Source organism: Harpegnathos saltator, unplaced genomic scaffold, assembly GCF_003227715.2.
Source record: "Harpegnathos saltator strain DR-91 unplaced genomic scaffold, Hsal_v8.6 scaffold714, whole genome shotgun sequence".
Lineage (NCBI taxonomy): Eukaryota > Metazoa > Arthropoda > Insecta > Hymenoptera > Formicidae > Harpegnathos > Harpegnathos saltator.
The window spans coordinates 67082-138786 of record NW_020230554.1 but is presented as its reverse complement, the minus strand read 5'-3'; the positions used below and the strand labels follow the sequence as shown (position 1 = coordinate 138786).

The 71705-nt window shown below is 51.6% G+C and overlaps 3 protein-coding genes across 6 annotated transcripts in view; 2 read left to right on the top strand and 1 right to left on the bottom strand.

Annotated features, from left to right (window-relative positions):
- The window catches only part of Zip48C (Zinc/iron regulated transporter-related protein 48C), a 29277-nt gene extending 17093 nt beyond the window's left edge, over window positions 1-12184 (top strand). For all 3 annotated transcript variants that reach the window (XM_011145826.3, XM_011145825.3, XM_025305802.1), the window contains exons 5-6: window positions 4266-4523; window positions 8603-12184. In XM_011145826.3, coding sequence (XP_011144128.1) covers window positions 4266-4523; window positions 8603-8681 — 337 coding nt within the window. In that variant the 3' untranslated portion in view covers window positions 8682-12184. The remainder of the gene's footprint in view (window positions 1-4265; window positions 4524-8602) is intronic.
- Window positions 12185-22948: 10764 nt separating this feature from the next.
- Window positions 22949-60223, top strand: LOC105185946 (uncharacterized). The gene is made up of 3 exons (XM_011145828.3): window positions 22949-23637; window positions 44721-44785; window positions 59520-60223. Exons 1-3 carry the CDS (start codon window positions 23386-23388, stop codon window positions 59617-59619), a joined length of 417 nt encoding a protein of 138 aa, XP_011144130.1. The 5' UTR covers window positions 22949-23385; the 3' UTR covers window positions 59620-60223.
- A 10335-nt stretch (window positions 60224-70558) lies between these two features.
- Window positions 70559-71705, bottom strand: part of LOC105185947 (transcription factor SOX-9) — a 14462-nt gene continuing 13315 nt past the window's right edge. For both annotated transcript variants that reach the window (XM_025305799.1, XM_019842688.2), the window contains exon 5: window positions 70559-71705. This exon is cut by the window's right edge and continues 1010 nt beyond it. The gene's annotated coding sequence lies outside the window, so the exon portion shown is untranslated.

The following is a 71705-nucleotide window of genomic DNA, read 5'->3' as shown; positions in this document are numbered from 1 at the left end:
GCACGCTCGTGCTGTTGAGAGCAGACGTTTTTTAGACGTCGCAAGGTAGCTTGCGAGTAGATCGAGTGTCTCGATCTTTGATGAAGTCGCACGCTCGATTAGGGACAAAAAATATTCCTTTACAGAGACAACTTCGAAATGTTGAAACGTCGCGAAAATTGGATGCACGTTGATTATACTTCACACGAAATATGTCGCGTCTGTCGAAACCGTTTCAGCCTCTGTTTGAGAATTGACATAGGTAGCGTTGGTTGACTTATTTATTTGAGAAATAGATTAATCTGACGACACACACGAAGAAGAGAGAGAAGACGCGTACTTGTAACACGCCATTCGTCGGCCGCCGTGAAGCGTGATTACTAACGGCGACGAGTCTTAAGCACCCGAACGGCTTATTCGCCGCAACGTTCGCCTCGTAAAGCCCGATGTTCATGAATATCGAATTACGGGAGCTAGATCGCGGAAGATCTTCGTTACCGCGTTCCACGTACCAGAACCGAAGGGTTTTTCTACGTTTTAGTTAGTTCGCGCGCGCGCACGGCACGGTCTGATCTGGTCGGAACCATTCATTCGAATAGTTGGTCTCCTCTATGAAACCCGCAGTACCGTTTCCTCGCTTCTTATGAACCTCAGAATTGGATCGTTTCTCTCTCTCTCTCTCTCTCTCTCTTTTCTCTTCCCCCCTCTCCCCTTCTCTGTCTCTCTTGGTAACCGAACGGGTCTTTTTCGACCGTTCCCATCTCCGATAGGGTTCTTACTTAGAGCTCTCCCTCGGTCTTTTATAGGAACACTAGTTTCATAGAAACACACTATCACGCCGATCCTGGGAACCCCATTGAAGCTCCATCGACACGGAGCGCAAGACATCCCGTCACTCGAGAAATGAAATGCGTCGCGGCGCGAAAGTCGTGCGGAATATTTCAATTAATTTCTAGTGTCGTGCGCATATTAATGCGCTCGATATCTCGGCGACACGGCGCGGCGCTTCATTAAAATCGTGATTATTTCAGAAATGATCCCCGAAAGGACATATCTCTCGCGGAAGTTTCTCCTCTCGCGAAAGCTGCACCCGCGCGTCTTGACTCTCGCTCCGAGTAGTGAATGGAAGGATTCGTCGTAGGTTTGACAGATAGTCGGGAACGAGCCATCGTCGATATTCCAAAGTCGAGGAGAATTTCGTAGCGGCGGTGTGCGCGATATGTGAGATATTCCGACCTGTGTGTCGACGAGTGTTAGATTATGTACACGATCCTGTCGTTCATTCACCTGTTACGTCTCTCTCCCACCGCTCCTTTCCTCCCTCATGCCTTCTCACTCGATCGTTCGCTCGTTCACTCACTCGTACTGTCTGCCTACCTACCTACCTACTTACCTACCTACTTACCTGCCTGCCTGCCTGCCTACATGACTATCTACCTACCTATCTATTGTGTCTACCCTGTCTACTTACCTACCAACCTGCCTGCCTGCCTGCCTGCCTGCCTGCCTGCCTGCCTGTCTGCCTGTCTGCCTGCCTGCCTGCCTGCCTGCCTGCCTGCCTGCCTGCCTGCCTGCCTGCCTGCCTGCCTGCCTGCCTGCCTGCCTGCCTGCCTTCCTTCCTACCTACTTACCTACCTACCTACCTACCTACCTACCTACCTACCCACCTACCTACCTACCTACCTACCTACCTACCTACCTATCTACCTAACTATCTACCTATCTACCTGCCTGCCTGTCTGCTTGCATACCTACCTACTTACCTACCTACCTACCTACCTACCTACCTACCTACCTACCCATCTACCTACCTACCTACCTATCTACCTACCTACCCACCTACCTACCTACCTACCTACCTACCTACCTACCTACCTACCTACCTACCTACCTACCTACCTACCTACCTACCTACCTACCTACCTATCTACCTAACTATCTACCTATCTACCTGCCTGCCTGTCTGCTTGCATACCTACCTACCTACCTACCTACCTACCTACCTACCTACCTACCTACCTACCTACCCACCTACCTACCTATCTATCTACCTACCTACCTACCTACCTACCTACCTACCTACCTACCTACCTACCTATCTACCTACCTACTTACCTACCTACTTACCTACCTACCTACCTACCTACCTACCTATCTACCTACTTACCTACCTACCTACCTACCTATCTACCTAACTATCTACCTACCTACCCACCTACCTACCTATCTACCTACCTACCCCTACCTACCCTACCTACCTACCTACCTACCTACCTATCTACCTACCTACCTACCTACCTACCTACCTACCTACCTACCTATCTACCTAACTATCTACCTATCTACCTGCCTGCCTGTCTGCTTGCATACCTACCTACTTACCTACCTACCTACCTACCTACCTACCTACCTACCTACCCATCTACCTACCTACCTACCTATCTACCTACCTACCCACCTACCTACCTACCTACCTACCTACCTACCTACCTACCTACCTACTTATCTACCTAACTATCTACCTATCTACCTGCCTGCCTGTCTGCTTGCATACCTACCTACCTACCTACCTACCTACCTACCTACCTACCTACCTACCTACCTACCTACCTACCTACCTACCCACCTACCTACCTATCTATTTACCTACCTACCTACCTACCTACCTACCTACCTACCTACCTACCTACCTACCTACCTACCTACCTACCTACCTACCTACCTATCTACCTACTTACCTACCTACTTACCTACCTACCTACCTACCTACCTACCTATCTACCTACTTACCTACCTACCTACCTACCTATCTACCTAACTATCTACCTACCTACCCACCTACCTACCTATCTACCTACCTACCCACCTACCTACCTACCTACCTACCTACCTACCTACCTACCTACCTACCTACCTACCTACCTACCTATCTACCTACCTACCTACCTACCTACCTACCTACCTACCTACCTACCTACCTACCTACCTATCTATCTATCTATCTATCTATCTATATACCTGTCTGCCTACTTGCCTTTCTCTCTCATTCTTCAGCGTGATTCTACTATGCTATTACTTGGACCATAGATCACGCTCGGCGGTCCGCGAGGTCGCGGAAAAGGGAGACAGAGATGAACGGAGGTCGAGGAAAGAGGTCTCGCTTAGAGCTTATAACGAAGCCATGTTATATCCCCTCTGTATCTATCGCGTCGTTAATACACCGCATGATTACTTTTTTCTCTCCTCCCGCGACATCGTAGAGAATAGCCTCGCAAACACCGCATTGTCCCTCGTGTAATCAACGATTTTTCTCGAATTTTAATTGCCTCAATAATACCCCGTGTGTCTTACGTATATCTCGAGATTAAACGATCGTTATCAGTGACGTGCGAAATGTATGCAATTCTGAAGAGGCTTTGAAGGATTGACACCGCAATAATTAATTAACGTCATTAGATGCGTTACACATCGCGTCCGTTCATTTACGGGCGTTCCACCAATAGTTTTATGTCGTTGCCGGGGCAGGTCCGCGTAACTGGAAGCGAAACTCGAGGCTTTGTCGTTCATTGACATCTTATTTATGAGCGGCGATCCTGGTCGAGTGAGCTTAGCCGTTCTCCGGCAGGCATGAAAGAGCGAGCGGTACATACGGCTATCTAGGAAGCCTCGCGGCTCTTCGAGCGCGCTCCGCTCGCGGAGATGGAAAAATCTGGAGAATGTCGAAGCCGTCGACCAGTTTCAAGAACTCACCGCCGCACCACTCGGCAAGTGTGTGCATATGTGTGCGCGCAAGTTGATTCTCGCGCGGAGCCACCTTGTCTCCTTTGGTTTTGTTCCTATCGTGCGATCGCGCTAAGCGTACCTCTTTCTTTCTCCCTCTCTTTCTCTCTCTCTCTCTCTCTCTCTCTCTCTTTCTCCCTCCCGCCCCACGACGATGCGACCGCTATTTTTGCATACCGCCTGCACTCCGTCGGTGCAGCCTTGCGTTTCCACCTTGCGGAATTAGCGAAGTCTCTTGCATCGATCGCGGGTGTCTAATTCCTGCGGAAATTAGCGTGAAATGTCACAAGATACAGTGGAAAACTTGATCACTCGGTTTTTGCTTAAAGAAAGGACAGCTCGTCCTTGAGAGGAAAGAATCCCTTACTTCGGTTGATTACAGAGCCGGTTTTTTAATCTTACCGCAAACTTGATATTTTGTTACTATTGTTTCGTCGTTAACATGTTCCCTTCGTCTGATCACGTGGGGATTAAACGAGACATTCAGGACTTGTGATTTGTTGCAGGAACCTCGCGATCGGTATCGGGATACAAAATTTCCCGGAGGGATTGGCGGTGGCGCTACCCCTTCAAGCCGCCGGGATTAGTACGTTGAAGAGCTTTTGGTACGGCCAACTGTCGGGGATGGTGGAACCTATCGCCGGTGTCCTTGGCGCAGTCGGAGTGACGCTCGCCGCACCTGCGCTACCTTACGCACTTGCTTTCGCGGCCGGCGCAATGATCTACGTCGTGATCGACGACATCGTCCCGGAAGCGCATCAAAGGTATGTACCGTAATCACCCGTCCGGGAAAACTTGAAACTGCGAGCGACTCCTATTTGCGCTTTTTATAATGCTCAAAATTACGGCTGCGCGCCATTAACGGTCGCTCAACTCGTTCTCGAGATCGCCGTGACGCGACAGGAGTCTCTCGAAAATGTAAAAGCGCGACGTGCTGGCGATCTCGTTTAGTCGGCGACGAACGAAACCTCACTTACGCTCATTTAGCCAGCTCCTTCTTTGATCCTGGAGTCCAAGCCAAGTCCCCTTAAACAGTCGAGCAACATTGAAACCCTCAGACTCCTCCTTCCCGCGATATGGAATCATAAAAGAGAAATAATCTGCCATCTTGATATCGTTAGTTTATTATCGTATCTGCAAGACGCCTCGACCTCTTAAAATTATCGAGCAAAGTAACGAATTTGCCAAACTCTAGTATGCCTGTGTGAGACACATTTTGACGATCGAGAACGCCAAAGGGAGTTGAGTGTCGGAAAAAGAGTTTTATAATTACGCGCGATGCACGGCGCGCTCTTGGAAAACACGCGCGCGCGTATTCTTATTGAAAAAGCGTGGAAGGTGGCGTTGAATGCAGAAGGGTGAAGCCGGTTCGCGCAAAGGGACTCGGGCGCAACTCGTTCTCTTAACTGGTTCCGGCTTCTCGTCCTTTCTTCTCTCCCTCCTCGTTCTCTTCATCTCTATCTCTCTCTCCGTTTTCTCTTCGTCTCTCCATCCCGTCTTTCGTACCTTTTCTTTTTCTTTTAACCATCGTCCATACCGGAGGCACCAGTCCACCACGGTGCACTTGCACCCGTTTCCGTCTCACGTTTCACCCTCAGCCTATTCAGGACGAATTAGAGCCTGGGCCTGGGCTCGGAGTCAGAAGGGCGGAAGGCGCTTTTCCCACCGACACAATGGCCCTTTATTTCGGGATTTATTCCCGTCGCGGACGGACGCGGATGGCCGCGGCCTATCGATGGCGATCTCTCTCGGTTACGCGCGAGGATCCACCGAGGATCCTCGCGCATCCTGCGGACCGCTTTCCTCCCGCTTTCGTTATCGTTCGCTAACTTTGCTCATCGTCTTTCGACTACGTTGTATACGTGGCGAAATCACGAGTAGCGAGTAGTTGCCGTGTGGATTAGGAAGCGGAAAAAAACACAATAATAGCTCTCGGTCTCAAGTGAAGTTTCGATATCATCTCGTGGTGGTGCGTTTGATACAACACTGTATCAAACTCGTACTTTTACTCGCTCGCATCGTCGATCACTGTCGTGATCTCGTCTCCATTTGGTCGATAATTGCAAGTCCTAGCGAGAGACTCGGTAGGGTTCAACGTCGCCAGCACCCGACGACGTCGCTGCGGAATCCGTTCCGACCGCGCGGGGCATCGAAGCGCATAAATATGCAGGAGGAAAAAATTCGTGTCGCGTATGTCCTATGAATTTCTACTCGTATCGTGCGCGCTGACGCATACGCACACGCATACGTACACGTATGCCTGTGTATAATACCTACCACACTCGTAAACATACTCGAAAGCACACGCGTACGTATCTACTATGGTGTCCGTATTCGAGAGCGATTACGGTACAATGGCGCGTGACGGCAGTGCCGTAGTTAGCGCGCCGCCAGCGAAACGGACGTGGCGAATTTCTTTCCCAGGCCCGCTCGCTTGGCGGCCTAGCTGAAGAAGGCGCATTGTCATTATAATTGGCTCCTTTTGTATTTCGCGTGTGCGATCTAACCGTCCGGCCCGGATACCCGAGAACGAGCGCGTACATGCGTTCTCTTTCGCGCGCGCGCGCGCGCGCACGCTCGCTCCCTGAGACAGTCGACCTCGACTCACTCCCTCGGGAACCCGCCGGCTGACCGGAAAACACAAAAGTGAAAACAGATCGCTCCTCTGCTTACGCGCGTTTCCGTCTCTCTCTCTCTCTCTCTCTCTCTCTCTCCCTCTCCTCTCTCTCTCTCTCCCTCTCCCTCTCTCTCTCTCTCCTCTCTCTCTCTCCTCTCTCCTCTCCTCTCTCTCCTCTCCTCCTCTCTCTCTCTCTCTCTCTCTCTCTCTCTCCTCTCTCTTCTCTCTCTCTCTCTCTCTTCTCTCTCTTCTCTCTCTTCTCTTTTTTCTCTCTCTCCTCTCTCTCTCTCTCCTCTCTTCTCTCTCTCCTCTCTCTCTCTCTCTCTCTCTCTCTCTCTCCTGCTTCGTGGAAACCGCCGTTGCGGCGAAGAACACGATGTGGGGATCGTCGCGAGATCGCGAAGCCGCGGCTTGATTTCTCTGACGGCGTTCGGCGCTCGCCATTTTCTCGTAATTCGAACGACGATCGCGCGTCCGACGAACTTATCGTACGGCAAATAAACGGTCGAGGAGGGCCGCATTCATAGCCGTTTCTGCGGGATTAAGGACCCTTTATCTATGCGCGTGTGCATGTGCAAACATGCACGTGTGTATTAATAGCGAGTCTCGACTCCTTGAGGAACGGCCATGAATACGGCCCTAAGTGTCATAAGTACCCGACTCACAGATTGTACTGTTTGAGTAGTCCGCAGTCGTATTTACCAAACCCACATTTTCCTCGTTTAAGTGAGATATGAGAAATTGTAGGTTTGGTCGCACGTCGACGCTGATAATTTCGACAAATGAATTTAGACGCTATCCGAGACCGCGAGTCAGATAGAAACGGACAAATCACGTGAGTGAGCGCCGCGATCACGCCGGAGAGATCGGCGATTTTTGCAAAGACGCGTTTTCGCGATCGCGAGTAACAATTGCCGGCGCGTTCGAACATGTAGCAGCCGAAATCGGAGTGACAGAGTGATCAGGACGAAGGTACGAACAGGACTCCTCCGAATCCTGCCGGGAGCCCGATACTTTCTCGCAGCGAGAAGAAATCTGCTCGACTCGGCGGCGTTTCGCGGAACGGTCGCCCCTCGCAAACAATTTGCATTTTCCTCTGCTCGGCGAAAAGGAACGCCTGCCTCGCCGATGATACCCGTGTTTCGTGTTCGACGCGACCGATTCACGAGCGGGCTATTTAATTTATCGGCGTATCGTGAATGTTGTCGGATCAAAGAGACACGAAGATTCGTCGAGCTGGTTCGTGGAGTTGCTCGGTGAAAAGACGTCTCGACATTCATCGGGTGAGTCGAGTTGTAACGTTAAACACCAGAGATAATTGAAATCTCGCGTCGCGACTTTGGTAGCACGAGCGAGACGCGACGCCCCAGTTTTGCTGAACGAACGAACGAACGAACGAACGGACGGACGGACGGACGGACGAGCGAGCGAGCGAGCGAGCGAGCGAGCGAACGAGCGTCTACGATGACGACGGCGCGGCGACGGCGACGACGACATTGTCCCGGCTACCACGGCGATGAGATACGATAATGGCCAATAAAAATACAAATTTTCTGAGGCACACCGAAAGGAGGTATTTACCGCGCGGATATGATTGATGTGGTAGAACGCCCACCGAAATACAACGGCGCGTTTCGCCGGCCGTTAAAATTGATGGCCGTGTATAATTTACGAAATCAACAAGCCGTGACGTGCAATACCGGGTATATACGCGTGTAGCGCGAGTGTGTGCTTTGTATGTGCTTAATCCCTACTTACGCCGCGAAAACCCTTTTATTTCTCGCCATCCTGGGGCTCTCTTTCTCCCAGGTCGTTGCCACGGGGCCGTAGGCAGAGAGACGACGATAGTGGACTGCGGCGCCAGTGCCGCCTTTTTAATTCCCCGCACCCTCGTCCGTCCTCCCTTCGTCCATCCGGGTCCTTTGATTATTACGTTCGATCCGTACGCACTCGTTGCGCTAATTAAAATTCTCCCACCCGCCTCTTGCCGTCCAGCCGCATCACACCGTCCGACCGAATCGCGAGATTGCGCCCGCGCTAGACGCAAGTTCGAAGAAAGTTGTCCGCGGAAAGTCGCCCGAGGAAACGTCGAAGGGACGTCCGCGAACTCGCGGAACTCGTCGCGGGCGGCCCCCGAGATATCTCCTCGGGGATACCGACTCGGGTCGTCGCGCGAATAGATAGAGAATACTTAATGCGAGCGTCTCGCGTACTTTCTGTTTACAGCGGAAACGGCAAATTCGCCAGCTGGGCCGCCATCGTCGGTTTCCTGGTGATGATGTCCTTAGACGTTGGCTTAGGTTAAGGATGTCGTTTCCGACGTATTCGCGCCGGCGTCCTCGCTTTTGCAGAGGCGCGTCAAAATCACGCGGTAGCGGTAAAAAAAAAAAGAGTGTTACGACGAGGGCGGGGGGAGGGAGTTTCCTCGCCTCGCGTGCGACATTCGCCGAACAGTAATAATGTGTTTTCTGTCTTTTTTCCTCCTTCTTTTTTTTTTTTTGTTCGCCTTACAACAAACGTGAGGCACCTTCTTCTTCCTCGGGAGAACTGAACGGTAGCGAAAGAGACGTTTTCGATCGCGTACGAAACATATTTCCGTGATTCCTGATATTCATCGAAACGCTTTGATGGAGAAAATTGCCGCAATGTTGCCGAACGTGTTCGACACCTTTCACGCGACTCGTTGGCGCGATAAAGTGTAGAGATTGAAACCGGTATGATTTCCGCGAGTCGAATTTTCGCAGGCGCATGAAATGATCAGTCTTACGTACGCCGCGCGAAGAGGATCATTCGTAAATTCAAAGAACCTGAATTTACCATGAAATACCATTACCGTAAACCACCGGTTTCAATCTCCATGAGATATCGTCCGAGTCGCGTTGGAGAATTACGTTAATATCGATTTTATCCTTCACAAATCGACGGCTTGGTCGGCACTTTTGCGAGGGTAATAAATCGCCGCTTAAAAGTACAACGTTTTCGCATCTTGACATCCGGTAGGTATCTTTAGCTTCAGCGAACCTGTAGAACGCGTTTCATCTTGAAAAAGTCTTCCTCCGAGTATCTAGTCCGCGTTGGTGCGATTCCAAAAATCGAGTCGAGCTGAAGGCGCACGAGCCGCACTTAATGATCGGGCATACAGATCGATGCTTTTCAGGATTCACTGGAAAACGCAAAACCGATGCAATCGTTGCGAGCCAACCGACTGTCAGTAGATAGATCGAGTATAATATAAAATATTACGCAGCGTCGAGAGAATCGTCCGAAGAAGGGAAAAGATTACCCATGTACCGATACCGATACGAGTCGACATTGAAGTTTCGTGTCGCTCGTCAATTTTTAACACACAAATGATTGTTATCCCGGGATGTTACGCGGTCGGAAATCTGCCGGAGCCTCTCAGTCCCCACGAATAGGGAGGACCACCGCTGCGTCTGCTGGTGCTATATTCGTTACATTAATTATCTCCCCGATGTTCCTACATTATTACTCGGCTAAGTCCCGCGCGAGTACCGTTAGTATCCTCGAGATTTTAATCGCGGCTTAATCGTCGAATTAGTTCGTTCTCGAATCGTCCGTACGTACGCTTCCGATTCGCCGTAATTCACCGCTAGAATTCCATCTTAATGAGAGAGGACGCAGCACACCGCCGCATTATGCAAATTCACGTTTGCGCCTTTATGGAACACAAATCTCTCTCTCTCTCTCTCTCTCTCCTCCCCTCACAGAGTTACAAATATTTCGTAACTCGCGAGCGGTTTCTCGTGCGTGCGTACGTGCGACACACGTGCGCAACGCACGCACGCAATCGGGCCCGCGATTCGTTCGTTGCTTCGTTTATGCCTGGCAGGTAAACCTATACGCGTATATTTATTACGTTACAATGTGTCCTTTCTAATCACCGGTCAGGCAACGGTGCAATTTTGTTCTTACGGCGACATGACGTTTATCTCGAAGGTAGCCGCTAACGTAACGAGGTTGCCGCTATACCCGTCGGCGCGGAAATAGACGGCCTTTTATAGTTCACCTCCGTTCTGGGGACTGAAATTCGACATTCCGACGCGCAAATTGTGCGTTTAGAGAAAATTTTTCGAGATACGATATGGGGACACTCGGCGCGCCTCTCACGATACTTTAGCACCGGCACGTTTTGCAACAGTTAGCTAGCGCACTAACTAACTGTCCCATTCCACCGATCCATAACGAAGCCAAGTAAAAGAAAAAACGTCGCGTCAGCGTCACGCAGGACACGAGCAATCGATATGATTCCGCGATTCGAAAGTAGCATAGCCGAATCGCTGTTGGATTCGTCATTTTACCTTCATGACGGCGCGCGCTCGTCTCTCTCTCTCTCTCTCTCTCTCTCTCTCTCTCGTGCGCCTCACCGTATGTAAGATTCTTCATGCATGTAATATTCATTCCCAGCACGACGCGACGCGAACGTAATATTCTGTTTTCATTATTAAGCGACCGCTGCGAGTCGACGTCTCCTCGAGATCGATACCGCTCGATGGGCGTACTTGCGGTAATTGAAAGATACAGAGACCGGCCATCGATATCAGATTCTCGACGCTGCTCATTTATGTAAGATATAGAGACTATATTTTGATACTGTCGATAGTACACCAACAAGTATTAGCATACATACATACATACATATACAAACATATACACATATATATCGACACTCGCGTATGTATACAACTGCATATTCCTCGTACTGATTTCGCGTTAAATGGACCGTTTAATAGACCGTCTGGTTTCACGGACGTCGAGAAGCGTCTCCGACACGACAGTCTACTAAGTAACGTTATCGCGACAACCCGACGAAAACTGCCGTTTCAAGCATTTAGGGACACCACTTTCTCAAGTAGAATTGAGATTGTCAATTTTTAACTGTCAATTGGACCTTTCTATCAGCGAGGATCTTTTACCGCTATCGCGCAAACCGATCGGTGGCGGGTCTTCTCGACGATCTTTCGATCCGGACGATCGACACGACCGCTATACGAAAAGTACGGAAAATCAGCGACGCTCGGTTTATATTAAACCTGTATTGAGCGAGCATCGGTTGTTGTGGAAGCTTCGATGATAGAAGCGAAAGTCGTCGTTGAGAGCGACTTCGACGTGGCTTTACACGCGTCGACGCTCAGGTCACACGACACACGTATGTGCGATGCTTTAGCGAAATATATCTGTAATTAGTCGCGTAACTATGTACGAATATCGTGTAACTATACAAATATTGTATTCTACTTTAGGTAGCTAGCAAGATCGATCGTATAAGTAGCGCGCTCGTTTGGGAATGGTTGAAATCGCGCGAGCGCACGCCGCCCGCCATTTTATCAGTTTCACACGATTGTCTCTTTGGTTATTCGTTTGCATAGGAGATCTACGCCGACGAATATGTGGGGAAACACATAAGAGTGTTTAGATATCGATTAAGATCTCCTGACGATGGATTATGTTTGAAAGAAACGCAACGACTAATTCTCTCCTCGATCGCTCCTTTTCACAGCTGCAATTGAGAATTTCACGTCCCCAGTTAAAAATTAGGTGCCTTCGTAACTTAATTAGCATTACTCCTTTTATCATGATATCAGTATTTGGTGAATTTGTGAGCTATGTTAGCAACGACTGTTTCGTTTTCCATTTATTACCACGCAAAGATTCAGTCAGAATGTCACTCCTCGAAGTCTTTGCGCGTCAAATATCCAAAAAATTGTCTCTTGTACTCATTCATCGCGAATTTGATGTTGCGATGCAATGGTTTTTAAGGTATGCAATAAAAGCAGTGCATTAAAATAATGTGTGTAAGACATCCTGGGATATCCCTTTTGTTTTTGTCCTTAAAGTTGTTCAGTTACAAAACAATGTAATATATCCTCATCATAATAATTCATCAAATAATTGAAAAAAAAAAAGATGTCTATATTTATATCTCGTAACATACAACGTAAGATATAAAGACATGTCCTTCGCTGCACGCAACGTCATGCAACGGCTTTTACACGCATATTATACGCGTTTGTATTTTTAACATGTCTTAATTAATTGTCACATAATTTGCGGACACAATGAGAAACTACCGATTGCATCACAACAGTACGAATGAGAAGGATTGTCGCGAACATGAAATGAATAATTTATCGTCGAGAGGATTTTAGGACCGAGCACACTTGCTCGTAGATTGTTCTTCTTGATAAACAGTAAAGACATTGTGTCGAGAAATGATAAGTGTATCCCGCGACAATCCTGTTCTCGCAGTTTTACCCGGAACGGTAACGGAACACTCTTACACGTCGTGCGAACGCGCTATCGAGTGTTCTCGCCTTTCCCGGGAGATAAAGATTTTCGACTGATACCCTTTCAAAAGTAAAGTGATTCGATCGTAATAGGTGGTATTACGCTAATTGTGAGAAGAAATAAGGAGCACTTGTCGGCGGGAAGTTACAAAGATCTCTCCTCGGCTCAGACACGGTGAAGTGACGGCGTGCAGTGTCGGCGCGGCGCAGCGCGGCGCGGCGCGGCGCGGTGCATCTCTCGCTTCGCGTCTCACCGCAGTTGCATAACCCGAGGAGAACCGAGACATGAATGGAGCCGAGCGACGTGCGACAAGGACGGCTACAGCGCCAGCTCGGTTTCCCGGTGCAACCAAGTGCGAGTGTGTGCGCGCGCGTTGCAGTGGTAGGGCGCACTGACCGAGAAGGATGCCGGTTCGGGAGCAGTGGCGGATTTAGGAATAGATTCGGAGGTGTTTCCAGGGCGATCAAGATACGAGAACATCGCTCTTGACGGCATCGCCACGGGAGACGTGGCTGTGTGCAGCGGAAGACGTCGTCGCGAGCTGTACAGGTGGGTGAACCGATGAAAATTGTCTCTGTTATTATCTTAGTCCGCCGATTCTCCGAGTTTTATCGCTGACAATGCGATTGTCAGTACCGAATCGTTAAAAAGGAAAAAAGAAACGGAGGATATAAAAAAACACACAATATGTATAAAAATAGTATAGTATAAAAATACACGTACGTAAACGAGAAAACGTGGGCTTGCGAATAATAATAATAATAATATAATGATGATAATAATAATAATAATAATAACGACGATTAGCGTCGCGATTAGCGAATTAGCGTCGCTATCAGCGGGAATAATTACACCGAGCGCCCAATCCTTCCGACACGCAGCGGCGCCAAAAAGAATCACGGCTGCCGTTAAACTGTAAACACACGGGCACGTAGCGCGTAGCTCGAAATTGGACTTTATTCCAGTTGGCTGTGTGAAAAATGCATCGCCTGCACCGGCGGATGCTCAAAGCTTCGTTAGGGTCTATTCCTCTCAGCTACGTCGCGCCTCTGTGTTCTCTCGCTCCTCCTTTCCTTGTCGAGCAAACGTACAAAGAGGTGCAGCTAAAAGGAACAGACCCAAGAAAGAAATCCAGCAGGCAGGGAATCCGTACTACGAGGGGTGGCACGAATTAACGTGCCTAGAGCAGCGCGATGTGTGAATCCGCCACTGTGTTCGGCGTAAGATCGGGACGGGGAGAACGGGGCGAACATAAATGACGCAGTGACTGGCAAAGTCCAGAGGAGAGAGAGAGAGAGAGAGAGAGAGAGAGAGAGGGGTGGACGAAGGCGACGGGGAGGAGAAGGTATTCCGGTGGAACGGCGACGGACGGTACACGTCCGTTTCTACGTAGAACATAAGAGGGATATGTAGAGGGAAGACCAGCGGAGGAGAAGCGGGCGCGCATCTGCCGTCGCGTTCGCTCACTCGCTCCCTCGCTCGCTCGGAGAGAAGCGACAAAGACGGAAACGGTCGGTTGGTTGGTCATCGCGGAAGAACACGTAACGTGTTCCACGTGGGAAGGAGGGGGCACGAAAAATCCTAGAAAGAACCAAGCGCGAACGAAGATGCAGACGCATCCAGCGCGGCGCGGTGAACTTGAGACGCGAAAGAGGGAAGGAGGAATCTGTTGTTTTCAGGAGAATTCATCTCGGAGGGGGGTGACGCGCTGAAATACGTTTCAAATATATGTCAGCACATTCGCCAAGGTGGACGTCTCGTATTCGAGCGAAATCCGAAGCAGATATGACGAACGGCTACTGCAAAGAGTGTACATGATGTTTGAGAAAAATTCATGTGGGAATTGCGGAAAATTGTGACATATCTTGTCGTCTTATCTTCGAAAGCTCATTTTCATAATCCGTGATTAAATTTACTGCAGCTGCATCTTCTCTCTCTCTCTCTCTCTCTCTCTCTCTCTCTCTCTCTTGTTTACTTCTCTGTACGCTACGCGATCGTCTGAAACAGTCCGATGTGGGTGGTACACACCTACCTTGTCTGAAATGTTCAAATGAGCGTGCGAAAGAAATGGTGATCGCGCGGTCGAGAGCGACAAAAGAAGTGGAATGATAGCGACAGATAAAAACGACGGAGGAAGACGTGTCGTCAGCGGTGCGGTAATCGGTCTGTCTAAAGAGGATGGTTACGTGGTCGGTCAGTCGGTGCGTCGGCGATCCGCGCACGATCGAGGAACGGGAAGGAGCGCGGCGGAGAGACGACAGGGACGGACGAAATGGGTGACGGCCGATCAGGGGAGGGTGGGAGGCAGGGTGCAATGCGTTGCATAGGAAAGCCGGGACCCGGCGCTGCACCCGCCAGCAGTCTCACAATGCACTTTGCCCTGCGCGTCGCCGCCGCCGCCGCTGCCGCCGTCGCCAATACGCGATGCACCACGGCGCACGTGCAACGCGACTCGATGACGAATCTCTCTCTCTCTCTCCCCCCCCCTCTCCCTCTCTCTCTCTCTCTCTCTCTCTCTCTCCGTCGCGATAATATTTTGTGACGACAGTGTTGTTATTGTTGTTCCTGTTCCTGTGGTTGCGCGGCGCGATCGTTGCGTAAGCCGATTCCGTACGGTAGATTAGCGATTAATCGACGATTGACTTCTGTATTTTCGTCGCGCGATCGCAAATGAATGTCGCGAGGTCACCGTCTATAGCGGCTCAATCTGTGCTGCAAACGTGACCGTCTGATTTTCGTTCTGTTGACGTCGTCGACGTTCGTCGACGAGAGACGACGAAAGCACGTGCAGCGTCACGAGAGAGAACACGATTGGATAGATTTTCTAATCCATGACGCCGGGAATCCGGGATCCCGTCGAGGGAGGAAGGCGTATTGTCGGGCTAATTTCCAATTCGACTTTCCAACGGTCCATTTCCTGTCGCACCGAAATTCGTCGTCTGCGGGTTGGCGGATGGTACGATTAGAAAATAACTAGCGAGATCGTGCTTCGTTGCGCGCCGATACGCAAGGGTGCGTCCTAAAACGAAACTCGACTCGTACGTGAGCATCAAGCGACCACCTTGGGACATTGTCCTTTCCCTTCTATCGTTCGCGTTTCGTTCGTCCTACCTCGTCCGCGCGGAGTCTCTATAACGCAGACTGATTATTACGCAATTTGTCGCCACATTGTGTCTTCTTGTGACCTGTTTCGCGACGCTGCTTATTACATTCTTTAACTTTGTTGCACGGAGACACGTATGTGTTTATTGGTATCTTCACAAGGATGTACGCTCTCTCCCCCCCCCCTCTCTCTCTCTCTCTCTCTCTCTCTCTCTCTCTCTCTCTCTCTCTCTGTCTCTCTCACGTGCGTCCACAATCAAGTGGAACTTGAGTATTTTTCATACTATAGATACGAGATTTCATATAGATATGGAAGTGAAATAAAAATTGTTATTTGTTCTTTATCGAATATTTGCAGAATAACTTGAGGAAGTTGAATGTGACGAGACTTCAGCGGCCCGTTGCTCTCGCGTCGCGCTGTAGCGTTTATTTCGCTCGACGAGCCGGCGACGAGCCTTCCGATAGAACGATCCATACGAGGAGAATCGCGAAAGCACTTCGTACGAAACGCGGAAACGCACGAGGATTAGCGGTGAACGAGGTGAACCCTAACGCAATTAAGAGCTTTCGAGAGCTGCGATTAACTGTCGCGACAACGCGACACGGCCTTTTGACTCCGGTAACCGCCCCCACCATTCTCCCACGTGCCAACAAACTTCCGACAAAAAGTAATCGCCCAGCGACCTCCACAGCGAGTACCGGAAGTCGTAGGAAGCCACCAATTGTACGACAGTATCCTGCGACAAACCATTATCAATCTAGCGCGCCAGGAATAGGAAAACCGACAGTTTTGCGCGGGACGCGAGTGCTCCTTCCTCTTTCCTTCCACGGCGGAGTTGCACGAAGAAGTCAGACGAGACGAGCCGGTGAGTACTCGTAATCCAAGTTATCGGAATCATGTTTAGACATCGTTCGAATTCCTCTTGCGCGCTCGAATTCAATCTTAAACACGATTGCACGAAATTTCGACACAAGTCCAAACGTACACGTGTGGTGTTGTTGTCATGTGTCGCGCGACAAAGTTCCTCGAGCGGATTTTCGCCGTCGCAATATCGCGAAGTCAAGCGTAATCTCCGCTGTTGACGTCACACTTCGCATAAAAAATGCGTTTTACTGACGGTCAAGAAAGCACGGACGATTATTGCTAATCAGTGCTGTCAGTGGACAGGAACAAAGTTATGGAACCTGAGCGAATGCAAGCGACTCGTTAAACTAGCGAGAAGGTCCGACGAACAATTGCAAGAGTCGCATAAAAAGTCAATTTCCGGGAGCAAATATCTCGCAGATGATCTCCATGGTGCCTGTCCGAGATATTCGTCGACACGACGTCGTGGCGTTTCGCGGGCGAAATGACCGTTCGCTCCGTTTGAATTATCCGCCGCCTATCAAACTCGTTATTGTTTTTGGCTTGTCATAGATCCCGTAGTATAGCCAAGCAAACGATATTTGGACGGCTCACCTGCGATCGCATTCCTCCTCTTGATTTCTATAAATACCCCGTTTTGTTCCTCACGACGTACAGCTAACGACATATTAATTACTATATTCGCTGCATGATTCATGGCACGGCTCGAAGGTTAAATTGCAGTCGAAATGGATCGGATATACTGTGCCCGCCGACGAAACCGCCCCCGTTGAAAGGATTAAGTAATTTCCGCGGAAAATCATTGAGCAGGAGTGCGCGGCCTATAAATTAGCCTGTCGTGTAACGAAGTCGTCCCCTCGTTTCGCGTTGGTATTCGGTAGCACGCACACATGCACGCGCTTTATGCCGACGTAAAAAAGAGTGAGAGAGAAAGAGAGAGAGAGAGAGAGAATACATGCATGCTTGTGTGCGCGTGTGTGTGGGTTTATATATAGAAATAGCAGCAGCGGAACAGCACCGGAAGCGAAGGAGTTCCGCCCAAGCCTGAAGGGTCACCGCACTTTGAAAAGCAAGATTCAAGACCGCGCGTGTACTTGGCAGAATTCTACGCGCGATCCTGCGACTCCAAAGTTAAAGAGTCGGTCGAGCAAACGCCGCGTTATCGCAATTCGCAAATTCGGGGCCAGAAAATTCGCCGGATCTGCGCGCAAACTTTCCACCGTCGAGAAACTGACGTGTCTCGAATCGAAAGGGAGATTAACGTAGATAAAAGAACGGGAGATAACGAGAGACGCCTCCCGTTGCGCGCCGTAACACTGTCCGGGTCGGAAATTGTCAAAGATATCCGGCGATATTTCGCGCGTCTCGCGAGTGGAAGGAAAAGTGGAGGGAACAGATAAAATTTCATTATCTTTTACGGAAAGGCAACGGCTGCAGTCGCGAGCGAGAAAAAGAGAGGGAGGGAAAGAAAGAGGAGAGAGAAAAGTGACTTGTCTAGTCTCGAATGGCCGATTCAATTACGCGCGCAGGAGTAAGGGCCGCCAGTGACGGTCGAGAGGATCGATCGCACGACGACGTGGAATCTCGCCTGCCGTCCCACGGTTACAGAGCACGGCCAGAAGGAGAGAGAGAGAGAGAGAGAGAGAGAGAGAGAGAGAGACAGAGAGAGCGAGAGAGAAAGAGAGTCGTCGGTTTCGCGAATAAGCGCATTAACGGCCGCGCTTTTATTGCTACTGCCGGGCGCTGCACATCCGCGCAGCGGCGCGTCCGAGCCGAGCGGAAGTGCGCTCGTTCTGGAGGCGCGTATTAACGTCTCCTCGCGGGGGTAAGCAGGCTAGATGGGTAGGATAGGTATAGAGGTAGGCAAGAAGAAGCGGCCGAAGAAGCCGCCGTTCCTCTCGTTAACGCACGCGCGCAGGCGTTTCCTCGCGAAACGCGTGACTTTATGAATGAAACCACTACGCTCGCGTAGCGAGCGAGCGAGCGAGAATGCGTGCGTGCGTGCGTGCGTGCGTGCGTGCGTGCGTGCGTGCGAGCGCGCTCGCGCGTGGTTTCTACGCGACGACGCCGCCGTCGACGACGACGACGACGACGACGACGACGACGAGGACCTCGGTAGTAGTACGTACGCGCGCATTTACTCCGTTCGTTATACGTAGGAAGGAAGTCACGGCGGCACAAGTATTGCGCGCGCCGACACGGAGCAGCTCGAGCGAACGCGACGGACAGTACTTGCGCGACAGGATGCCGCATTCAAGGAAGTGTAACTTGGTCCGCGCGAGCGCCGCCGCCGCCGCCATACCGTCCACCGGAGCGCTTTTAATCGCGCGATACATCGTGCATTATTCATCGTTTAATTAGATACCTTCGAATTCCTCGCGATTCCTAATGAGCACGCCGAGGTCAGTGGTGTGACGAGCGGTCTGGCGCATTTCTTCTTTATTATCCTTATTTAGGGTAAATCGGTGAGAGAGCGTCGGCGCTGGCGAGGAACGGAAACGCGTTCCTCGTCTCTAAATTAGCAACGAAATTTTTAATGAGCGTAATACGCGCCGCGAGTGAGAAAACTTTGTAACGCTCTGTACGGCGCATATGTGACTTTTGAGATCGGCCCGCACGATTTGCGCGTTCCAAAACCATCTTTCGAGTAGTCTCGATAATTAGAGGAAAGGCGGGATGGTTTCCGGGCAGGATTAGACCGCGACACCTAAGGCGAGACCCTTGAGTGTGACGGAGCGTCGGACGTTCGATGCGACGACTATTTTCGGGCGCGATTTATTCATCGATGTGGCATTTCTACTCCCATCCTCGCGACATTTCGCGCACGCCCGGCCATTATTTTAAGACGCTCTGCCCCGATAGTCTTGAAAGCGCTTCTCGATACGCCGAAGCCTAGATCCGACCTGCGTTTATTATTCATCGCGAACCGCGCCCGGCACATCGCGTCGCATCGAAACGACGCACGTTCCAACTCGTCCGAAAACAGTACCGGCCGAAGGCGACGGCGGCTAGGCCACGTCCTATCAAATTCTAGGCCGACGACTGGCGCGACTCTATTTCTAAATCCACTTCTATTCTCTATTTCCACGCGACGTCGTCGCCGCGACCAGTTTATACGTCTGCGATATTTCGAGGAGACGGGCCCGGCGCTGGTATACGAGACGCCGCGCGATGCAGATCAAGTTGAGACCTCGACTCGGGCTCTCCGCTTGTCGAAGTATTTAGCCAAAGTATCCCCGCGAGCATCGAGCGGCCGCGATAATAAATGAAAAGAAAAAGGGTGAGAGTGCTGGGGCTCTTCGCGAATCTTCCGCGACGAGACGACTGCTTTGACTGGTTCGACGGTTTCGTTTCTTTCGAGAATCCCGGGATGTCTCGAGTGCAACGTTTGCAACGCGCTGTCGTTTTTCCTATTGCACATCCTGAATTTCCTCGCTACGACGCGATCTCATCGAGGAAGATTAAATTGCTCGTTTGCGCTAATGCGCTTGATACCGTTTAATAGGCTGTTATGAGAACCGCCGAGTGCCGAGGGCAGAAATAATGCTATCTTGCCAACATGAATTCCTCGTCCAGTCGAATCCCTCGCGATACCCCGCTCTCGCCCCCCCTCCCTCCCGATCCCGAATATCCTTCGTTTCGTCTTCTCTTTCCGTTTCATCTGCAAACACAGTCGTCGGCCCTTTGATGCCCCTCAATCGAATTGCAACGACAATTTTCACGGAACAATTTTGTCCGAGTTGCTATTGTTTGTTATGCTCCTCGGTGTCGTAGGTGGAAAATGTGTATTCCCGGCTGAAAGCTCGGATGAATCTCTCTCGCTCATCAAAAGGATAATTAGCAGATTCGTTTTGACGACGAGAGAGCGATATCGCTATTGCTAGTCTTTGTACTTTAGGACGATACAAATGAATTACATTGACAGACTATTTGTATTACGACGAGCCGGGCTCGTCATGTTCGCCTAGAACGCGGTATATTGATCGATATGCATCTCGCATAATTTATTATTAAACAGTTCCCGCGCTTATCCCCCACTTTCTTGCAAAACATCAATTTACGGTTCAACTGTAGATACATCTCCTTTGGAATATGCATTATTCCGCCAGGTCAGCCGACGATCGATGCACCGTTAACCCCCGTCCGATATTAACTCTCATCTAGTTAGTCTGATCATGTTTCTGTCAAGCGGCCAAGACCGGCGAGAGAGGCGAGAGAGGCGCAAAAGCGGCAAGCGGCAATTTCACGAAAAACGGCCGCTTGAACGTGACGAAAAGGTGAATAATCAACTGGACAGAAATAAACGCGTGCGATGTTTGCGTAAGCATTCCGTAATGCTTAACCGTATTATATATGTAAATTACATTATACACTCGTAATCTCAGACTACTCGGCTCAGCCGGCTGAAAAGACGACTGACGGTAACTCGATATCGCGGATAGATTCGTCGCGAGGGGCTTTTCCGGCGGCCGAGCGTGGATTAGGCCCGACGACGACACATCGTTAACAAGCGGCGAACATTCGCGTTAAACGTTTCCGCGGCCGCGTAATCGCATTCGATCGAGCAATTAGCACTGCAGAGGCGACGGCGGCGGCGCGCGCGCGCGACTATTACATACCGGCACTCTCCACATGAACATCACGCGCGTATTCGTAAGAACGCCAATAACCGTGACAGACATAATCGCGCGTTATTGCGCGCGCCTACGTGTAAATACGCGCGATACACGAGCGAGCCGACGCACTCGTCGGAGATGGCCCGGAATCGCTCGTCGGCAGGTGCGAGGTATGGACGGTAGAATTTCACGCGAGCACACCGACACGACGTCGAGCATCTTCCGAGATCGACACGACGACTAACAGACAGGCGACGAAATGTCGAGACGTGCAATTCTCGACAACGATCTCCGGGATTTGACTTGCATCTGGAAATACTTTGTCTCTTTGATGCTGAATTTTTCTTTTTTTTTTTCTTCCTTTTTTTCTTTTCTCTTTCTTTTTTTCTTTTTCTTTTTCCTTTTCTTTTTTTCTTTTCTACAGAACGCCGTCCGGCAGGATCGCGCATGCTACGTTTTTGAAATTTTCACCGACCGCCTATGAATTATCCAAACCGGCGCGTACGCGCGTGAAATATTTTAAGCTCCTCCGAGGGAGAATCTTGAAATTTCCGCCGTCTCTTTCCGCGCTTCTCTCGTCGTATCTTCCACTTCCATCTGCCGTGGATCTTTGCACGGCTATTTGCCTATCGTTTCCGCACATTAGACGCGACAATGGCCGTGCGCATTTTTGAAATCGCCTCTTCATAATTCATGAGCTCACCGCGGCTCGCTCGGGCTGAAATCGCATTTCATTGACCCAGCGTTCCAGTTCTCTCTCTCTCTCTCTCTCTCTCTCTCTCTCTCTCTTTCTCTCGTACGTGCAACACGATGGCCGAACTTCCAAAAACACTCAAACTAAAACCCGATAGATCCATCGTCTTTGATCGGATCGACTCGATGTCGTCTCGTAAATTTCAATTCACTTACATTTACCATTGGTCCTTTTTTTGTTTCCTTTTCTTTTTACGAAAGATTAGATTTTGAATCCGGAAGTGGTACTGGTAATGATATCCCTCGTGTATGGCACGCATTTAAATGATCACGAAACCGACAAACGCCAACCCTAACCGCACGCTCAATGAAAGTTGCGCGCGAGAAAATACATTCGCGTCGGCGCAAAGTCCGCGCCGTTCCGCGAGCTGTCGTAAAATAAACGTTTTCTGTCCGTGTCACGACAACACGGCAACGTTCGCAGTCGGCGTTGCCGTCGCGAGCGTTCTCCTCGCGAGACACATGTTGCTCCGAGTGGAAACAGTAATGAAACATTTCATACCGTTCGACACGCGATTCCACGAATACTAGGCAAATATAGAGATATGGCCGTTGACAGCGCTCGATATTTTGCGAAATCACGGTTAACCGGGTCCTTACTTCACGAGCCGATACTTCTCTCACAATCGACCTGTCATCATTACTCAGTTCCGTAAATACGTCCGACCGCGGCCCAAAGTGTAAACTATCGAGTCAGCGGGGGGAATTTTCACGCGAGTAAACTCGCGCACGTCACGACGTCTCCTCGCGTCTCTCTCAGCCCCGTGTGATTTCCGTGTTTTCCGACCTCGTGCGTACCCCTTCCGTCGTGCGCCACCACGCACGTTTCGCAGCGACGTGTCGCGAAGGGGTGACCAAGGGGCGGCGGGGCTCGGGGTGAGAAAAAGTCGGAGCAGAGAGAAAAAGAAAGAGAGTGAGTGAGCGAGCAAGAGCGAGAGGGGGGGGGAGGGGTATGAAAAGAGGGAGAGGACAGAATGAGACGGAGTGAGAACCGCCGAATGAACGAGAGGGAGGGGAAGGATGGAACGTGCGAGCGAGAGAGAGGGGATTCGCGAGCGATCGGCTGCTCCACTCAGTCCTCGTCCGTCTGCCAGCCGGTTATCTACGGTGGAAATGGTTGACAGCTCGCGCGCCTTTTGCGACGGATCTGACGCGATCTTTCCGGTCAAGATGGTCCGCGATGGTCCTCCTCTCCGTCACCCACGCCTTCTCTCACGACGGGGTGATTCGGCGGGCCGTTGTCTCGGCGCTGTCGGCGTAAAAATCGAACGAACCCAACCTAACGCGGCCGGCTTCCGGATTCCGTGATAATTTAAATGTCCCGTTGTCGTAAGCGCGCGCGCGCGTGACCTTGCCGTCGTCTCTCGATGTTCGCGCGTAACGCGGGAGTTTGCGCCTCGCGACAGCGCAACACGACTACCATCGCCGTTCTCCGCTGTATCTGCATTTGGATTTCCCACGACGTGCCCGCCGATGTGACGATCATCTCCACGCCATGTGACGGCTGGGGAGCCACGAGGGGAAGAGACGAGGGGAGAAGGCGGAGGGGAGAAAGAGGCAACGCAGGAAATCGTCCCGACGACAGCAGCTGTCACGGAAGACACCGAGCGCGAGCAAAGGTACGTTATATCAATAGCACCTTATTAACGAGTGAAAAAATATCCGTCGCGAGAAATGACGTACGCGCACGACTCGCCCCGCCGGAATACCGTCATCCTGTCCTTTCCGTTACGTCGATTCGACGTCGCAGGAAATTGACGAATCAAGCAAGCGTGCGAAACGAGCGAGCGAGCGAGCTAGCTAGCTAGCTAGCTAGCAACAGTGCGCGTATATCTCGCGTGACTTTTTCCTCTGTAAATTATTCCTTGACGAAGCGAAACCGCTTAAGCTAAAAAATCAACGAGAGAGGGGCTGAAAAAAGAAAACGATTCCGTCCAAGTGAGTTTCCCCTCGTAAAAATCGCGCGAATGTGATTTATAACGCCGCTCGTTCTTATATCAAAAAGTTTGCAGTTACCACTCGCTATCGTCGATTAGAATGCGCGTTTTTTATATCAGCAAGTTAGATTTTTATGCAAAAGTCTCTGCTTGCACAGAAGTCGAGAACTTACCTCACTTTGCCTTATCTCGCCTTAGAACCGTGTCAAGCCGAGCGTTTCACGCTCGCACGTCGTGCAACGCGGATAAAAAGAAATGATTAATAAACGTGAGCGCCGTTGTACGAAAGAGAAGCGAGACAAGGTCGGTGGGAAAGCCTGAGGAATGCAGTTATCTGCTAATGCGCCAATTATATGCGGCGTTACCAATTACCAGCGTGAACAGCGTGGTATAGATCGACAATTGGATGACACGGCAGATGGACGGGCTTAAACTATGACCAACTAACTTCGCGCACAACTAGGTCCCTTCTTAACAGCGGCTGGTACAATGTACCGCCGACTGTGTTATTTATTATTAACAGCGCTACGCTCTCTCCGCTGTTTTCATTTCGCCGTGTCGAATCGTTCGTCACATTTCGCACCTAACATGATAATTTCAACGTTCTCGCATCCCGAGGCGTCCGATTCCATCGTCCTGCCATCCTGAAATTTTGCACTCAAAGTTAACGAGCACGATGATTTAAGGGCGTATTGAGAGCAGCAGCTTTTTTCTTGATTAAAAAGTATTAATGTTTTTCATGATTAAAAACCATCAATGTATTAAATGCGTCGTCTCTGTCGTATCGATCTTCTTACAAGGACGGAACTTTTTTCAGCATACGCGCGTTGCGTATGTAAAGCGCGCGCGCGCGTGCGGTATAAAACGAATTCCGCCTGAATTTTATTTTACGATTTACCCGGCCGACGCGAATTTGCGCGCGGCGATCCCCCGGACTCTCGGCGCGCTCGGCCATCCCATCGAGTCGTCGTTAGAATTTCAAAGGTATCGTCGATACCTGCGGATAAATGAAAGAGGAGCGTGTAGTCTGAAACGGGGAAGTCCAGCGAGCGCGACGAAAGACGGCTACGAGGGCGTACGCGGGGCGGCGGATACGCGGCGAACGTGCCTTTATTTAGACAGCCAGCCGTCGATCGAACAGTAGTTTTCGATGTTCCTCGAGCGAGGAGAATTAACAACTCGACATTCAAGCGTCCGTGAAGAACGAGCGATGAGATCGAAGAGGTGAACGTACTCGCGCGAAATTTACGTCGAGCTCTCTCGTGCGCGCATGTGTGCGCGCCGCGAGCCCGCGCGCTTACGCACGCAGGCACGCACGCACGCACGCACGCTCGTGAGTGAGCGAGCGAGTACGCGCGTGGGATCGTTTGATCTTCGCGAATGGCACGAGTAAATCCGCGTATTATTAAATAGATAACGGCCATAAATTCGGCCGAGTTACATAAAGGCGCAAAAGTGCGCGTTAAGGTCCGACCGTTCTATTTCTGTGCCGGCGACCGGAGCGTTCTAGGACAGCGGCTCTCAACCGCATTCCCCGCGGTCTCTCGCCGATAACGGAAGTCCGGTGTTGCTGCTGCTTCGCTGCTTCGTTGTTTTGGCGGCACGAGTGAGATGCACGAGAGGGTGTCGCGAAATCGCGGATTTTCGCGGAAGATCGGCGAGGATCAGAGCGGCACGATCGAGCGATTGGTATCGTTTAATTAATGCGCCAGTTTCTTTCGGAGTAATAATCGTTTTAATTTGTCGTTTACCGGGCTTAGCCGCTGAGTTTGATCCACCGGAATATGGCGTCCTTATCGCATCGAATTATCGCGCCGAGTGACTGTATGTGCGTTCACGCGACAAAGTTCGCTTCGTTACGTAAAATTGCAACATTATTACAATCGATACACACTGCGCCGCGTCGCTCGTAGGCTCGGCGGATGAATACAGCCCGCAAACGAGCGCGCGACTTTCTCACTCGCTTCTCGCTGGTTTTTCGTGAATTATCGCGCGGTGATAAGGAACGAGCGACGCTCTTAAAGCGCGTGACAATCCGCGCATCGTGCGTACGTAAAAGTCACAGGTCGTTTCCGTGGCTCGATAAGACGGCCCGATTAGAGAGCCGCTGAATGAGAAGGGTTGCGGAATAATACGCGCGTTCGCGGTTATCATGGCGCGGGCTGGTGGGTCTGTTTGCTTTTTATCAACGTTGGCCGCGATAATTTCTTCTCCAAATTGCGCGAGTGCCGCTTGAGTGACTACACACGTTTCTCCGCGCTCGCGCTCGCAGATACGATCGCTCGTTCCTCTCTCGCTTCTGACGTGACGCAGCAGATCGGTCGTCGATTTAATATCTCGCGGAAACGAATTGTTATTAGTACCGAATCTCCGAGTTGTGCAACGAGCGGACGAGCGGATGATTATTCGACACGTCGGGTCGGCGGACATTATTGCAGAATGAATTGCAATGGAATGTCTTTCATCGCGCTTTCCGACACACGCTCGAGCCGAATTATTATGTTTGATCTTGCAGCCTGGAAAGTCAGCCTGGCGAATGCCTGGTGAAATTGGTCTCGGTCTCAAATTGAAACCAATATCCGTCGATTGACGCCGAATGGTATCGATCACGCAGGTGAAAGCTTACGTGCGCTCTCGATAGTTCCCGACAGATCGCTCGCGCGGTTTATTCTGTTCTGCGACTGCAGGTTGCACGGACGCATTAGAGACGCACGCGTGGTCGGAAAGTGATTCGTGCGAAACTAGAGGAGGAGAAGGAGAGAGAGAGAGAGAGAGTGCGCGCGTGTGTGTCTGAGATTTGCCACTCAGGACGTAAAAATTTTTCCGCGGCGCCACATTATTGGCGGCCGTCCAAGCGAGGCGGTGGCCCCGTGCCTCGTCTATTTTCGTTGATCCCGATCCCCCCGAAAAGCCGAGCCTAGCGAAACGATTCGTCGTCCTCGATGCTACTTTGCTAATGACATTAACGACGCGCGTGAGCTGCAGGCGTGACTGCTACCGCGCTCTGAAATGACGACTACGTCCGTAGAGAATCAATGTTGCATTAAACGAGCATCGCGAGGAGAGAATAAAGAGACGATTTCCTGGGACGTATCGATCGCGACGCCAAGGATATCGCGATATCCCGTTGAGAGATACTTCGTAAAAATAGAACGTTTGGCGCATGTATTCGTCGGTTAGATGGACGGATTAAAGTATCCTAAAGTATTCCATCAAGCAGAACCGATCGCGCGCGCGGTGCGTGTTGCGTCCCACAAACCGAGGAATCTCTCCGTAAAGCGATCTGTATTTTCCTCTTGGTGTTTCTACGGAGAGTGACTCGATCAACTTTTCAACGCTGCGACTGCCGCCGATTGTGCAGCTCTACATTCTCGTTGCAATAATTGATACTCGTCTCGTCCTCGCTGCATCCTCGATCCGTTTCATAATCAGGCCTGAAATCGCCAATTTGGATTTACACGCGGCGCGGTGACTCAGGGATGAGAGGGAGGGGGGACAAAAGTACAAAAAAAGATTAAAGGAAGTATCTTGGTCGGGAAGGGCGCCGACAGGTCCGCAGCCAGTCTGAGAACCGATGTCCTTAATTCGCACGCGTGATTTAAGGGTCATTTTTCTTGCTCGCTCTTCGGTCCCTTCTTTTTCTTTCTACACCGCTATTTAATATTCCAATTGGCCTACACGGTAACTATTTCTATTTCTTTTTTCTACTTTTATTACATGGCTGTAAATATAGAAAGTGCAAACAATTCCGTGTAATTGTGAACACTCCGTTCCACGCGCACATTATAATCCCAAGTTAATTTTTGCAATTACCTCTGCCAGTTCCGCTTATTCCTCAGACATGAATTCTTTACGAATTACGTGTCATTTTATCGCGCTTCCTTGATTTCTCTGCAGACTCTACGGTAAATGAATTCTCTCATCTTCGCGCGCGCCTGTCTCGCTGCAATATTTTAACAGTAATTGCTCCCTGCAAGTAATTTTAGCTCAGCTATAATTGTAATTAATACCGTGTCTCCGAGGGGATTCGATCCCAAGGCAGAAGCAATCTTTATCCGCCTTTATCATTTGCTATCTTTTTCTCCCTCTCTCTTTCCTTTCTCTTTCTCGTTTCTTCGACGCCGCGCCGGCCCGATCGCTCGTTGCACGCACCGACACTTCTCTCTCCGCGGCACGTCGCATGCAACAGGTATCTGCACTGACGTCACGTCGTCAGGACGAAACGAGAGAGAGAGAGGGAGAGAGAGAGAGAGAGAGAGAGAGAGAGAGAGAGAGAGATACGCGGCGCGACGCGCCGCCGAGAAGGACAGAGGAGACGACGATTGCGGAGACGCACCGACGAAGCGGAGGAAGCGTGTACGCGCCGCGCGAGCATATGCATGCGTGTGAGGACGCGCTCGGAATCACATGCACGCACACGCGAGACTCTGCACATGACTTGGACGTCAGCCGCGGCCCTTTCTCTCGCCCCTCGTCCCGCGTGCACGTCGCTTTGTTGCTTGTCGAGGAGTCGAGCTTAACTCGAACCGAGTTGTGTCACCGCCGCGACGTTCTGTTACGACGCTGTTATTCAACGCGCGCTCGCGGAAATATGCGAGGGGACGACGATACGCCGACGAGTCGCGTCGCGAGCCGCGTCGGGTGTTTTTCTTTTTTTCTTTTTTTTTTTTTTTTTTTTTTTTATGAGTACAAGCCGGACGAGGGCGGTGCACAGGTGGTAGAAATTTATGATAATTGCCCCCAACTATCGCCACATTGCTTGTACGAGGCATTAATCAAGCGGCATCGTTAATTCACGCTCAATATTCTCTAATCTTGGCGACCTCTCTCACCACACTTTGTCGATCTCTCCGCGCAAATTTCTCTCTTTTTCACGTGGAATGAAGCGTCGGTTGGAAAATAGCGCGTGCGCACGCGCACGTGAGCACAATCGCTGATGGATAATCGCTTGGAAGTAGCGTGGGAATTTTCGGCATTTTTCTCGCGGTATTCCGCTTTGCGAATTCCTGCCGTCCGTCGTCGCGAGTCGAGTCCTCCGGTAACGCATCCGTTACTGGTAATTCCGCGAACTGCTTTAACAACGTCATGAATCACGGAATGACTCCGTGCATCGTAATGTATGCGCGCAGAAACGAGAGATAACGCGCGCGCTGCCATTATTTTCGTGCGCGATTACTATTCCGGACATGACGCGACCGTGCTCCGCGTTCGCGAGAGTCGCTCCCAGCGAGCGGCGAAACGCATATCGGCAATACACACTATCGGATATAATGCGCGAATTTCTTCACCGGCAAATTTGGATCGAGTGAGATTCGGGAAAATTGCATAAATCCCCTCCTCTCTCTCTCTCTCTCTCTCTCTCTCTCTGCCCGCTGACTTGCTTCGAGTCGGCGAATCGCAAGTTTGACATTTGCCCTGTCTAATGGCGAGAAGGCCGTGCACGAAGCATATTCCTCCTCCTTTTCCGTCCACTACGGACGAGCGATGCAAATCTCTCTCTCTCTCTCTCTCTCTCTCTCTCTCTCTCTGCAACGTAGTTTAACAGTGCGCTCGCATGAGAGCCGGCGCGAGTAGGACGCGAACAAAGCTCGTTTCGCGTGCGGGTACACGGCCGTGTGTAAGCGCGCGTGTGGAATAGGGCTTGTATGTACAGTAAGCGCAGTAGACCGTCCCGTCTCGTCGCGGCTCAGACCTTAATGACGTCATTATCTCTAATTAGAATTCCCATAGTGGTAATCGCCGGGACGCCCCGTTACACCGAGGGATTCTCGCGACGCTTCCGATAGTATCGACATTTGTCCGCGATACTCTCATCTCGTCGTCGTCGTCGTCGTCGTCGTCGTCGTCGTCGTCGTCGTCGTCGTCGTCGTCGTCGTAGAACCGCCTGGCCGCCCGCGCGACCGAGAGGTTACCATCGATCGAAGAAGAAGCATTTCGGCGTAGAGAACGCGCGAAGCATCGTCGGCAACATCGTGGTATACGCGTCATCGGTATTAGTCTCGGTACGCGTCTCGATCGTCGCGGATTTCTTTTTCTTTTTTTTTTTTCTTTTTTCTTTTTTGTTTCTATTCTTTTTTACACAGTTGAGCGACAGCCACGTGTCTTGCGCGTCGATGCTTTTCGGGACAAGAACGAGACGCACGTCATCTTTATTTTCGACGAGCCATTCAGACACCCGGGGATGAAGGAACGTCGGGAAGGCTCAATATTTATTATCGGGAATTTGAGCGAGTCTTGAAATATATCGGCGCGTTCCCCCTCCCGTCGGATTATAGATCGTGCAAAATGAGACGTCGAGCATAGTCCACGCGATAGCGCACGCCGGTAACGAGAACCGTGTATAGGATAAACTGCGGATGAGCAATCTGGCTGTGACCAATCGCGTCAACGCGAGTCGTGCTCGCAGTTACGTCATCGAAAACGCCATTTTCTTTCGTGCTCTCTCTCTCTCTCTCTCTCTCTCTCTCTCTCTCTCTCTCTCTCTCTCTCTCTCTCTCTCTCTCTCTCTCTCTCTCGATCTTTCTGCCGGACGTAGAGATAGAAGTGGATCATCGCGGAAAATATTCCTCTCTTCGCTGCCTTCTATTTTATCACGGCAGGCGCGCTGATGCAGGCAGAATTCGCCTGCGACTCGCCGTCGCCGTCGCCGTCGCCGTCGCCATCACGAAGGTCGCGCGGAAATTAATTTCGGTCGTGTTTCTCGATCCTCCTCATTCCGCTAACTCGATCTGCCCGATCCGATAACGCGAGAGAGGAAAAACGCAAGTCGGTTCGAGTCGGTCGAAAGCGGACGCACGTCGCGGGAAAAACCAGCGTCGGATCCGTGCTGCACGCGAGTCGAGTATCTGCGACCGTTGCACAGCGGCGCGTAATTGAACCTTAGACTGAAAAATATCAAAGCTCGCGGGACTCGGATTGTAATAGAGCTCACGCGGCTGAAACTCGAACGAATCGGCTCGTAAAGAGGCAGAGAGAGAGAGAGAGAAAGAGAGGGGGGAAAAACGGAAACTGCCAGATTAAGGCGAAATGCAATTACATCATGGCGTCGACGTCATATGGACTATTATTGTTCTCGCCGTCTTATCTGAGCTGTTCGTGAAACGACACGGCGAGTATAATTGATCGCGCGCGCGTGAACGCCCAGCAAACGCGCCGGCGATATTTGCTCGCTCGGGTTTTTCGCGGAACCGCGGATGACCAATGCGATAGTGCGTTGGTCTCTCCCCCCTCTCTCTCTCTCTCTCTCTCTCTCTCTCTCTCTCTCTCTCTCTCTCTCTCCCCCTCCTTCCCCCCTCTCTCACTCCCTTTTTATTATTCTCCGTATCGCCGTTCCTCGGGGTCGCTCGTCGTTGGCGTCGTTTCACCGCCACGCGACGTCACGCGACAACTATGTGCGACGCACCATTCTCGGAGACGCTCGCGCTCGGGATTGCAAAATGTCTTACGTTCGTAGTTTACCGAACAGCCGACGCGCCGGCGACGTCGCGTTGTACGCTCCGCGTGATAGATAAAACGCGCGTGGTTTCGCTGTTACGTCATATTAGTCCTGTTCTCTTTTCTCTATTTGCCGCGTACGCGCGGTGCGATACCGTCGAATCTCTGTTCCATCGAGGTACGCGGATGAAATAATTTGCGAGGCGAGCCCGCGTCTTGTGTAATCGCGCCGTTCTACTACTTGATCCTAGACCCTGAAGCAGAGTTCGCCGAAAGGCAGCTGCCGCGACTTGGCGAAAGATCATAATGTGGGTCGCGTGGGACGCGGCAAGATGCTGCTAAACAAGACCATATACGGCGCAAATACGGCCGGTGGCCGCCGCTTGTCCCGTGGCATTCCTCGGCCGTCCTTTTGCGGATATTTCTCCGCGAATCTTCCGTCTCTTCTGTCTCGCGCGTTATCCGCGATCTCCTCCTCCTCCCTTGCGTCTGCATCTTGGAATTGCTCGGCTGCAATGTCGACAGACGTGGATGCTCCGCGGGATATAAGCGATACGAAAAGATAAATAATTCCCTTTGGAGGGGTTTACGAGAGCACGTAACGATCTTTCATGCTAAATTCGTCGCGACGCCACGCGAATTGAGCACCGCTGACATGCCTAGACACCGCCTCCGCCGCCGCCACCGCCGCCGTCGCCGTCGCCGTCGCCGTCGCGCGGTTGGATCTTTAAACTTTAAAAGCTAACACGCTGGTCGCGGAACTATCGACGGCCGGACCAGGGCCGTCGTCGGTTCGCTGGGTCCCTACCTCGCCTTTCTTCGCCTATCTCTCTCCGGCCCCCACCCCCTCATCGTCACCGACGATAGTAGGGCCCTTTCGAATTTTCTCCCCTCTACTTTCTCCGCCCCCCCCCCCCTTCTCTCTCGTGAACGTCGGCCTCTTTCTCCTGTTCCGCGAGGCCCGCCGCTTCCACCGCGATTATGCAAAACAATTATCGTGGAATGCGGTCAGCTGTTCCCAGACGTACACGCTGACATCACGCGCGTGCTCTCATGTCGGGCACGTGCATACGCGTGTCTCGTTAGAAAATCACGGCGTACGAAAACGCACGCACGCACGCACGCACATGCGACGTTCAGAACGAACGACGAAATCATCCGTCCGCGCTGCGCCGCAAAAATCGCTCGTCGCCGGGCCGCTCGTCGACGTGTCTCCGCTATGATAGCGTACATTTATTCGCGACACTTCCGTTTTTTATTCGCGTGACGCGTCTCGGGACACGCCTCGGCCTTGGTGCTCGTACACGTGTCGAAATTACACAGGCCGCGGGCTCGACGGGGGAAAACGGCCGATTCGTTAATTTACCGTGCCAAATGCCTCCACCACCACCACCACCACCACCACTACCACCATCACCACCACCACCACCACCACCACCACCACCACTACTACCATCGCCGCCGCCGCCGCCGCCGCGGCCGACGACTCCTCGCCCTCCTCGTCCTCCTCGCAATTTGTTCCCCCGATCACTGTGCAAGCACATAGTTTACCGAAACGCGATGTGCGCTAGATCTCGCCGCTCTCTGCGGAGAACCTTGGACTACAAGGTGACCGGACGTGAGGTAAAGTTTTCTGTGTCTCGGAGCTGTCAATTAGCTCTTTCGACAATGTTCAATCGGACTAATCCGACCGCGACATGGAAACGGTCACGCCTTCGGAGAGAAGGCGAACTCACGAACACACGAGCTCCTCTCCCGGAAGTAAGCCGGATCATTCGCGAGGACAGCTCGATGTTGGAAATTTCTTGCTGCTCGTGTCAACAAATACCCGCTCGTTAACATACGCTTCGCCGCTTGAACGTTGGACCCTTTCGTGACGCTCAAACGACTATTAATTGCTACTCAAACACTCGTATCGCGCACTCGGTATACAAATATTTCATTAGCGCCCAACACGTAGACACACCCGGCTCTGCGCGGATTTTTATCAAGATCGGTTTCTGCGCGATAAAGGATTTACGATCGACCCGCGGCGGGCGCTTTGGTTTATTTTTTTATCCGCGGGAAATAGCTTTCCTCCGCAGTTGTCCACCGTCCGACATATAACGTGTGACAAAGCGCTATCAATGGAAGCAGCTTGTAATCTTGAGCATTAAACAGACGGGATCTACAACAAATAGAAATTGTAAAGTAAGGTCCTGAGGTCGTAAGAAAATTGACCAATCTCGCAGTCGATTATTCTGCTTTTGCGCTCGAAGAATAATCAATTGTAATATATAAATTTTCAATTGTAATATATAAATTTTCTTATACACAACCTTACGACTTTACGACTTCTATGTCTCGTGGACCCCGCTTGATCCCGCTCGATTTGGCGGAGCGACGACGAAAATACCGCCGTCGAGTCGACTTTCAGCCGGCGAGAGTCGAGTTCCGTCTCCGGAAAACACAGCGATTTTTGGAAAAATCCCCAATGGCCGCCGGCGTTTTCGCCGGAGCGGTGCGATTCTGCGACGTTCTACCTCGGGATTCCGCCCGAACGGCCGCGAAAATCCGGCGCTATTACGCAGCAGAACCACCGTCGCGTCGGTAGGGGCGCCTCTTGATAGTAGAAATACTGGTCGCTGGTGGGTCTTTAAAAAATTAGCGAGCTTCGGTCCCCACGCACGAGTTCGTTCAACTTGGCCCGTCCTGCTCGCTCGCTCGCGCACGCACGTACGCACAAATATTTCCCTTCGTCCCTGTCCCCCCCCCTCACTCCCCCCAAGCTCACTCTCTGACGCGTTCTCTTGGGCGCGTCCACGTGTGTGCGGAACGTTTCGCCGAAATGACTCATATCGCTATTTTTCTCCGGCCCTCCACTTTTTATTATCAACCTCTTCGCCAGATTAGCCGCGCTGCCGCCACACGTGAAATATTTGGCTCTTACTCTACATAAGTATAAACTTTCTTACCTTTGCGAGCTTTTTCGTTCGCGAGCGGAATTCAACCGGCGCGCAAAAAAAAGCATTTCGTGCCAGACGCGTACGTGTACGCTCCTGGAAAAGCGCGGAATACACGCTCGTCTACGCTGTATACACACATATACACACATATACACGCGCGCGCGTGCACCGGAATACATCTCCTAATGCGTCTCTTCCTGGATCTGACGCTACGTGGCCGGAAGGTTTCTATTTGAGATATTCAATTCGCGCGAAATCGGACGCTGCGGCGCGCGTTTCGGGAAAACTCGTGCATCCGACAACGAAATATATACATAAATATGACTAATGTCCGGTTTTCCCGCCGCGACAGATAATTCATTCAGCGCAAACACTCACGTAACTTCCTCCCGCGACCGACAATACGACAATCGAAAGTTACGCACCTTGAGATTGCATATTTACATAATATGTCACGCGAATCGGAAAAGTCGTCGGACATATTTTCGTTCACCGAGCTCGGTGCGAAATGCTTGAGGAACGATCCGCTCGAGCAAGGGGAACCGCTCTCTTCCGGAAGCGAGAATAATTTATGTACCGTGAGTTTATTTTTCTTTTTTTTTTTTTTTCTTTTTTTCGTGCCACTGATAAGAGGCAGGGGCAGATGTGCACACAAGCGCGGAGCAAGTCGCGATTTTATCGCGAGCTCGTAGGTGCAACGAATCGAAGGGAGAGTCATGCGGGCACGTTCCACGACTCACGGGACGTACTGGCGCGCTGGTGGATTTAACGAATGCGGGGTTCCGCGTCTGAACCACCTCCGCCCCCCGCCGACAGATAAGGCGCGAAAGGGAGAGACGAAAGAGGCAAACAAGAAGGCAAAATGGGCGAAACGCAACACCTCAAATGAGCGGATATCGCGCGCAACAATTTCCCGCTGATCTCCGTTAAGCGCGCGCGCGCCTCTCTCGGAAATTCCGCCGCTGCGGCGAGGTGCAAAATTACGCGCGGACGTCACGGCGAAAGGAGACGGGAGTTGCGGGACGAAGGTGTGTAGCAGGCATGATAATTCTCTCGCTGCTTATTGTTAGTCGAGATTACGGTCGCCGTGACGTTGCTGCTGCGGCCGCGGAAAATTTCTCGGACGATTATTACTTTCCGGAACGCGCGCGACGGCGATGGCGCTCGTAACAATATGGTATCACCGCTGTTAAGATAATCGAGGAGGCAAACACGCGGTTCCCACGTACGCGAGCGGGCATCGTACGGCGTCGCTTGGAAATCGTCCTCGTTGGTAACCTGTAACGATGCGGATCTTCCGGCCGGCAGTATTTCGCGAGTGAAGATGCGAAAGGGAGAGAAGGAGAGAGAGAGGGGGGGGGATTTAGTCCCCCGTATTTTCATCCACGACGACCGTGGAATCATCGCGAACAACGTTAACGACTGACTCACCCGGGCGGACCAACAGCTTGTTGAAGTACAGTTCCATTCAATTAGAGAGACAATCGGATAGTGACGTGGACGTATCCTTCGACAAACAATGGCGTGCTCAAAGTCGAACGACAAATTGCACGATGTATGTGTGTGTGTGTGTGTGTGTGTGTATATGTTGCGTGTGTTCTCATGCCGTTCGACCGGTAATTAAGCGTTATTGAATCCCTCGATCGCCGACTGGGAAACTTTGGGTACGATGCGCTCGGGCCGGAAGTGAATTTCAGTCGCGAAGGATGTGAGGCAGTGTAATAGATAGAGCCGGCGATACGTGGCGCGTTTGTTCTCTCTTTCGCTCTTTGATAAGTTCTAATCACTTCTCGGATCGGCCAATCAACAAAGTCCTAGGGCCCGTGGACCGGCACCGACGAATCATCGGGACACGTATCTAGCCGCGATATAGCTGTGTGTGACACGCGGCGAGGCAGCGTGGGAACTCCTTCGGGGCACACACAGCGGTGCTCAAACGGGCCCGGGGCTGAAGGTTCGCGCCGGAAATTCGCATGACTCCGCCGCGCGGTACTTGCCGTATGAAGCTCAGGCCCCGCGTCGAAGTTCGCACATTAATTTCGCCATTTTCCCCGCGCGCGAGGTCGAAAGCGGAGATTAATTAGGAGCAACGGCGACGATGGTGCGAGATAAGAGACGCCGCGCGCCGACCGCGGCTCGTTCCCGCGCTCTGCTCGGGCTTGTCGCGAAAAAAATGGGCGAATTAACCGCGAGCTCGCATATATAACGCTCGGAAGATAGCGAGCGATCTGCCCGCGATGTCGATCGACCGGATGGATCGCATTCGAGATATATCGTTGCGTTGTATAGTCGCGTGCAAAGATTCTCGTCGATCGGTGCCGAGTTGAACCGCGCGGAGGCCTGCCTCCTCCGTTCTGCGCTCGAATAATCCGCTCGGCGGATAATCGCGGACGACGCCGTCCGCGGGTCGGGAAAGGGTTAAGACTAAACGCCCGCTACCTTGAATGAGAATAGTTTCGGGATCCTGAACGCGCGCGCCGTGGGAGACGGTGGGGACGACGACGACGACGACGACGACGGTGGGGTCAATGTTTCGTGGAATGCGGGGAAATAATGGAGGTCAAGCTTCCTCCGGGTTTCGCGCTGCCGCTGATCGTGCCGCCGTCGTGATCGACGACGAGATGAGAGGTGGCGAAGAAGGTGGTAGTCCACGGACCGCGACTGCGTGTAGATGTACCCTCGTCTCCTCGTCGTCCTTCTCCTCCTCCTCCTCCTCCTTGTCCTCCTTCTCCTTTTTCTTCTCTTCCGCCTCCTCGCCCCGGCCGCCGTACTTTATTTGGCGAGTTTTTGCCGGGTTTTACGAGCGGCTTAGCGGCGCTTTTTATAGCCGGCTCGCTTCACAATGCGCCATCACAGTGGGTTTTTACAGACATCCTGCATCTCCCGCGAGCGACGGTGTGTGTCGAGTGTGTGGGTATTTTACATACGCGCCGTTATATAATGAGCCGCGTGCGCAAGCCGTTCCCGGTTAAGACCTCCGACGACCGTCGTCAGGTGAATCCGTCCGCTCGGTTTCTCGATGTTCTTCCTTCCTTCCTTCCTTCCTCCCTTCCTACTTTGCAAGCGGTAATAAGCGGCGAGGAACTTAGCGACTTACGATCGTTTCGTTCTTCCTTTCGTCACGAAAACCACCGCAACCTCACATGAAAGTTCCTCGCTCAGATTTCGAGATCTCCCTTCGTTCGCGATCGAAAGTACAGCTTCCTCCAAACTCTCCTTCTAAAAGGTGTCCCAAAATTCACGCAAGAAGTAATTTTGATAGAAAACACAGGTTTATAATTAAAAATTGTAAATTTTTTATTGATTCATAAAGTATACAGTATAGAGTTATGTATGGAATAGCATATCGGGTAAATGGCCTCCACGGCTTTGCTGACACATATGCACTCTTTTGTTGAAATTTTCCATGACCGTTTTGCATAAATGTGGCTGAATTTCGTTGATACAGCGTTCAATTTCCTCCTTCAGAGCGTGGGTGGTCGTGGGCTTGTTGGCATAAATCTTAGACTTCAAAAACCCCGAAGAAAAAAGCCCAACGGCGTTAAATCGCATGATCTGGGCGGCCAAATCTGATCACCAAAACGGGAAATTACACGACCAGGAAATGACTCATGCAGTAATTGAATTGTTTCTCGGACTGTATGGCATGTGGCGTCGTCTTGTTGAAACCACATGTCGTCCAAATCCATATCTTGCAATTTAGGCACAAAAAACTGGATTATCATCGCGATAGCGAGCGCCATTAACTGTTATTGCCTGACCAGCCGCATTTTCTTCCGAAGAATGGTCCGATGATGCCTCCAGCTCAAAATCCGCACCAAACAGTGACACGTTGTGGATGCATTTGTTTCTCAACAATCACTCGTGGATTTTCTGAACCCCAAATGCGACAATTTTGTCGATTAACCAAGTCATCAAGATGAAAATGAGCCTCATCGCTGAAGATGATTTTGTTCGAATAATCAGCATTCACTTGTTGTTGTTCCATAATCCATTCAACGAACTCTCTTCGCTGTGCATGGTCAGTTTAAAAACCCTAAACTGTCAGCTGTCACGCTGTCTTTTTTTTTTTTTCGTTGACAACACTTTACCGCACAAATGGCGCAAAGTTCAAATCTTGCGTGAATTTTGGGACACCCTTTATCAGCGCAAAGTACGATAAAGTAGCGAAAATAATTCGTTCGACTGATTTGAGCCGTAGCATTGCGCAAATACGCGAGAAATACAAAATATCTATCTTTAACGTTTTAACGACTCGTCGACCGGTTTAATCGCGGCAAATGTGAACAATGGAGCTTCGGATATCTCGCCTGTGCGTTTGATCTCGATACATTTTCGCGAAAAAGCATAGACGTTAGCGTCTTAACAATTAAACAGCGAGTTGCACGAGTGACCTCGGCTAATTAAATCACGTCTCCGACACGCTCGGACGACAGGAACCGATCGGTTTCTCCGTAATTCGCGGCACGCCATATATGCGTTCGAGTATTTATTTATGCTGCTACAGCGAGCGAGCGCACGGGAATACCTGCATGCGAGTGTGCGTGCATGCGTTCGTGTGCGTGTATCAATCGTGCGCATAGATCTTTCTCTTCCCCCTACCCACCCTCTCTCACTCTCTGTTTCTCTCTCTCTCTCTCTCTCTCTCTTTCTCTTCCCCTCTCGTTCTCCCTCTATCTCCATTCAGACACTCGCCATGAATGAACCGCAGGCTCTTCGTTCTCGCTATACAGTGGACGCTTTTTCCCACACTTTAACGCCACAATAGACATCGTTCGAGGATCGAGACCGTCTCGTCGATCCTTCTTTTACGCGCACCACCGCGAAATCGTCTCGTAGACTAAGCGACCCGGAATTACCACGAGACACGCCGATGCAAAAGGCGCTGTCTTAACGATGTTACGCTAGAAAATCTTCCCGCGGGCTAATAGTAAGGTGGAAGTCAGAGAAGATCCACTGCAACTCGACGGGAATCTCCCGCCGTTCGTACATTTCCTCACGAGCGTGTGCACATATTAAGACGACGATTGCGATCTGACCGCAGAGCACGGCTCGATCGAAAGGAAGCCGGGAGCGCGATAAAGTCGCGTGTTAACCGATGTTTATTGGCGATCACGATAAATTCCGCCGACTGTTGGCGCGTGGTTAACCACGCATAATTACGAGACGCGGGAGTCTCCCGTTCACCAGCCGGTCGAAAAAGCTGGCGCGCTCTCTCGCAGATTGACGCGCAAATGCCACGCACGCGCGTGCACGTGCGTGATGGAAGAAAGGGACGCGAGCGTGAGGCGTAAAGTAATACGCGATTTCGCTCATTCGACGCTCGCACGGCGAAATCTCACGGCTCGATCGCTGCGGTCAAGCGCCCGATCACGCACACACACGTGATGCGTACACGTGCGCGTCGCCGGTCCGTAAAACGGACGTAAAAGTCACGTTTATCGCGAGATAATGTCGGACTATTTAGCGGGACATTCCGTCAGCGTTTCCTCGCGAAATGCCTCCCCCGCCCCCCCCCCCACCCTGGCGGCCGAACGGCCATTCGCTTCTACTCGCGTTACAACTGCAGCGACACGTACGCGCGGAGCGAATGCTTGCGTGCTCTCGCAGTGGCGAGCGGGGTCGGAAATTGGCAGTTTAAGATCGAGAGAGAGAGTCGTTCTTTCTATTTTTTATTTTTTTTTTTTTACAGTAAACGTTTCGCGTTCCCTCGAACCGAAAAACACACGTCGTCGTGAGACAACGCGAGAAGAGGAGTCAAGAAAGAAATACTCATCTCTCTCTTCCTCCCTCTCTCTCTCTCTCTCTCTCTCTCTCTCTCTCTCTCTCTCTCTGCAAATCTAAAAGCACCATGTCCGGTTTCATTCGGCCATCGAAAAGTTGGCTTCGCGTGTGCACGTTGCCGTCGGTGTGTCGGTGCAACTGGGTCACGCACTCGCGGATCCTCCGCGCGCGCACTCGCGCGCGCAACACACACACACACACACACACACACACACACATGCATTCCGCTTCCGGTCGTGACGTCGTCGCTCTTCTCCGACCGCTCCTGCCCCAGACAGTACCGCGAGGTTCGTTGGCATCACCTCGAAGTGAAGCGCACCGGAAGCTGCACACGCGTTGCGTGGTCTCCCGTTGTTAATATCCGTCTCCGTTGTGCGCTCAATATCTTTAATATTGAAGAACGCGGCGCGCAACGTGAAAGCGAGACCGCGCTAGTCCCGAGTTCGCAAATTGAATGAAATGAAAACGAATTAGTCTACGATCCGTGGATATTTATTTTCTTTTTTTTTTTATTTTTTTTATAAATTCTTTCGAAAATATTTTTGTATGCGAGATTGTCGTTTCTCCTCGCACATCCGGAACAATCAACGGCAATGTCAGATGCATATCATCGCCTTTGATTGGAGCCGCGGCTGCGAGAAATACGCGGAGGTGCTCTTGACATCCCTGAAATCGCCGCAAAACTCGGCGAGCGCTCCGCTCCGCGAACCTGTTTCCCGCGGCGAAGCAGGCGTCCGTTTCCTGCCTTTCGCGATGCCTGCTCGTGGTTCTCATTGTCCGCAGTCGACGACGATATTCGAGGAACCGAAGGGGGTCGGCCGGATGAGATCGAGACGGTTTTAAAGGGCCCGTGCTGCGTGCATTCGAGTCGGGAATTAATTTCGACGCGTCGGCCCGCGTTCGCTATCGACTTTTCGCAATCTCTCGCAACTCTCTCCAGTTCGCCTACGACAGGCCGATAAGTCGCGAAGCTCTCGACGAAGGCGAACGAGCGCCACGTACGAGCTTTCGCACTGACGAAAAATATACTTGACGATTTAGCGGCAAGATTGTCGATCGAAATGTTCTTCTTCCCGAGTAACGCTCTGAGACGAGAGACGTCAAAAATGACGCGCGTGACGATTTCGAGCCGCGACGACAAAGTTTAAGAATGATATTCGATTCGTATAATACACTCGGCCAGTCTCATTACGTACGTTAATACCGGCGTTATCTAGCAAGGCGTAAAATCGAATAACTGATAAAACGTTTGCGTCATAGCGCCACCTGCGTCAGCCAGCCACGCACGGCCTGTTACGTAAAGATGAGTAACGTGCAATAGTCGAGAAGTACATAACATTGCTCGGTGACGCGAGATGTAATTGGGATGTAAACGCGGCCGTCCGGCTGAAATAAAGACTGACGCGGAGCCGAGGCGAAATCTTTACGTCGACGTGTAGATACGTGTGTGGATATCGTTGAAAGTGCAGATACGCAGAGGAACTGTAACTAATCTGTAACTAATCTGTGTAAATGTAAATAGAGACTAATTACATCGCGCAGAAGATGAAAAACGGACACGCCAGATGCGCACATTTGACGCAAAGTATTTCTGACTTTACAACTCCGCGGGAGAAATCGCTCGAAGATGTCGCGAGAAGCGAGCCGGGCGGCCGAGAGACAGTGGCGTTTTTGCGAGCGGAACAAATAATGTCTGGAAACGAACAGCTGCAATTCGCCAGCAGAGAACTTCCTTGCGCGCGTCCGTTTATTGCAACATTAAAAAACCGCCGACTCGTGGAGCGAACCGTGGACTCGCGTACGCGTTGCCAATCGGATCGCGGGCTCGCCGACACCGTGCGCGTAAACAAAGTAAAAAACGCGTAGGACAAAGAGAAGAAAAAAGCTATGCGGCTTATCTGAGGCGCCACACACAGAGAAGAGGAGATTCTTCGAGCTTGACTCGTTCTCTCGCGCTCTCGATTTCGTAATCTCTCGCTCCGTCTTGTATCAGTGTCCGATTGCCTGCCCGTCCCTCGTCCCTCCCCCCGGTCGCCTCATCCTCCTGTCGTTTCCCGACTGAATGGAGGCGTCAGAATTCTTATCGACCTCCCCGAGCTATTACGTCATACGCGCGGAGCCACGCCGCAAATCTGTTGTCCGCCACGAGAGCCGCTCGTTGCTAACTATAATTATACCGTCGCTGCCGCACACGATTGCGTCACACGGCATACCACTGGAATCCGTAACGCGAATCCTTTAAATAAATCCTTCAAATTTCACCGCGCCCGCAATTTCGGCGACGTTTCAGCAGCGACAACTCGCGACCGACGCCGATGATGCACAATTATCGATTTCCCGAGGTCCTTTCTTCCCTCTGTCCCCGTTTCATCTCTCTTCTCCTTCCCCGCGTGAGCAACTTGCGATTCATCTCTAATTACATCCGTAATCCCGGAGGATGCGTTTACGCACTTTTCACCGCGCTCTTTCACCGCGCGATTGAGTGCTCCGGGCGAAGCCCGGCTTTTTGCGTGACCGGCGAGGTAACGCAATAATAGACACAAAGTTGCAATACGCTGTGATACATTCAATCTCGCGCCGAATTTCGAACTTCTCAAGAGAGAGAGAGAGAGAGAGAGAGAGAGAGAGAGAGAGAGAGAGAGAGAGAGAGAGAGAGAGAAATAGCGGGCAGCCGCAGCGACGCGGCGCGCGGCGACTCGGTCGCTTTCGGAGCGGTCAACAATTTTTCAAGCCGTTATCGCGCCGCGCGTTAACGTCGGCGCTTATCAGCCGCACTCGCACACACGCGCGAGTGTGCGAGCGCTCGGTGTGTTGGCCGCGCCGAGGTCTCTTTAAACGCATGCACCGAGCGCGTGTTCTCCATTCGCGCGCACCAGCCGAGCTTCATTCACGTGCGCCCAACTGGGACCGGATGTCGCCCGACGTGGCAATTCGATCCGATACGACACGATAACCTGCCGGCGTTTTCGATCGCGCGAAGGTCACGCGGGGTTAAACACGAATTGCGAAGTGCGCGATCGCGGAGTGACGTAGCGAGGGGCGGAGAGGGAGCCAGCGATCGTTTAATTATCGCGTTGCGCGCGAGCGTACGGTATACTTATACCCGAACGCTAATACCTACCATGTAATGGCGTCGAATTAAGAGCGTTTGCAGAAGGTAACGGGATTTTCACGGTCACGTAGTCTCGCAACCGTTGCGGACGGAGCTTTCGCAACGCCGTCGACGTAGAAAAGCGCCGCGATCAATCGATTATCGTTCGGTCTTCAGTCGCCCGCGGGTGGCCAGCTGCTCGCTCCTCCAGCCAGCTAGGAATGGCGCGGCTGGCCGAAATATTTCGGCGATCATCGATCTGTCGATACGCCGAGAGGCATCCGTGAAGCGAGATCCGCGCGAGATGCCTTCTGTTAGAATCGTTAGCCGTGCGTGTCCGCCCACTCATCGCCACCGCCACACACGTTGTCGTCGCAAGCTCCGTGCACAGTCGAGCACTTCGCTCGGGAACGGCGGCTACCCGGTAACCCGAAGGAAGTGCCCACGTCGGCTCGGATCGACACCCCCGCGGGCGATGTTTCTCTCTCGTCTGTACTCGACCTGGGATAGCGAGAGAGAGAGAGAGAGAGAGAGAGAGAGAGAGAGAGAGAGAGAGAGAGAGAGTGGCCGTCGTCGCGCGATAACTTCGCACGATGATATCGAGCAAGGACGGCCACCGGATGGACGTTGCTTTACGCGATCGTGCTAAGACTGCGCAAACGCATAAAGGAAGCTAATAACGCTCGCGAGTGAAGGCTAAAGAGGACACGGGAATGCATTATTCGCCGTCGCAGGCACCGCCGCGGGTACTTCTCGCGAGCGCATCCTCCGGCAAGTGCAGCAGCGCCATTGAAGATAGAAGAGAACGTTCCTTCGAAACCGCCGCCTCTTCCCACACACAAGGGACACATCCTTCATCCCGTCCGGGCCCGTTCGCTGTCGTTAACAATGACACACGGATATGCAAAGTGACGCTTTGCTGAGCTTCTGCTCGCAAACCGCGGAAAATGATGATCTCGTGACGTCATGAGACCTTCGCGTCGCCGGTCTCTCCGTCGCCGCCGCGCACGACGAGTCGTCGCACGGCGGCGAGAGAGAATGACGGAGAGAAACAGAGAGAGCCGGCTCAGTAATGAATGGATTAAACAGCGTGACGTCACAGGATGGATTATATAAACGGTGGCGCGCGTGACATCGGACGTAGGAAGGAAGTTCGCTTCCTTTCGTACCTACAAGGTATTCCGTTCGTGCGTGCGTGCGTGCGTGCGTGCGTGTGTGTGTGTGTGTGTGTGTGTGTGTGTGTGTGTGTGTGTGTGTGTGTGTGTGTGTGCGCGCGCGCGCGTGTACGCGTGTGCATGTGCGGACCGTTTCTCGTTGCCGCTGAGGGGTCGCGTTCATTTGAAAGCGGACGAGCTCGGTTAGAATCCTAATGACGACAGTGCCGCCCCTTTTCAGCTCCTGCTCGATACGCTACTGAGCCGCCGTCGAATACTGTAGCGCAGCGCGAAATTATCGTCCGCCGATCACGATAATTTGCACGTTCTAATTGTTGCTCTCGCGTTTGCTTTCAGACGGTGCGCGTCTCTCGTGCGTGTCTCTCTGCTGCAACGACGCCGCGGCGCTCTCGGACGAGAAGGTGAGTTCCCTTCGTTCTCTCCCTTTCTCTCTGTCTCTCTCTCTCTCTCTCTCTCTCTCTCTCTCTCTCTCTCTCTCTCTCTCTCTCTCTTCCTCCCTCCCTCCCTCCCTCCCTCCCTCCCTCCCTCCCTCCCTCCCTCCCTCTCTCTTTTTATAATATATTATAAATATACAAATAGGATAGTGGCTCGGCACGCGTCGTGTCTAGTTAACAAATTACCGATGATAAGCCCGCGAGCTGCAGTCTCACACTTTCCCGCGCGTGTTTACGGGCCGCAGACGAAATTTTCTCTCGACAACTTCCTCTCGCTCTCGCCCGTTTCTTCGTCCCCGCTGCTCTCGCTAGGATTCACCGGCCGCTTATTAGCTCGTAGTCTGGGAGCCGTCTGCGGGTCGACGTCCGGCGTCCCGGAATAGAAGCGCCGCGATGCTCGTTACATTCTGTCACCTACGAGAGAAAGAGAGAGAGAGAGAGAGAGAGAGAGAGAGAGAGAGAGAGAGAGAGAGAGAGAGAGAGAGAGTCATTCGCGTTGGCCGAACGCGCTACTGGGTCTCGCGATTTCCGGATCGGGTCTGCGCGTCGCGACGGAGAAGAGGGTTGTTGTAGCCGCATACGGCTGCGCCGCGCAAACTTCCGAATCCTCGCGGTCCTCCCGTCGTCGCGCGCGCGCCAACGGCCGTTGCCTCGAGAGACCCCGACCGTAGATCTTGCTTCGGCTCGCGATCGCCGCGCGTTTCTTTTTCGGTTGCATCATCTCGCTCGGCTAAGCCACCCTATTTTTTTTGCCCCGGTCAGCCGGTAATACGTCACGATGATCACGTCCCCGAGACCGGTTAACAGTCATCCTCCTCGAAGGGCAGGTGCGTAGTAGGTACGCTTTGTACATAAGGGAAAAGGGCAGCTGCTTGTTCCTAGACACAAGGAGGCGAAGGGCGAGCAGCAAGAAGAAAGGGGGGGAGGGGAAGAAGAAGGGCGAGAAAGAGAGGTTGCTCGCTGCTAAGGTAAACGATATAATGGGGACGTAACAGTGGGTCCTTTTCAGTGGCAGATGTCCTGGCCGAGACACGTGCCCGCGACGTGGTCTCCCTTTTTTTTCGGGGCATGCGGCTCCTTCAGCCCCCTTTCGCCGCGCTCGTATCGCGCTCGAGGAGGAACGAGAGCGGAAAAGCCTCGAATGCGACCAAGAGTCCCCGTTTTGGCAGAATCGCGCGCGCGTCACTTCCTTCCTCCCTTCCTTTCCTCTTTCCTTCCTTTCTTCCTTCCTTCCTTCCTTCCTTCCTTCCTTCCTTCCTCACTTTCTATCGGTGGGTTTCCTTTCCTTGGCCGGCAGGGACCAGCTGTTCTCATTATACAGCGGATTTTGCACCGACGTAACGGCAACAAGTCCGTTGCTTCGCGTTCCATTGTACTTGCGCGGCAAGATCTCGCCTGTGTTTTCTTTGAGCAGCGGTCTCATCCTGGGAATGTTGCGCGATTCGCGAGAGAGAGCAACCTGAAAACTTTGACCGTGCAACCCGAAATATTTGAACCGCGCTGGATCCCGTCTCGCGCGCACGCATCTTTGCAGCAACGTCCGTCGCGATGATTTTGTTTTTAATGAAATTCCTATAAACACACACACACACACACACAACACACACACATCGAGCGTCTGTAAGCATACTTGACACCGTGTCGTCGTCTGAGAGCCGCTGCGCGCCGTGCGACTTTTTGAGTCGCTTTGGTCCCACGCCGGGACTATGGACGCTGGCGTATACCACGCACGCACGCACGCACGCACGCACGCACGATGCGCTCGCGCGCGGTTACGCACATACGCCCACGGCGCGGCTCTGCGCGCGCTTTGCACACACCGCTGCTACATTATATCGAGTGCACTCGCGAGAGCGAGTCCGCGAGAGTGCACCCGATATATCGTTCGAGGCGGTCGCCGTACCTGCCGCCAGGTACTTGCCAGGTCTTACTTGCCGAATCATCGCCGCGGCGATCTCCGAAATCGCGTGAGCGAGAGGTGCCGAAGGTGAGGAGCGTTGAGAACCCCTGCGGCTACTTCGTCGATTCTACTTGGACTTCCTTCGACCCGAATGCAGTGACCCGTGCTAACGATCGCGAATAGCAACGATCGATCTCTCGGGCGATCCGGGGTGCTGCGCCGAGTGAAAAGTCGAAGACCTCCCTCCTTCCGCACGTGAAAGCCCCTTCCCCACGTCGGAATTCCGTCATATCCGAGACGAGCAATTTCTTCGGAACATTTTTTTCCTTCCTTTCTTTCTCTTTGCTCGTTCCGCTCTATCTCGTCTCGCACACTGCTGATCGGCGCCGTCGTCGCGTCGGTGTCGATGGCTCTGAAAATATTCGCCGGGGAATGGTCCGCGAATAAACGCGGACGGGAGAAAAATGTGACGAAGAGGAAAAGGAGCGGTCAGCTGGGACACGATTGCGAAATGTTTAGGCGACGCTCTCTTTTTCTTTTTTGTTTTTAAAACTCGTCAGACTCGCGCGGCCGTTTGTGAGAAGACGGGCGGCGGGCGTCTTCATCACGGGATGGATGCGTTCACGTCGCTGACTGGATCCGACTCGGCTTGACTCGATCTGACGATCGCTCTCGTGATTCGCGGCAATAACGGAAATTAACAGTCGCGAATGATTCCGTGAGAAAAGTACGGCGGGGACCAACCAGTCGCGAGAATGTATCGCATTCGCGAGAAACGCAACGTCCGAGCACGCGAAGCGCGCCTAATCCATTATGGAGCGACCGTCTCGTTTAAAAGCTGCATAGCCTGACAGTGACACGGTATAAGACATCGGTGTACGAAGATGAGCGATTTTTCCATTATTCATGCGGATTATCGATAAATTATAATAATAGACATCGATAGTCTCCGAGACTCTCTCGCTCTCTCTGTCTCTCTCTCTCGCTCTCTCTCTCTCTCTCTCTCTCTCTCTCTCTCTCTCTCTCTCTCTCTCCCTCTCCCTCTCTCTCTCTCTCTCTCTCTCTCTCTCTCTCTCTCTCTCTCTCTCTCTCCGTCGGAGCATCTTGTCGCGTTCGATTTCCGAGCGCTGGACGAGTCGCCGCCACGCTCCGACGACTCCGATATTACGAAGTGATAGAGTATACGCGTTTTGACAATAAGCACGCGTTCTCGGTGACTGTCGCCCCGTTGTGATTCGCGCCGTTGTGTGTCGCGACGTGTCGGACGGCACGGCGTCTGGCCGACGCTACAATAAAAGACTGGCTGAAAACGAGATCCGTGCGAACGGTGGGTTTCATTTTCCGAGCCGCGTATGTATGCAATATGTCGCGTCTCGATAGCTCGTCTAGTTTTACCGGCGTCATGGAGCTACGGTGACGAAACGAGACGTTACTTTGTCCCGGTGGCGGCGGAGACACTTGTATCTCGGTGTTCTCGCGTGCGCCTTCTAAAAATACCCGCGGGTGCCTGTCGCTTGCCAAAAGGTTATTATTCACGAAAATACCGCGTGACACAGAATGCATCTCAGAAGCGGGCAGATTAGCGGAACCGAGTGGCGGGCCTGTAAACTCCTTTACTGCGCTTCGCGAAAGGCGAAACCTTCGTGGCGTGGTGAACCCGTCGCGTTACCCGAAAATGCTCTTAAACGCTTTCGGCTAAGATTATCCGCGGGACACGTAAAAGCGCCTCTCAAAACTGGCGATTTGTCTGTCTCACCTTCAAAGTTATAAATGGCGACGCGGGGCCATCGAGCGGTTACAGGGCTTTCCATTTAGGCTGCAATTTTCCTTGATACTTTGGAAACATGCGAGGAATATGTCGGAAATTTCATATGTCCTCGCGAGGGGTGCGCGTTTGGCGCACCTCGCGAGGACACTGCTCGTGCTCGTTGAAAATATGAAAACCAAGTGATTTCACCCCGCGGAAAAATCGCGAATGCTGAATCGGAACGTGCGATGTCTGAAACACGTCTGAAGCAGCGAGAAACGCGACGACATATTATTAGCAACCGCACGCACCTCCGCGAGTAATAACCAGCGCATCCCGACAGAGACGAGAGCAGAGTCCTGCGACGTCTGGCCGCAGGCTCGACAGGCTGTTGCTTCGGCTCGCAAAGTTCAGCCTCCACGAGGAGGCTGTCCGTTCGCGCTTCGCGACATTCAAGAGGCTCGATTGACGGCGAGTGCGATCGCAATAAAATACGCGAAACGCATACCGCGAGTGGTTACGAGCGCTAACGAGCGGATAGCTAAGGATATCTCTGCGCCCTCTCTCGCGGACTCTCTCCGCCGGCTGCAAACGAGCGAGGTCCTCGAAAATGCGCTTCAGCTTGCCATTGAAATTGCAAAAGTGCTCGCGCTTCTCGCGCGATGAGAGGGAGTTAGAGTTAGAGTTACAGAGAGAGAGAGGGGGGGTGAGAGAGAGAGCGAGAGAGAGAGAGAGATACAGGCGAGTATTCCTCGCACAAAATTGCCTTAATCCTCTTAACCGATGATGTATGGATCACCGGGATTCCGAGCATCGCATCGCCTCGCAGCTCCGTAAGTTACCGTCGCGCGAATTTGCGATATACAAATTGGACGTGTTTCCTTTATGATTTATAATTAAGGAATACGATTGACAAATTGCGCGTATCTATCTGCGGTGATTCACTCGGGAGTGATAAATCGCGCGTGAAATGCCTTATCGGCGGGAGGTTAGACGCGGCGATCCCGGCGATCTGCGATCGGCAAATTTTGCGTCAGTATCCCGGCGATTCTCGACTTGATCTCGATCATGCTCGCGTGACTGACGGATTAAGAGTACTCGCACTCGACGCCCTTGCCTTGTTGCGCGAGAAATGAATGCCACCGTCCTTACGCCGCGAACGCAGCCGGCTTACCGTAATCGGACCGTCGCATTGTGTAATATTAAACTGAGAGAATCTAATATAGACTGATGAAACGGTTCCGGCTCGCAAAGATACGTCCTTCTTCTCACAGTATCCTCTCTCTCTCTCTCTCTCTCTCTGTATCCTCGTTTTGAGTGCCCCATCTTTGAAATTTGTTCCGCTCTGTTTGCCCGCATATTAGAATTTCGAAGCACCGGATAAAATATCGCCGCAATGTTCCCTCTCGTCCTAATTCACCTCGACGACATTTCTACTCGCGAGGAAGCGTCCGACTGATCGCGCGGCTGATCATAGACAATAAATCATAGAATAAACTTCGGCGCTGAGAGAGGAGAGCCTGGCAGTTTCGGTTTCACGCGGTGTGCAAAAGTCGCGGGTATTCGAGACTGTCGCTCGCTGTTTGTCTCACCCGCTCACGCGCGCGCGCGCGCGCGCGCGGCAATATAATCACACTCCGAAGAGACGCAATCGCGGAAGCGCGCATCGCGACACAGACAGGAATGTGCGAGCTGGCGGCTTCTGCTTCTGTTTGCGACGACAGTCGCGTCGGTTGTTAAGCGGCGTCGATCACCTCTCCCATTCCGGAGGTGTAAAATTTTCATGGGATACGCGCGGGGGGTGGAGTGGGGGGGGAGAAGAGAGCGCCACGAGGCTCTGATTCTTCTGCCAAAGCCGCGCCGACGACGCGTCGGCGCTTTTAAATGTCCGACGCGAAAAAGCGCGGCTCTCGTGTAATCCGGTGCACGATTCTCGGCGACGGCGACGGCGATCGTGATATTCGCGCGACGAACATCGCGAACTCGCACGGACTGTAAAGTAACGCGAGTAGACGCGCGCGGTGGACCCACCATTGCGCTTCTCTCCGCGAGCGTCTCTCCCACGGCAGGGCCGCACGTCGAGCGCATTCCGCTCGCAGGCCCTACCGTCGCCGACCGACGGACCGACCGATCGCTGCCTTATCGCATTACTTATGGCGCTCTCCGCCGAGGAATCGTAATCTCGTACCCTTAGCCGGACGCTCGCCTCTCGAAGGACATTGCGCTACCTTCTCCTCGCCTGCCCTTTCCTCGCGATCGTCTCTCGCTGCGGATCGAGAGCTGAAGGGAATCCACCTCGACTGCGGCAGCAAGTGCGAAAATGTTGGCTAGAACGACGCGATACACGAATCACGAGTCGCGACGAATCTTCCCTCCGTTTCTACTTGTATCGTACAAATTAGAGATGAAAATTGAGGCGCGCGCGCGGTGTTTCGCAACGAAGACGGACGAGTTGCGTCTATCATTACTTTCGTGAAAATACTTGTGCACTTGAGCGACCTGTTTGAGCGACCCGTTTGAGCGATGCGCTGTATATTATAGTAGTGGCTCGCATTATACAAATTGAACCGTGGTAATTGGGGGTTAATGAAAGCGTCGATAGTAAAACGAAGAGAACGGCCGCGAATAGTAACAAGATCGTGAGCGCGTTCGCGTTGGTAGTGACTCACTGACAACGCGACCGGTCGACAGCGCGGGAGCGACAGCGGCGGCAACGGTGGTGATAGTAGTAGTAGTAGTAGTAATAGTGGTAGTCGTGGTGGTAATAGTAGCGGTGGAGCAGTAGTTCAGCAGACACGCACGGTGATGTAGTAGTAGGTAGGTGGTGAAGCCCCGGTAGAGAGGTAGAACACGGTGGTGATACGGTGAGCAGCGTCGCGGTTGGTGGTGGATGCCGAAGAGAGGCGCAGAAGAAGAAGAAGAAGAAGAAGAAGAAGAAGAAGAAGAAGCAGCAGCGTCTGGAAGGGAAGACGGGAAGGGAAGAAAGAGGAGGGTTGGAAAGGTACGAAGGGGAGCTGGTCGGGAGGTGAGGAGACGAGAATGAAGCCGGGGACTGGACTCGTACCTGCATTCCATTCCCACTGGCCGTGTAGATCCTTGTATAGGTAGTCGTCCTCCTCCTCTCTTCCTCCATCTCGTCGTCCTTCTTCTTCCATCCCTCCTCGTGGTTCTCTTTCTCTGTGCTCCTTGCACCTACTCTTCTCTCTCTCTCTCTCTCTCTCTCTCTCTCTCTCTACTCTTCTCTCTCTCTCTCTCTCGCGCCTTCTCTCTCCTCTCAAGAGAAAAAGAGAGAATTCTCTTTGATCGGCTGCCTCCTTCATTTCCTTCACCTCTTCCCCTTCTTCTTCTCTTCGTCATATTACTCGAGCCGCCTGCTCAACGTCAGTCGGATCGCCGGTCCTTCGGGCTCACTCGCGATCAAAGCATCCCCCGCGTGATCGCTTCGCGAAATTGCCGAAACTCGCGCGAAGCTCCATCTGCGAGTCATTTCCATCTTATCGGGGGACTCGTCCTGTCTCTCTCTCTCTCTCTCTCTCTCTCTCTCTCTCTCTCTCTCTCTCTCTCTTACTCTCTCTTTCTCTTACTCTCTCTCTCTTACTCTCTCTCTCTCTCTCTCTCTCTCTCCTCTCTCTCTCTCTCTCTCTCTTTCTCTCCCTCTCTCTTTCTCTCGCGTGTAAATAGATAGATCACTGCTAGATCCCCTTTCTCGGACTTTTCCTTCTTCATTTTTCCTCGTCATCTCACGATTATCTTCTCACTAAGAAACTGTGACGGTGGTGAGGCGCGGCTAGACCTTCGCCAAACGCGCGTCGGATGCACGGAGGAAAGAAAGCGTGCTGCTCCAAAGTACCGCGATTTCTATTGAAAGCTACAGGAAGCGAGTTTCGAGAGCACACGAACGATTACACAGGTTCGATCGAGTCGCGTTACATACGAACGAGAGATTTTTTTCGCAAGCCTTAGCTGGAAATTGCCCGAGGTTGCATCGATCCCCCCTCCATCTTTCTACGCCTTCTTATCTTTACGAGGAGACGGCAAATAAGTGAAACTCCAATTAACTCGAGCCAGTGTCCCTGGGAACGGCCCAGTTTCGCTCTTCTCCGTCCATATACCTGAGCATGTCCGGAATTGTAAAAGACGTTATGTATATATATATATATATATATATATCTTTACTGCGCCGAAGGAATGATGAACGAGGGGTTTTCCCATCATCGTAGCCTTGATTAATGGGCGAGGTCCGAAATCACACTGGAAGATCGGTAATTCCTGCGTGGTGACGGTAAAAAATGAAAGGCCCGCCGCGGCCTCTGAACGGCCTGCGAGAGAGAGAGAGAGAGAAAGAGAGAGAGAGAGAGAGAGAGAGACCGACGATCGTATTCTTTCGACGACAAGCAAGCGACATTCTAGCGGAACGTTAATCCGAGCGCAAATAGCTTCATTCCCCCGCCGTGTTCATCCGCCGACGATTTCTCAATTTACAATAAGGAACATTAGCGCGCGCGTGTGAGCCGTCGCTGCAAAGGTTAAGCGCGACTCAATGTCGTTCTCGAAATAATAGCAAAGCCGGGGAGAGCGCGTCGTGGAAAAATAGCCTCTCGCGCGCGCTACGAATCGACGTGGGAGCGACTCTCGCGTCTCTTTCGTATCGCCGGACAAATATAAACCCGCCGAGTTATTCCGGAGCTACGATCCTCTTAATTAGAACAATTAACTCCGCTCCGAGAATAGAGGGATGACGTGTTGTCGGTCCACGCGAGTATCGCGGAGTTGCATACGCTGATCGTCTTCGCATGCTCGGTGAACAGCGTGTAACATTTCTCGGCCGGAAGCGCCGAGCGCGAAATCGATGATAACGCAAGAAGTATCGCAATTTTCGATACTTGGCGATAAATCGATGATTAATTTCGCAATAATATCGCTTGATACCGCGAGTAACAGAAAAGTGTTGTTGATATGAAGAATCGCTTAATCGCGCTGCTCACCAGCATCTTAATATCAGCGTCGTTTAAATTGCCGTACGAAATTGCCGTTACTCGAGAGAGATTGTACCACGATGAGAGAAGATGAAAGAGACAGAAAGGCGGCTCGCAATTAGTAAAACATGTCGCGCTATAAGCGACGCATGTGCGTCGCTCGTCGACACCGAAAATTTTTCGCCGACTCTCGCGAAAGTGGCGGCCAAGTTATCGGCGGCGAAGCAGCTTGGAAACGCGCGGAGAGCAACGACCACGCGGAAAGAGACAAGTTCGGTAGCCTGTCGCGCCTGGCGCGACGACCTCCACGTGTCGCACGTGACAGTGCGTAACGAAGCTGCCGATGCATATGCGCGGGTACAGTGACTGAGTATTATCGGGTCGTGTGACAAACATCCCCGCTCGTGAGATTCTCGCGGTGTGTCGTGAGCGCGGAGACGTTTGATGTATATTGAAGCTTGCCGATCCCGCTGCGTCGTGGGATCATTCAGGTTTTTCGAAAATAAAGTGAAAGACCGGCGAGGGAAAAGAACGAAAACAGCTCGGACGAGATGTCGCGGAAACGCGCCGGAAAACTCGGTTTAATTACTTACGCGGAGAGATTAACCAGTTCTCCTCGAGGCCGTTTCGTACGGCGGATAATTTTAGGGCGCGCGCTCGCTCGCTCGCTCGCGGTAGTCTCGATGTCTTGGCCTTCGTGCCGCGTTTCTATCGATCGTGAGTTAGTTTAGAGCGAATTACGTCAATCGGGGGAGGAGGTTTTTCTCATGACGCCCCCGCGGGCAGCCATCGACTTCCAGCGCGCGCGCGGCATCATTTCACAATAATTGGATGAATTATGAAAAGCCATATGGGGGGCGAGACGAGAGGATACTTTGTATTGATATTCGCCGTTACGCTATTTTCCTCGACGTCGATCGACCCGGGGGTCCCATTCGGATTAATGAAGGCAGTTGCGTCGACCGACGGTCGCGCGCCGTTTAACGATCACAGATTTCCGCCGGCGTCCCCTGGGATCTCCAGTTTGAACATTTTTCGGCATACTCGATCTACAAAGTGAACGTTTCACTCGACACCCTTCGACTTTTATGTGTCCAGGAAAAATCGATCCTCGCTCGATAGAAACTTGGAAACAATTCAGTTCCAACCCAATTATTCAGCGTGCGCGGCGGCATGTCGCGTGAGAGAGAAAGAGACGAAGGGAAAGAAAGAAGAGGAAGCCAATTCCAGGGAAGAGAGACAGCCTTGCCAAGGCTTACTCTCCTTCGTGATCGGACTCGCATGGGAAACATCTGCTTCCCCTGCTGGACGTGTACACCGCGTCTCGTCGTTCGTTCCTTCTTTCCTTCCGCGGTGGTCATCCGCACGATACGATACGCACGCGGCGTTTAATCGGCATTCACGATCGTGACTCGGCGATGACATCAACTCGCCGTTGCCGCCGCCGCGCCGCCTTTTTTCAATGTGCTTTTGTAACGCGTTAATGTTTCTTTAATCGCTCGTTACCCGCGCATGCTTGCCGCGCGAGATGTTCTCCGAGCCGTATTGGATACCCGGCGCTTCCATTGTATGCAAATCGCACCCGGGACATGTCATTCGCGAAACCGTAACGCTCGAATATCGACCTCCGCTTCGGTTCGGCCGACCGCCGCCGCCGCCGCCGCCGGTCTTTTCGAACTAATTCCGACTAATCCAAGTCTCTCTCTCTCTCTCTCTCTCTCTCTCTCTCTCTCTCTCTCTCTCTCTCGCAAGCACTGTTATAAATAGCGTTGTCGGTAGTAAATTCGCCCGAAATCGCCGAGCACCCAACGTGTGTCCGAGAACGTTATTAGCGAGAAGACAGACAATCTCCCGGCGTGGTGACGCGGCGAAAGATGTCGGGCAACGTCGAGGTGCCTTTCTTTCCCGACCACTTGTGTTATCCGAGAGAGGCAGCAATAATTTCATAAGGTACACGCGACCACACAATCTAGAAAAAACCGGCGAATCTCTAACCCAGATATCGCGACGCGCGGCTCCCGGCAGCTGTGTAAACGTCGACGCGGGACGATCTATCGCGTAGCAGAAAAGACGCGCAGTATCTTGAATAACGAACAGATCTCTAATGAGGACCTGATAATATCCGACATCTCTTTTTTCTCCCGCTTGCTTTTTCTCGAGCCACTATATCGAACCCTGGAATCGATCCGCACACGCAATACGGCGATGTGTCACACCCGGGCCCGAATGCGCGCGTGCGTGCGTGCGTGCGTGCGTGCGTGCGTGCGTGCGTGCGTGCGTGCGTGCGTGCGTGCGTGCGTGCGTGCGTGCGTGCGTGCGTGCGTGCGTGCGTGCGTGCGTGCCACCGTCCTCGTCCGTGCGCGAGATTCTCCGGAGAGGTCTGTCACGCGTACAAATAGCTGACCTCGCTTCGTCGCCTCTATCAATGGCTCGCCGCTGGACTGAATGACTTTTACGCCTCTTCCGCTTACTACGCCCTTTCGCGACGCAACAGCGCGATCGAAACCGGTATAAATTTCGGTCAGCTCAGTTCTCTCGGTGACGCGAACGCGGGGATAAATCTTATGTTAATCGTGTCCTCATTGCCGCGCTCGCGTGACATGTGGAGGATAAAGGTCACTCTCGGGCATTCGGAAGAGCGTCGTGATCTGAGAACTCGGCCGGCGTTGCGGGCCGATCCCGCCCCGTTTTCGAGTTTTCGTAGGAGCTAGCTTCCGCGAAGAGCCAAAAATAGTAATTAAGGAATGAAAAAAAAGGATGATACTTGCGCCGAGATTATCTGGCGAAGGCAGCGTGTCCTTCTAAAGTCGAAACTTGATATTACCTTGTAACTGTATCCTTATCGAGATGGAATTTCAAAAGATTGCGAAATGTGATCCGCGTACTTTTCTTTTCTCGCGTTACGAAAGCGCTCACGCCTGCGTGAGCTTTTGCGCAACAATTTCTTTGTCCCGCGACATACAGCAGGATGTAATAATCTGGCTTCTCTGTCGATAAGGCAGGTCGTCGTGTTGTTAGTACAGAGAACTGTCGTGCAGTGGATGGACATGTAGATTCCGTATGCGCAATTTACTTGCAGTCGGTAAATTACCAACAGTCGGTACATTTAGGGTCTTTAGATAATGTCGTCAGTTTAGTATAAGTTATCAACGGTCAGTGCAATTTCTACATTTTATATATTATTTTTTTTTTTTAACTATCCGATAAGAAATAATAGGGACAGAAAAGCAATAAATATTACAACTTTGGTAAAAACTTTAATCTGTTATATTAAATAATGATTGATTGTCCATTTCATTTTTCATAATGTGCTTTTAGCATTGCGCAATATCTCAAAAAATCTATTCCCTAATGTGTCTTCGTCGATATAGAATCAGTCGCTATTGTATAAAAATGAGAAAAACACCATTACACGCGTCATTCGAGATGGAAAACGCGCGATAATTTTACGACAGCGGTATCGTGAACGCAAAGGAACAGATTTATTCGACCGAGTAATTAATTCGCGGAAGAATTATCCGGAACGATCCTTCGCGTCTCTCGTACGCGCTTGCGATTATCGGGCAACGATTCGTGATAACGCAACGGTTATTCCGTATCCAGCGACTTTGCGCGCGCGTTATGATATTCCGGCGAATCTTCCCGTTCTCTCGTTAAGTTTTACGATCGCTTGACGGCCGTCGGATAACTGTCGCGGCCGATCTGACCGCGTTAATTAGATAAAAGCGGCATACCGATTCTCGGAAGGGCCCGGCGCTGCGTAATCAACGAACGGACCGGTCGGCGGTGCGTACCATTACGATATCGGCGTACCATTACGACACGTCTTCTTCTCCGTCTTTTTATATAATCAGCGACGCTCGCTATCCTGAAGAGATCCGGAGCAGGAGATAGCAAGCACCGCGTTGCAGCGAGGTCTGTATGTATATAAATCTCACGAGATGCGACGAAGACCCGCGATTAATGGAACCGCGAATCACTGCGAAAGTGATAGACGGAAGTGGCGAAGTCGTCGAGGAAGCTGAAGAAATCGTGCACAGAGAGAACGATTTAGTTGAATTTAACAAATGCTTATTTGGAATAGTCCAAATAAATTTTTTGAGTGATCGAACGAAGTTTTGTTTGACGCAACAAAAATATTTTGTTGCAGCTTAGTTCCAACGAAATGTTTTTGTTGCGTCAAACAAAATTTTTTGTTCGATCAATCAAAAAATTTATTTCGACTATTCCAAATAAGTATTTGTTAGATTCAACTAAATCGTTCTCTCTGTGTGTGTGTGGTGAAGAAATATGATCGATTCGCATCGATAGAGCACGCATCAGAAACAGCGTGCTCGATCCGGGACACCCTGTATAATACTCGGGTGGAAGGAAATGAAGACCGAATCCTCACGAGCTGCTTCTCCTCCTCTCACTGACGATCTTCCATGGAATATGGCCATCGGGTCGCGAGGTCGCGTCGTATCTCTATCAGGGCTCCGTGTAACCGGCGCGCCGTTATCGGCCGACCGATAACGCACGTGCAAAATAACGTATATATCGATGGACCCTTCTGACGGACACTCATGACGAATGCGCGGAAAAGCGTGGAATTCGCGTTTATCCACGCTCGCTCTTTGTATTCCGTGCATGCTACTCCGGCCGGGATCGTTTGAGCAACTTTCGCCCGACACGTCGCGAATCGATCAATCCGCGTGACTCACGAATCGTTGTACCGACGTATGACGAATGTACGACAAATTGAATATCGCGCGGGAATCGTTGGAATTGAGTCTGAGAATCTGAGAATTATAGTATACGTGCCTCTTTCTCTCTCCCTCTCCCTCCCTCCCTCCCTCTCTCTCTCTCTCTCTCTCTCTCTCTCTCTCTCTCTCTCTCTCTCTCTCTTTCTATGCCAGCTTAACGAACAGTTAGGTAAGACCGAGTGAAACAAGCGATAGTGACGAACAATTACACGCAATATCGTAGCACAGGTGTCGCGTACGGCGCATCGCGGCCGGCCACTTGAAAGGACTCAACGTACGCAATTAACGGCCGCGCGATAACGCGCGTTTTATGTAAGAGACGTTTATTCATCCGCGTCGCGGAGATGTCGAGCGTCGGTTTTCAAATCGCTTTGTAACATTCCCCGCTGGTACGATGAAAACCTCCCAAGTAGATCTGTCGATTAAGGATCGATGAGGGCTTAAATATCACCGATCATCGTTCCCCGCATTCCTCGAGGTCATCGTGTTCCGCTGCGCCTCGGACCATGTGGTGTCTGACCTGTCCGGCGACACTGTTCCGCGCCGCGATCTCAACGCCGATGTATTCTCAAAGTAAACATTAGCGTACTTTTATCGACGGAGAGAAAGAAAGAGAAAGGAGGAGGAGGAGGAGGAGGAGGAGAAAGAGAAAGAACGACACTCTATTGCCAATATAATATCGTGTTAGTAACAATTATTTCCCATATAGTAATAATAATGATGATGATGATGATAATAATAATAATAATAATAATAATAACAATAACAACAGTAATAAATAATCATAAGTGGAGTCCGATATTTTTTTAATTCTCGCTCGAAATACCGCGATCTATTATTTTAATTGGTATCGCAGTCACAGTGCGGCAATTAAGAACGGGGCGATTATTTATGAGGGTGCAAGACGTTCGAGCGCATCCCTCTCTCGTAACAAACGCATCGCTCATAAGCTATTCTCCTGCCCCCAAAGAGGTTTGAGTCATAAAGAGACCGGGAGAGAGGGAGGAGCGGTGTTCACGTAGGGTGACCGATTCTCGAAATTACGAATTTCGACGTCTGGCACACGTCTCCCTGTTATTTTAAGAGCTTCACAGAAATTCGAAGCTCGGTCTCTCTCTCTCTCTCTCTCTCTCTCTCTCTCTCTCTCTCTCTCTCTCTCTCTTTCTCTGTTCCTCTGGGAGGGCATCGGCCATTCGTCGCGCCTCACTTTAAAAAAAAGAGAAAGGGAGCAATCCTTTTTTTCTTCTACCCCCTTTTTCACCTTCTTTCCCCCTCCTTCCCTTGTCCCTCTGAAAAATATCGTCTAGACTAATTCGTTTACTTTTGTTTCCAGATTCATCGACTTCGATGGAAAATTAAAGAGCTCGAAACGTCCGCCGTACTTGAGCATACAATATGCTGTTGCAATTAATGAATATAATTGCAAAATATAGCCCTTCTTATAATATTAGGCGATGCTGTCGACCTACGACGATGGCCGTAGTCATGCCGGCAATTAAGACGAAACTGGTTTTCACAATGATTTGACAGATAGATATAATTCTGAGATCATTGTGAAAGCTGATTTTGTTCGGATATCAACGGATCGAGCCGTGGCGGCGTTAACTCCGATGAACGAAGAGGAAAACGACGAATAGTAAATTTCGCAAATAAAACAGATAGAGTCTGGTTCTATTAAAAGTTTACAGCACTGAAAAGAAGAAGAGCAGCAGGAGGAAAAGAAGAAAAAGAAGATGAAGAAGAAGAAGAAGAAGAAGAAGAGAATAGATAATTAGGTAATGGGTCGAGGGTAATTCACGATAATTGAATTTCCCGAATATCGGTGGAATCGTTTCCACGTAATTAATACCGATCGTCGGGCTTCGCTCCTTCTCACCGTTTCGACCCCCGCGATTTCTTGTTGACCGCGTCTCGATGTAATTGTTGACAGATAAATAAATAGTCCGCACAAAGGGGCCTCTGTCCTCTCCGTTCGGCGCAGCACGCGCTCCGCGAGTCGCGCGCGCCGCCGTTCCCCCTGAAATTTACATCCGCGCGCGACCGTAGATTCATCTCAAATGCAAAAATTAAAAATGCAAAACAGAGAGAGAGAGAGAGAGAGAGAGAGAGAAATCATAGCAACTGTGAAAGAATTCACTCGGACACTCTGCGGAAATCGGATTTTTCTTCCCGCGGAAAAAGGGGGCCGCGCGCGCTCGCCGATGAAGCATCTAGAGCGCGAACGTGAGAAAGAGAGTGAGAGACAGAGGGAGGGAGGGAGAAGGAGCGACGCGCGCGTTTTTGTCCGAATTTCCGGTAGCGATTTATCAAACGGGAAAGATCGTATCTGACGAACGGACGGACAGACTGCGGCAAGAAACGACGAGCAGCAGCATGAGAAGAAGCAGAAGAAGAGAGCGAGGCGGGAGAGAAAACGCCTCTCTCGCGCGGGCTCGCGCTCGCGCTCGCGCGAGGCCCGCTCACATCGCGTACTCGCGCGAGACCACGTGTGTCCACGCGCGCACCGCGTCCTACATGTTTCCATGTACACGTGCTCGCCGCTCGCGCGTTTCAGCGCTGCTGAAGGCGCGCGCGCGCGCGCCATATTGCGCGCAGGGCGGTGTAATAATACGAGGATTTTAATACGCGGCCCGGACGCGGCGCGCGATATCGAGTGTCAAACGGGCCGAACGAGTAGGAAAAAGCCGGAGGCCGTCTCGTCTCGCGGGGGCCGTCTTTCTGACGGAAAACAGCCGGACGAGAGAGCAGCGAGAAATCTTAGACGCGCACTGTCTGTGCACGACGAGGACGCGGCGTACACGCCGCGTGAGGATCGGCCGCGGCCGCGGCTGCGTTCGAGGATACACACCGGCACTTTGGGAACCCTTGCCCTCGTCGTGAAGCAGGCGTGTATAGCGTGACAGCTCGAGGAAACGCCGGAGTGTCCTCGAGGCTGAAGAACCTGCCTGCCGCCGCGCGCGGGTCCTTCGCGCCGGCTCCTCGAGCCGGACAAATTCGGCTTCTCCGAACGGAGCGCGCATCCTTCGCGCTTCTCCCTCGAGCGTTTCTCCCTCGCGCTCTTCTTTCACGGCTGTCTAGTGGATAACTTTTGTATTCACCGTCCGCGCCATGATGAGCCGCCCGTTATTGGAGATTACGCGCGCGAGAGAGAGAGAGAGAGAGAGAGAGAGAGAGAGAGGGAGGGAGGGAGAAAGAGAAGCTTGGGGCGTCAAGCGCCGTGGCAGCCGCCACTGCGCGACGTTTCGCCTCTTTATTTGTCTTTTCCTTTTCTTTTCGTTACACATACATGAGACGGCGATTATCCTCGATTATCGAGGATCGGTTCAGCCCCGCTGCGGGCTTCGGCGCCAACCTTGAGGAGAGAATTCGCAACATAGCGAGTAGATATTTCAACGCATCCGTCCGCGACGTCATCGACGCACCGCAAGGATCCGTCATCTGATGACTGTTTCCCCGGTAAATGGTAAACGCGCGACGCGACGCGACGTGGCACCGGTCTCGTAAAAATCACCTGGCAAATTGGAGAGCGAGGTGATATACGATGTGCCGCTCGTGTTTCCGAGCCGACCGTCCGGTGACGGCGAGCTCGAGGAGGCCGCCGCAACGCGATTGCGGGGCTCGTTGGTGGCCGCGAAATATGTTGGTCGCGCGTTAATAACCCGCTTCGGTCCGGTAGCGGGCGAAATTTATAGTCCCAGCAGCGTTTTGACAAGCGCGCGAGGAAATTTATCGGCGCGAAGCGGGAAAGGGAGAGACGCGCGGGGAGGAGGGAGCGGTGCCAAGGTGGTGGCACTTTTTCGTTGGCCAGCCCGACGATGTTTTGAGCTATTAGACGAAACAAGGCCTCGCCTGGTTTTACGAGTGCTCGCGATCCGAAGCGTGCCAGCGGAGACCGCCGCGCGATCGTCGCCGCTGCCGTCGTAAACGCGAAGGAATATTCTCCGATTTGGCATACAAGAAACTCTACCTCTGGAAGTTTCACTTTCCGGAAAGTGTAAGCACTCGAATCGAGTTTCCGTCCTATCGAGCTGTCGAAATCTCGCCGTATCGTCCCGACGACGTTTACGAGCGTCCTCATCGCCGCCGCCATCACCGTCGTCATCGTCGTCGTCGTCGTCGTCGTCGTCGTCGTCGTCATCGCGGCGATATGGCGCGGACGAATTTCCGGCGACGTCGTAAAACCTTCCCGGCGCACGATTTTCTCGAAAACTCGTAAATCCTCGCGCGAGTGCGGGAGCGAGCAACCACTTGTGGCTCGCACGCATGCGACTCGTTACGGCCGAAGAACGTCGCTCCTGACAGCCACGGGCGCACGCGAGCGGACGTAAATAAATCGCGCTTTCCCACTCGCCGAGCTCATTTTTCTTCCCGCGATACTTCCCGGGATACTACACGGGATTACCCTCGAAGCTCGCGATAAGAACCGATAAGTGTTGTAATTAGATACATCTGCGGTTACCCCTCGAGGCTTTGCAACCATTTCGCACGGGATGTACTCGCGATTTCGCAGGCCAAAGCGAGAGTTTACACAGTTGGATTAGGTGAATGTATTCGCCTATTTATACTATTTCCACACGACGTGCCACCCGAGTTCACCTCGACGCAGGTCTGCAGAGGTCTAATGAATCGCGTCGCGCGTAATCGATAGCCGAGCTCATTCTCACACTGGCCGGCGGAGAGAGAGGAGGACTCTTTTTGCTGCCTGCGGCCGACCAGTCAGCCATCTCGCTGACCAGCGAGCGATGCACGTGCATAATGCACGGCACACGCACGCAGCATATCCCTCCTTTCCTCTTTGACCCTCTCTCTCTCTCTCTTTCTCTCTCTCTCTCTCTCTCTCTCTCTCTCTCTCTCTCTCTCTCTCTCTCTCTCTCTCTGAGCTCGCGGATGTGCGCACCATCGCACATGCGATTCGCTCAAGTTGGCGGACAGCGAGGTCCGGCCGATCCTCTCTTTCTCTCTCTCTCTTTCTCTCTCTCTCTCTCTCTCTCTCTCTCTCTCTCTCTCTCTCTCTCTCTCTCTCTCTCTCTCTCTCTCTCGCCCGACCGCCGTCATCTCGGACCCAAGCTTTTATCGGACCCGAATCGCCGCTGGCCGGCCACATGTGTGTACCGAGCAAAAAGTCCCGCCTCGAGGCTACGCTCTCGCCTTCCCGTACTCTCCCTCGCGAGCTGCGAGGATCACAGCCGAGGCGGGTGGCCGAGCCGAGGAAATTTATGGCGATTATCATAGTCGTAGATGGAATTTGCGAGCGAACGCGGAAGAGGCACGATCCTATGAGCGCGTGTGTGTGTGTGTGTGTGTGTGTGTGTGTGTGTGTGTCGTGCGACAAATACCTCTCTGATATTTTTACCGAGCAGCATTTCTTACCGTGTAGGTAATCTATCGCTCGACATATTCCAACGTGTATCCAAGTGCCAGAGTAGCGAACGCCTCGAAGAGTGACGCGAAGTCGAGAGTGCGCTTGGGCGCTTTGTCGCGGGACGCGGATAGGGGTGCGTCGTGCAGAAATATTGCGGCAAATAAATAGATCGGGTAGCTCGTTGGGTGCGTTCAGGCTGTCTCGCCTGGCAACGCTGCGCCCTGGCATCGTGCTCTTGCAACATGACCCCGAAAGACCTCTCGTATCGTGCTCGCAGACAATGCGACGATGATAATTTGCCTTTTCTTTTCTTTTTTTTTTTTTTTTTTCTTCACTGCATCGAGAAAGCGAGGAAGCCGGGGAAGACGAAGACAGCGCTACGGGACAACGATAAGACCCTTTGACGGGACCGCGTCCGCGTTTAACGGTCGCGGCGTGATGCCCATCTCGATCCGTCCGATATCCACGGGGCGATAACGCGTTTGGCCGTCCAACGGTCAACGGTGCAGCAGCACGATTGCGTAATCACGCCGATTCGTCGCAGTGAAACGAAAAGAGGCCGGGCTCCTCCGTACCACGTTTTTTCCACCCCAGTTCCCATCGAATCGGTCTCTCCTTATCGTATTACGGTGGTGTAACGTGTGATGCCCACAAAGAGGTCAATCACCGATGGCTCGTGCAATCGCCGCTAATGTCGCTGATGGCTGTCGCAATCCACGCGCTATTTTCCTCATTGCAGTCTGCCTTCGCGCCTTCGTTATTTAGCGGTGAGCGCGCACCACTTACAGTTACGAACTTTTTTATTTCACGCACAAAGCCATGAGACGCGCCAAGGTGGCTCGGGAGAACCCGCAATCAACCGTCTAACCTTTCTAACGTGGACGTCGCGCGCGTTTGGTGAAAAAGAAGCTGAACGTATTCGGGAGAGCGAGAAATTTCAGACGATTTCCGATCGTTTTCATCAAAGCGTCTATATAGTCGCATAATTTGGACAATTTATGACCCGCGACTCCGGGACTTTATTCTCTCTCTCTCTCTCTCTCTCTCTCTCTCTCTCTCTCTCTCTCTCTCTCTCTCTCTCTCTCTCTCTGTCTCTCTCTCTCTCTCTCTCTCTCTGTCTCAATATATTGAATGTATTCTACATTTCTGTATAATTTTTGATAAAACTCTTCATTGAAGCGTACAAAACGACAGAGCAGATTCGGCCGGTAATTTTTGATCGTCGATGTCAGTGACAATCGGCACTTTTGCAATTTTCGGTCCGCCGATTTCGTTCGTTGGCTTCGAAAGGCGCGCGTCACATCGCCGATAGCCGACGCAACAATCGAGTTATAAATTATAATAATAGCCGAGGACATTGTAATCGGAGCCGCAATTAGTCTCAGTCGGCACTGAGCAACGCGAGTGGGGAGGTCGGTTTATTGTGTTCGACTGTTATCGCGGCAATTTTTCATCGCGACTTCCGATAGAAACTCCCCCGTCTCGCTCGCTCGTTCGCGTCTCCGCAGAGGAATGTTTTTGCGTCTACGTAATTCCGAAAAAAAAAAAGACTGAAACGTCAGACTCCCTTATCGGTATCGTCGTTAAACGACGATTACGGCTTGTAGGACATCGAACGTTAAGTTCGATAAAAGTCGTCGAAGGAGAATAATTATTTATGACACCGTTACTTCGTTCTTCGGTATCAGTCATTGGAAAAAAATTTTTACTAAAATTGGTACCTCTATGCAATAAACTTCTGCGTCACGATTCATCCTCATAGGCCTTGTAACAGTCTAGAGACACATTACCACGTTGGCAACAAAACGTGCGAATCTAATCGCTCGATCATTGGAGCCATTAGAGTCGCGCGTATCAAGGCGAAAGTCGTAATTCATCGACCGACGGATTTACGGTTTTACAGGATTCGATTATGAGGACTCGAACACGAGACGAATCGCGACGGGCCACGTGTCGGTATCGCCACTCAAATTTCAAAAGCTTCTTAAAGCTGGATCCGACAAGTGAGACGTACCTGCTGCGTGTCACGGCTCTAGTGGTCGCCCAAGTCGACCATTGTGGTAAAAGAGAGAAAGAGAGAGAGAGAGAGAGAGAGAGAGGGAGAGAATAAACATTTTTCGTACATAAATGTCGTCCCGTTAACGCGACGTCTTTATCCTTTTGTATCTGGAAGCAGGACGACGGCGGCGCTTTATCGATTGGATGGAATAAGCAAGTGAGAGAGGTAAGTTTCGGTGTTTTCCACGCCGCCGATCCCCGACTCGATCGATATCTGTCGAGAATACCGGCAAGAATGAATTCGATAACGCAAATATTCATAGCGCGATATCGTATCCTCTGGTATCCTCTCACGAGAATACGTACGCGCGTACACATGGTACTCTAGCGCGATATACCGCTGGATACTCGCTCCTTGTCAGCCATACCAGTCGAGAGTCACTCACGAGGAGAGCGCTTGAGACAGTGCAGAAGGCCTGTGGCTTCTCTCCTCTCGCTTCTTTCTCTTATCCTTCACCTTAGGTGACGTCTCGCGGCGTTAATCGTTTTTCTATCCGTCGCGGATAACTTTCGGAGCGGCGCGCGCAACAACCGCAACGAAAAATCCTCTCGCCGGGAAATCCCAATCCGTTCCAAGACCTCAAGAGGAATCTGTCGAGTGGCTTCGTAACCTCGAGTGGTAGAAATGAACGAAACTGTGACAAGTCGAATAACGCCAGAGATTGCAAACAGGAGGGCGCTCACGTTCCGCTCACGCGTGGCGAGCACGATCCTGCGCGCGCATGCACCGCGTCGAACTTGAAGGACTAACGGAGAATTCAAGATGCAACAATATATACAGGTCGTTGATTGAAACTCATCCCGAAGCCATGAATGTTCCATCGCGTGACTGTGCTGATACGCAAAGAGTAAGGCACGAATTTCCAGTCGACGCCGCGCCGGGGCGACTAAAGACGCCCCTTCGATGGATTCGTCCGCTTATCTCGCGCGTAGTGAAACGCGCAATTACGTTAATTACGTTAATGTATCATCGACGTTGCTAAGTAAGCGCCGTAGAGAGAAAACGCTCCGCGCAGAAAACCGTGGAGAAGAAAGAAACGCGGGACGGAAGACGTGAGGAGGACCGTCTTTCAGACGGCGTCTTCCCATATCTACCATCGACGTTGGACGAAGAAGACGACGACGACGCGGCGCGGCTGCGGTAAATTCAAGACCTATAAAACGTACAAACAGACGAACTTCTTTCCGAGAAGAAGCTACCGTCGAGCCGCCACAGCGTATCGCGGATCACTCGCTGCCAAATGCCAATTATCTTTACTCGCCGCTGGCAATTAAGACGTGCCGCGCGCTCGGACGTCACTCCGAGGGGAGAAAAGGCGGTATCGGCCGCCAAGGGACGAAAAAGTTACACTCGAATTTCGTCGAAACGAGGTCGCGAGTGAACGAGAGAACGTGCCGACTGGTACGTATTAATCAGAGGTACAATAGTTGGTCGTATTTATAATTGAAGCATATTTTATTATTTGATGACGGCCATCTCCAAGTAATCTCTACGAGGAAGCTCTGTGAGAGCTTGAAGAAATATTCGCGTGTAGAAGCCCTAAGAAACCATTTATCACACACACACACACACACACACACACACGTGTAAATCCAGTTTCTTTTATTGATTTATTAATTATTTTTTTTTATTTTATTAATTTTATATATCATATAGCATTACGATATGTTGCATCCAAAGACAATTAGGAGCAAAAGTCCATTTAAATATGGACTGAATGTTTTCTTCCATCGCTTCACTCATACATTTCTCATTCAAACGGCGAAAAAATCCAACGTCCGTTCTTCAAATTTCTTACGTATACAAAATATAAAATTTCCGGCGAATGAAAAATTTGGATTTTTCAGAGATTTGTATCGGGAAGATACAATGAGCGAGGAAGCGAGGAGCATTCTTCAAAAAAAGAATTACGTTCAAGGAGATTTCAAATGAAACAAGAATATTATATTTGAACATTTAACTTTTCGTCGGGCAAATGTTTAACATAATTTCTAGATCTATGAGAGCAATGAGACATGAACTTTACCTAAGAAGAAAGTCTCAATGTTCCGTCGATCAAATTTGCATGTTCGGCATCCCCTTGATGTACGAAATACGAGAAATTTGTATCGATCATCTGTGTCGCGCATACTAAAGCCTAATAAAATGTACGACATATCGGGCAAGTCCGTTCCACTGCCCCCTCCACAATCGTGCTGCCGAGATTAAAATTCCTGTAGGCGCAACCCTTTGGTCCTTATCGGGGTAGACTTGTATCGGCATTTATGTACCTAGGTGCGTGGTCGATATCGATATCTATCGCATAATTACCATGGTAACGTCACGATAAAACGCTACTCGTATTTGACTTGCTATTAACCGTCCGCGGCGCGTAAACCTCTCTATGGGTATGCAGTCCCGACTAGTTTCACACGTGGTGATCTGCTTAATGTGTACCGAAAGAGCGACCGATTAGATTGCCCGATGACGATCGGCTTCTCACCTTTCCGTTCCGCTGGCAGCCGAAAAGAACTGTCGTTTCTTTTTCGGCGGCTAGCGCGGCCGAATTCAATCGACAACTTCGACGCGCGTGCGCGCGACTCGAGACGCGCGTTATCGTTTATCTTCGCAGCAATCTACAGTGATTTTTCAAACGGCCTAATTGCCACGCTATTAAGATTACCGCGCTAATTAGAGTAATAACCGCGGCAGCTGATAAAGTTGCTCGGTCTTTTCTTATCTATCATATATGCACAGACACATATAGCATATAGCAGGGAAGATTCATCGAATATTCATCGAGTGACTTTCGAGTCGAGTCTAAATCTCTTACGCTTACGAGATACCGGAATTTCCACTCGACGTCGACGAAACCGGACGATCGGTTGTCCCGAAAGGTACACTCGCGCCTTCAGTCCGGTCCGTCTCGCGGCGAAAACAGTCGCTTGGAACTTTGGACGAAACATCGAGAGCTTTTCCGCTGTAATCCCTCGTTAAATAGTCTTCGAGCGTGGCACGAGGCGAGATTTCGATGAATGGATAGTAAGAAGCATAAGGCGATAACGCGGCGAGGGCGCAATCTGAACAGCTGTAAGGCTTTACAACTCTTTATTCCCCGTTGCGCTGAATGGCCGAACTGTCGAAAATTTTATCGATACCATCGAGCCTGCTCAAACATTTGTTCGCCGTGCGTAATGTCAACGCACTCTGTCCGAGGTCGTATCCCCGCACGAGGCGAATGTCTTTTATTCGAGAGAGAGAGAGAGAGAGAGAGAGAAAGAGGGAAAACAGCACACCTCGTAACTATATTTTGTCGAAATATTTAGCTAAGAAAATGTATCGTCGACTGGCTTGAGAATGATGTACGAACTTTGCGTATCGGACAAATGAAATCAGGCCGTTCTTAGAAACTTGGACACGCCGAAGAAAATCGATTGTCTGCATGTTCCGTGTCAACAATTATTTTCATATTTCTGTCAACGACTTATCGGCTTATTAAGACCATCGTCGGAACGGGGAAGATACGGGGGAGATTAACGAGGATGTTTCCAAGACCTCCAGGGAGGAGCACCCGGAAGTCGCTCGGCGTCGGAGAACGCTCGCGCGTTCTCGCTTCGGCAAATGGAGTGTACGCGAGGAAATTGAAATAGATAAAACGTAAGTAGCGGCTCTTTTTTCCGACACCCACCGGGCGATTTGAATGGACGGTATTGCGACGAGCTTGCGTCACGATTGTTTCCCGTGTGCTCTGCACATTGTCCTTTCCACGGAATCCTATCGCACGCCGGGGTCAAAGGATCAAGCCCAGGTTCAATTTTCGTCGCTCGATCGTTCCGTGGTGATTATTCTTCCGTCGGCCGTTCGTTCGTTCGCCGTTGCGTCGTCGCCGCGCTGCTCCATCGAAATCACGATGACTGACAACGATACGGGGGAGGGAAGAAATCGTGCACGATGATACGGCGAGATGGAAGAGCTGACTCTCGTCAACTCGCTCGGTCTTCTGTCTCTCCGACGACGACGACGACGACGAAGGGGAAAAAAGCGTCGGCTCGACGGCGATCTAACAGAATCCCATCGGTAGTTGCCGAGTTATTTTTATCACGGGGCCGTGCGCGCCGTATTTATCGAGCGCGCAAATCGACTCGGATCATTTTGTACGACTGAGAGTCAAATCGAATCCGACGCGTAGCACACAGCGAGCATGACGCATACAAATCAATGCCGAGCTCACGAAATCTCGAAGGAAGAAAAAGAAAAAGGAATCTAAGTAACGCACTTGAGCGAGTCCGCCGACTCACACGTGTCAGAAGTCTTACACGCGCACGCCCAGCAGCGGCGATGCCGCCGTTTACACGTGCGCCTCCTCTCCTTTTAATCTCTCGAGCGCGGATAAGTGGCATAAAAGTCGCGACATTCCCACGTTCCACGCTGGACGGATTTCGATAAGCCCTGTTTGCCCAACGGCGACCCGGAGAGAGAGAGAGAGAGAGAGAGAGAGCGAGAGCGAGAGCGAGAGAGAGAGAGAGAGAGAGAGCGAGAGAGAGAGAGAGAGTGTGAGTGGTCCATTCGCGGCGTTTTCGGGCCGTTAAAAGAGGGAAGTAAAGGGCTACACAAATATTTGAGGCGGGTCGTTACCTACGCGTGTGACCTAGTCCGCGTGCTATTTCGCTCTCCGCCACGAATACGTCGTTGCAAATGTCACCCGGGAGGGCGACAAAGGCTCTTTCGCCTCTTCTCGCGCGCCGAGAACCCGGGGCTAGACCTGAGATATTAACGCTGGAGAAATTTGATCGACTAATCCTCCGACATACGAACGAACGAACGAACGAACGAACGAACGAACGAACGAACGAACGAACGAACGAACGAACGAACGAACGAGCAAGTGCAACAGATGCGGAAGAGGTACTTGTGGTACCCGGGGATTTTCACGGGAGTGTGGAATGAAATTGAACACATCGGCTGTAGTCTCTCTTGTTGCTTTATTTCTACAAATTAGCGTACATCGCACTTATAAATTACGGCTCAGTGCTCGCTTTTGAACGTGCAGGACTACGCCGAGACGTTAGTCTGATGCTCTATCGATCCTCGTAGTGTGATGAATAAATATCTAAGTACAAAAGCGCAGCGCTCTCTCCCCCTCTCCCTCCCTCCCTCTCTCTCTCTCTCTCTCTCTTTCTCTCTTTCCCCCTCTCTATCGACATAGCAACTATCAAGTGTTAATAATGTATAATATAAAACGCGATCTACGTGTTTTAACATAGGGCTACCTGTAAGCTCGTGTACATTACCGAACGCTCGATGTCAGGCTGATCCTCGATACACCGATTGTCCCCGACGCGTCGGTCGATCCGATCCAGGCAAGATCCTCGTAAACGAAAGACGGTTTCTCGACGAGTTTCGACAATTTCAAGCGTCACGTGTCGTCGGTCTCTTTCTTCGCGTCAAAAGCTCCCTCGGAGGCGCGATCGTCGCCGGGATTTCAACGACGCAACGTCCGCGAGTCCCGAAATACTTGGAGACCGTACAACGCGCGAATCGCCTGGCACATTTGTTGCCACCCTCGATCGTGTTTCAGCGGTTTATTTGAACGAGACGTGAGCGTGAGCGCTCACGAGCGCAGCGAGCCGACCGATCGACGGTTTAAAGCGTCCGCGCGCCTCAACGTCTCGCACGCGTCTCGCACGTACATATATATATATATATATATATATGTATTATTATTATTACGTGTGGAACGCGCCGGGGCACCGTGTATATCGAGCGGCGTGTTTGTTTGGCCTGAAATTCTGCGCTTTGGAATGGCCGGCTGTCATGGAATGATGTCATGGTGAGTAGCGGCGGCCGCGCCTCGTCCACATAGTAGAGACCCTCAGACCGGAGAATGGCCAATCCGTCGTTCCGTCAGTCGAGTGAAATTTCCATAAGATATTTCTTTCTTAAATTGAAGGCGACCAAACGTTCGACGAGACGACGTGACGTCCGAGTGACGTCTCGATCAACACGGCCAACTCTTTGCACCGATCCGCCGCTTGTTAATGAAGAACGCGCGGCGAGGATTTTAATGCCTTGTTGGAATCGTCGTGATTCAAGCGATGATCCGCGCGCGGAAGAACAGT

Coding starts and splice junctions, on each gene's coding strand:
- LOC105185946 (XM_011145828.3), top strand. CDS start 23,386: ATGTTCGCGCGTAACGCGGGAGTTTGCGCCTCGCGACAGCGCAACACG. Junction 23,638..44,720: donor GACACCGAGCGCGAGCAAAG/GTACGTTATATC, acceptor GTTTGCTTTCAG/ACGGTGCGCGTCTCTCGTGC. Junction 44,786..59,519: donor CGGCGCTCTCGGACGAGAAG/GTGAGTTCCCTT, acceptor TTTTGTTTCCAG/ATTCATCGACTTCGATGGAA.